The sequence below is a fragment of the Hibiscus syriacus genome, unplaced genomic scaffold (assembly GCF_006381635.1).
Source record: "Hibiscus syriacus cultivar Baekdansim isolate YM2019G1 unplaced genomic scaffold, ASM638163v2 tig00117048_pilon, whole genome shotgun sequence".
NCBI classification, from domain to species: Eukaryota; Viridiplantae; Streptophyta; class Magnoliopsida; order Malvales; family Malvaceae; genus Hibiscus; species Hibiscus syriacus.
Genome location: NW_024063538.1, coordinates 14075751 through 14147839, shown reverse-complemented (window position 1 = coordinate 14147839; position 72089 = coordinate 14075751). Strand labels below are relative to the sequence as shown.

Here is a 72089-nt window from a genome sequence, read left to right as displayed (position 1 = left end):
CTAGTGCCTATACGATCATTCATCAACATGTGATGAATTATATGGATTGCACACATAGTGCCTATATACAATTGCAACATATACCTCTAACCACATACAATTATAACTCTTAATGTATCATAAATTCACTCACCTGGTATGCCTTGTTAGTATTCTTTAAGGATGTCCAGCTATTCAACAACTTTATCTTTGCCCTTTTTCTTGCTTGACTCGGGGGTTTGGTTACAATCTATACAAGCATCCATTAAGTACACATACCATACCAATGTTAATATACTATCTAACATTTATACCTTTAATAATATTGAAAAGTACTATTATATTCAATTTCTATCAAAATTTATCCTACTTTAATTTTCCAGTCTCAATAGTATCGGTACCCCTACCATGGTATCGATACTTTTATACTATGGTACCGATACTCCCTTCAGTATCGATACCATTTCTGCATTCTGGAATCCATGGTATCGATACCTTCATCATAGTATCGACCCACATAAGTATTGATACTAATTCCATAAGTATCGATATTGATCATCTGATTTCCCCAAATTAAAACCTATAGTATCGATAATATTCTTCCAGTACCGATACCCTTACCTAAATTTCCATTTTTCAGCTCAATTTTTACCCAATTTTGGTCAAATTCCCTTACTTTTACCTCCAACAATACTATTAAACTCTTCTTTACTTATTTCAACTAACTTTCCTTTATTTAACTTCTTATAACATCTAAAATCTCCAAAGAACATCTCAAACCAAGAATCACCACTTTTTCTAACATGTTTTTAATCACATTCAAGACTTTTAATCTCTTATTTACTTCTTTGACAAGTCAAATATACTGGTAAACATTAATAAAAACTCATATTCCAATATATCATTCAAAAGCACATTTTCTTCAATCTTCAATATTTCACTAATCAATTAGTTTTAATCATCCTTGAACTTTCTATAAGCCTCTATATCACTTAAGGTTTCAAAGCTTTTCAAAAAACTAAAGAATAAACTAACTCAACGAAAACTTACCTTGGCTATAGGGAGAGCACGTGAACATGGGAATAAGGAGAAGAGAAGAAAGATAGCAAGCTTATTAACTTTCCCCTTTACACTCTTAAATCCCTAATAAAATGAATTTTAAATTTATTTCACTCTAAATGACTGAAATTTTCTTTCAATCTTCCATTCTTACTAATTGGACTTAAACACAATTTCTAAATCATTTCTTATACTTTTCCATTTATTCAATTTATTCCCTCAAATTTAAAATTCTTTTATTATAGTCACTGACCCGATATTTGGGGTATTACAATTCTCCCCTTAAGAAAGTTCGTCCTCAAATTTTAAGAAATATCTGATACAAATAGGTGTGGAATTGTTTTTCTCATGTCTTCCTCTCTTTCCCAAGTAGTTTATTCTATTTTATGATTTTGCCAAAGTACTTTAACTAGATGAATCTTCTTATTACTCAGTTCTTTACTTTCTCGAACCAAGATCTGCACTGGTTCTTCCTCGTAAGTCAGATCTAGTCGGATCTCTATTTCCTCTGGTGTGATAACATGGGATGGATCTGATCGGTACCTTCTGATCATCGATACGTGAAAACATTATGGATCTTGTCCATATCAGGAGGCAAAGCTAATTGATATCCTATTGGTTTGACCCTTTTCAAAATCTCATAAGGTCCAATGAATCTCGAATTCAGCTTTTCTTTGCTCTCAAATCTAAATACTTTCTTCCATGACGATACCTTCAAAAATACCTTGTCTCCCACTTGAAATTCAATCTTTTTTATTTTCAAATCGGCATAAGACTTTTGTCAATTGGAGGCTATCTTTAGATTATCCTAGATAACTATCACTTTCTCTTCCATTTCTTTCATCAAATTCGGGCCAACTAGGTCTCGATATTTAGTTCAAACCAATTTAATGGTGTTAAACACTTCCTCCCATAAAAAACTTCCTACGGGGTCATCTTAATACTCGATTGGTAATTGTTATCATAAGCAATTTTTTCTAAAGTTAAATACCTTTCCCATGATCCTTTAAACTCAATCTCACATTCCCTTAGCATATCCTCTAATACTTGAATACTTCATTCTGACTACCCATTTGTATGCGGAAGAAAGGCTGTAATGAAATTCAATTGAGTACCTAAAACTTTATGCAAGAAATTCCAAAATCTTTGAATTGAATCTTGGATCTCTTAGTTTATGATCGATACTGGTATTCCATGTAGCCGAACTATCTCTTATATACATAAATCATCATATTTATCCATTGAATAATATGTTCGTACTAATATAAAGTGAATTACCTTGGTAAATCTATCAATAATCACTCATAAAAAGTCTTTCTTGCTAGGTGTCAAAGGTAGCCTTGTAACAAAGATCATAGTGACTCGACTCCCATTTTCCTTTCATGAATCAAAATTAATTGAAATAATCCAGAAAATACTTGATGTTTAGTTTTTCCTCTATTGGTACGTCAGACACTTTGCCGTAATTTTCGTGATGGCTTTTTTCAAACCAGGCCACCAATACTGATTCTTTAAATCTTGGTACATTTTGTTTCCATCTGAATGTATACTCAATTGACTTAATGCCCTAAAATGAATATCTTCTTTAAATTCTTCATCGTAAAAAATAAAAAGTTTCCCATGATAATACAAACATCTGTTGGATCTAACCTCAAAAGTCCTTAATCTCTTCATTTTCTACTTATACAATTCTTATCATGAAATTTCATCTTTATTGTCTCAGGTTCAACTCTTTTTAATTCCCCACGTACTTTAGTCTTTTACAATTAGCATAACTATAGGACCGCTTACCATACAAGTAAAGGCGTCAAATCTTTAAAGCAAACTCGAATGTTGCCAACTCTAATTCTTGCGTAGGGTAATTCCTCTTATGAGTCTTTAACTTTATCGAGGCATATTCCACACCTTTATCTTTTTGTATAAATATCCTTCCTAATCCGTTAGAACATGCATCACTAAAAGCCATATAATCTTTACCTAACTCAAATTGTATAAACACTGACGCCACTATTAAAATCCTCTTTTGCATTTCAAAATTCTCTTGGCTTGGAATAAACCAAAATATCATCTATAAATAACACCACAAATTGATCCAAATAAGATTGGAATACTCGATTCATCAAGTCCATAAATGCTGCATGAGCAATCGTTAATCCGAATGGCATCACCAAAAATTCATAATGTCCCTACCGAGTTTGAAAAAGTATCTTTAATATATCCTCCTCTTTAATCTTTAATTGGTGGTATCGTGACCTAAGGTATATCTTAAAGAACACTGCTATGCCTTTCCATTAATCAAATAAATCATCAATCCTCGAAAGAGGATACTTATTTATTGTTACCTTATTTAATTGTCAATAATTTATGCCTAACCACATAGATTCATATTTCTTTTCGCTAATAACACAATTACTCCCTAAAATGAAACACTCAGTCTGATGAAACCTTGAGCAATCAACTCTTTTAATTAAGCCTCTAATTCTCTTAACTGGCTTAAGTCATTTGATACGGAATCATAGAAACATGATCAATGCCTTGATAACCATCAACCTTGACTTCCACCTCTAGCTCTGGAGGTAACCTAGGTAATTCATCTGAAAATACAACTATAAATTCTCTAGTTGTGCAAATATCATACAATTCTACTTTAATTATTTGAATATCTATCATATTATCCAGAAAATATATACATCTTTTTGAACTAATCATTTATGGAGACAAACAACCTATATCCAATATGATCTTAACTCGTCAAATAATGATTCCATCAGATTCACCGGGAACATAGCCCCTGGAATCTTCATCGAATATTTACTACCTGTCTAACTCACACTTGCACCATGACCAATAGGGTTTACCACTATCATCTCACTCGAGATTAAGTTATATAGAATACTTTTATTTTAAAATTTATTTTTTCCTTCTTGAGGTAATCCAGTAACTTTTTCGGATCCATTGAAAATATTCTCAAGCAGTTGAAAGATTTTCTATCTCAGCTATGAAAGTCTAAATATCCACATCATTTAATAAGAAAGCTTGACAACTTTGTAGCAATAACTTAGGGCAGTTAATGCAAAATATTATACCAGTAAACAAATTTATTCTTTTCATATCTTTACGAACTTGACACTTTTCAAGTTCTCGGTAATTAATCTCAATTCTAAATAATAATTCATTATAGCATGGAATGGGTAGAAAACCCATTTTCAAAAATTACCTTCTAAAAGTAACTTTATCAAGTCCATAAAACTTAACATTTATTCTCAAACAAACTCATAATCTCTTGATCCACTAATAACTCAGGTTTCTATAAACTTTTAGTGGTCGATGTATTTGTCGCTTACTCATTTTCCTCTTAGTCAAATTAACAATGCTTTAAATAATTTAATGTTTCACTTAAATATTTCTCAATTATTTAAGCTTACCTGAAGAAACATCAGAATCTTCAGTAGATTCAGAAATATCCTTTGGATCCTCATCCGATTCAACATCTCTTGTAAACCATTCAAAATTTTTAATGGATTCCTTAAATGCGGAAACGTCGTTAAACGCTGGGACATTCCTTCCACATAATGGAGAAAATCCCTAGCAGCTTCTACCCTTCTAAAGCGTGATACTGAATTCATGTCAGATTCTCTTGGGTCAATTTTGATCTCGACATTCTTTTCAATATTGTCAACTTTCTTACCTTTATCTTTAGTTTCCAACATCTAAACACAATCAAAATCATCTTAAAATAATAAAGAGTAACTTTACTTTCGTATAAGCATCTTTACTGCATATATACAACTATCAGTAAGCTTTTGACATCCTAGTGGCCTGTATATATTCTTAACAGAATTAATACTCATTTAATGCCTAGAAACGGCTAAACGTGTAGCTCTGATACCAATAAATATAACACCCATTTCCCGTATATGTTTCCGTACACGAGACACAAATATCACATGACTTTTGAAACATTCTCTATACTTGAAAATCAATAAGATTTTTCATTTTCTTTAAATAAAACCATTTAATAATATATTAAACACGTCTACTCCAATTAGCAATACTAGCTCATGTTTTCCATATTTAAAATCGATATAAAACAATCCAGTTAATCTATTACAAACTAGATCCCAAAATATTTAAATAGAGCTAATGGACATTCATAAGTACATGCCACTAAACTAATTCAAAAATTTCATCCTACTGCAGTATATTCCTTGATGCTTGGAGTTGCTTGGTACTCTTTACTTCTAATCTCGGCTTTTACCTACGCGTGAAACCAACACACGCTAAGTATTTACTTAGTGAGGCATAGTAATACAAAATGAATTATACTTAAATATAAGCATAGCCAAATTATCAAAACACAAATGAAAATCGTATAATTCAAATCAATACATCAAATAGGCTTGGCAAACCAATCTTCAATCAAATAACATGATAACTATCTTTATTATGCCCAACATACCTTTCAATCAACATTTCCTAATTTATCATTTGTTTGCCCAATATATGTTGAATGAAAATACATGGTACATGAGTTACACCTAATTGCAGTAATTAAAACATAAGTATATCATAACTATCAAAATACATTGTTTTCATAACCTTATAAGTTCTCTAGGGGGCACACTTAGTGTCGATACGACTATTCATAATCATATTATGAATTTCATGGTTTGCACACTTAGTGCCTATATGGTCGTTTATTAACATATGATAAATTTCGTGGGTTGTACACCTAGTGCCTATACGGTTGGTCATCAACATATGATGAATTTCATGGGTTGCACATGTAGTTCTTATACGATCGTTCATCAAAATATGACGAATTCCGTGGGTTGCAGACATTGTGCCTATATGGTCATTTATCAACATATGATGGATTTCGTGGGTTGCACATATAGTGCCTATACGACCGTTCATCAACATATGATGAATTCTGTGGGTTGTACACATAGTGCCTCTACGGACATTTATCAACATATGATGAATTACGTGGGTTGTACACCTAGTGCCTATACGGCCGTTCATCAACATATGATGAATTTCGTGGGTTGCACAAATAGTGCCTATATGGTCGTTCATCAACATATGATGAATTTTATGGGTTGCACACGTAGTGCCTATACGGTCATTCATCAACATATGATGAATTATGTCGGCTGCACACATAATACATATACGGTCGTTTATTAACATATGATGAATTCTTTGGATTGCACACCTGGTGCCTATACGATTGTTCATCAACATATGATGAATTTTATGGGTTGCACACCTAGTGCCTTTATGGTTGTTCATCAGCATATGATGAATTTCGTGGGTTGCACAGATAGTACCTATATACAATTGCAACATATACCTTTAACAACATACATTTATAACTCTTAATGTATCATAAATGCATTCACCTGGTATGCCTTGTTAGTATGCTTTAAGGATGTCCAGCTATTTGGCAACTTTATCTTTTCCCTATTACTTGCTTGACTCGGGAGTTATGTTACGATCTACACAAGCATCCATTAAGTACACATACCATACCAATGTTAGTATATATTCTAACATTTATACTTTTAATAATATTTAAAAGTACTATTATATTCAATTTCTATTAAAATTCTTCTTATTTTAATTTTCCATTCTCAATAGTATCGGTACCCCTACCATGGTATCGATACTTCTATATTATTGTACCGATACTCGGTTTAGTATCGATACCATTTATGTATTCTAGAATCCATGGTATCAATCCTTCATCATCGTATCAATACCCACATCAGTATCGATACTAACTTTACTTATTCCAACTAACTTTCCTTCATTTAACTTTTTATAACATCTAAAATCTCCAAAGAACATCTCAAACCAAGAATCATGCCACTTTTTCTAACATGTTTTTAATCACATCCAAGGCTTCGAATCTCTTATTTACTTCTTTAACAAGTCAAATATACTAGTCAACATCAATAAAAACTCATATTTCAATAGATCGTTCAAAAACCCATTTTCTTCAATCACTAATATTTCACTAATCAATTAGTCTTAATCATCCTTGAACTTTCCTTAAGCCTCTATATCACTTAAGGTTTCAAAACTTGTCCATAAACTAAAGAATAAACTAACTCAAAGAAAACTTACGTTGGCTATGGGGAGAGCACGTGAACACGGGAATAAGGAGAAAAGAAGAAAGATAACTAGCTTATTAACTTTCCTCTTTTCTCTCTTAAATCCCTAATAAAATGAATTTTAAATTCATTTCACTCTAAAGGACCAAAATGCCCTTTCAATATTCTATTCTTACTAATTGGCCTTAAACTCAATTTCTAAATCATTTCTTATAAGTTGCCATTTATTCAATTTTTCCTCAAATTTGAAATTATTTTATTATGGCCACTGACCCGATATTTGGGGTATTTTAAATACCCATTGAGATTTTTGGGGAATTTTGGTTAATTGTTTTGGGAGTTTAGGCTGAGGTGTTCTAAGTCCGTATAAGTTACAAGTTTCCAATACAAGTGAAAATAATTAAGATCATTAATTTCTCACCTATAAAAGAAGCAAGTTATGATGTCATAAGATTTACCTTGTATGATACTGATCGCTTGTAAATGTATATGCTAAGGCAAGCAATTATGTGCAAGTATACAAAACCGAACCAAGTAATATAGGGTAAGTGAGTTATAGTCTCCTCAGGGATTGGTCGATTCTTTTTAAGTTTCACCACAACCAAAATTAGATATCACAAGCTAATTCCTCGAATCTTGTCAAACTAGAAAACTATTAGTAATAAAGCAAAACAAGAAAATATTGTAAAGTACGATTGCAGAAAAGTTCAATCGAGACAAAATAAATATGCAAAACTATCGAATTAAAATAAAGAAAAAACAAACATTGATTCAAGTATATTCAAAACAACCTCACATATTCAGACTTTTCACAGAGCACTTATGTTAATCTTTTGTTATGACAAGCAGTTACTCTAGACCCAGAATGATTTGTTATGATATGCTTAAGCTGCCTGACAGGATTACTGAGTATTCTTAGACGGTTGTTATGGCAGTACTACTCAGCGTTAACTACAACCCTTGGTTTGTCAGACTGTTATTGTATCAATACCTCTCAGCGTAAACTATAATCGTTGTTTATGCTACTCTAGTATCTATCCCTTTTAGTCGATTAAAACTATAAGGTAGACAAGTTAGAACATCACCATCCTAGATCCATTCCATTGTTCACGTAGACTTATCTTAATTCTCTCGAATCTAAGAGTCAATATCTTATACAACCGGTAATCTCTCAACGCTCTTACATTGTCAAGACGTGTTTTACCAAGATCCCATGCAATCTCTCGAACTTCTTACAATGTCAAGGTGAAATATTTAAACAATGAACAAAACAGTCATGAGCATAATCATAATTCATCATTCATAAAACATAAAATAATTGTTTAGGCAAAACAAAGATAAACACCAAGTAAGACAGTTCATGGTGTTATCAAAAAGTCAACCGAGGTATCATCGTTTTAATACAATTCCAAACAAGTAAAGAAATTAAGAAAAAATAAAGAACAACTCCCAAAACCGGGGGCTCTGTCGTGACAATTCTGATCAACACTGCCCCTGCCCTGGCGGCCAGCCTCTCTAGAGGCCTGTCTGCCTTTGTGCTAATACCTGGCTATGGAGGACACCAAGGACGGTCGGTCGGGAAACGATGGGGAAGCATTGCATTTGCTTTCTCAAGATTCAGTTAAAGCTCTTCTAACTTCCATGCCTATCTTTTTGGCGGCTCTGGCTGAGTATTTTTAAAGGAAATCTCTTAGGGTTTTGCATAAGTGGAGATTCCATAAATACCCATTATTGTCTTGTCCAGGCTAAAAAAATGAAAGGTTGATAAATCTATTCTTCACTGTCTTTATCTTCTCTATTCCACTAGCCCTTGTGAAATACTTTGTCATGACTGAAATGTTCTTCCTTAGGAAATTTCCTGCACATACACAATCCACACAAACCCTTTCTCCTTGGCAGCATCAGTTAAACCAAATAAATTTTTCCGAAGCAAAACTTATCCACCACAAATAAACATAACCTAAATACAACTAATATGTTGTGAATAATTTGTTTAGACGAGCAATAACTTAAGTAAAAGGACTAGGAATAGAGTACTTTTGTGGAGTTATCAGATACCTGGGAAACATTTTGGATACCCGAGCTACTCTAGTATTATGGCGATCGTCCTTTGTTTGTTAATATCCATATATTTTCTGTTTGGTACACATTTGATGCATGTAAATTCTTGGTCGTATTAGTACGAATCCCTATGAACGTAAATTTTAGAATCGTACCCTATGGTCGACTAGGTATGGGATGTGATATTATGATTCACGTAAATTCTAGACCTCACCCTGACTACTCGATGAATCAAAATAGACTAATGGCTATAAGTTCCAATGCATGTAAATTTTAGTTCTTACCCTAAAGTTATTATGTTTTAGTTAGACTAGTGGGTTGTCTGAGATGCACATATATTCTTCCGATTGCACCACTCGACTTATCTCATGTTTCATATGTACTTTGTATGTTCTTTATTTTGCATTCTGGCATGTTCATGTAATGAACGCATGTAGTACCGCATAGTTATATTCATGGCACTAAGCTTGTGAGCTTAGCGTATGGAATGTGTTTTCGTGCGTAGATTAGTAGAGGGATCGTTGAGGAGCCTATCACATCCGTACATTCTAGAGCAGACATGGCAGAGTATGTATTGAGTCTATTTTAGAGGGCATATTTTTTATATGGACCTTTGTATGATCGAGTCATAATTCTAGTTTTATAAAAATATTTCTGGTTATGTTTGTACGTATTCATGAGACTTCTTTATTTTGTAAACTTGATTTTGATTCCATTTAAATTATGATGAATGGTTTTACTATTATGAAATGTTTTAAAAAAAATTTGAGTTGACCATTTCGATGGTTCTATGTGGTATCGTAATCTGTGGACTTTCGAGTCAGATCAGATTAGGGTGTTAAATTTAGTGGTATTAGAGCGCCCAAGTTTAGTCGTTCATAAGACCCACGGGTCAGTGTCATTAAATGTCTATGTGAATACATGCCCTTAGAGTGTCAAGTATACCAAATATTTTGGAATGGCAATAATGACCTCTCTTTCATTTCTAATTTCATGATTTAATTATGGTCGATAGAGATATTCCTAGCCAAAAGGGATAGGAGGAGAGTAGCGCCTCCATGTCCAGAGACTTTGGCGATGAGTAAGCCCCAAAATTAGATCATGAGGCACCTACAGATGCTAGTGTCGACAATACGACATTCTTTCAGGATTCAACCTCGACCCTTAGGCAGATCTTTAAAGCCATTCTGAATCCATATGTGATGTACCCTCCCCCGCATGCACCCCAACGTAGCCTACTTTGGCACCTCAAGAGTCCCCTATAGAGAGGCTCTACCGTTATAGAACGATTAATTTTTATGGATCTGGGGATGACAACCCCATCTCTACAGGCCATTAGTTTTGAGAGACACTACATACCTTTCTCCAGTTGCACCTCACTCTTGAGGGCAAGTTGGAGTGCTTCACTGCCCTTCTGAAAGGTGATATAATTAATTGGTGGTAGAACTTAGAGTTGGCGATGGAGTCTTAGTTACCCACTTGGGATCATTTTTTGATTGAGTTTCGTGAGAAGTTTATCGGTGAGGCCCACACTGATGATTTGTATGACAATTTTCTGTACCTGAAACTAGTGGACCATATCATATTAAAATACCAGAAGGAGTTTATCCGAATGAGTAAGTATTCCCTGCAACTTATATCGACTGAGGTGCACCATTATAGAAGGTTTACGGAAGGCCTCTACTTGGACATTTAGACTCATCTGGAAGTCGCTCCTCCTTGTATATTTGTGGATCTGACCGCCAGGCTAAGGCGGTCGAGAGAATTTTGAACAAGAAGGCTCAGTCAGCGAGTGACTCAATGGGACAAAGTTGGAGGGCTCCAAAAACATCTAGATAGTCTCAATCCTCTAAAAAGAGGGCTAGGGAACCCAAAGTTCAAGGAGACTGCCATCAGGGAAGTCTAGAGGAGTGGCTCAGAGTTCAGACCGTGGAGGTAGGTATGACTCCTGCAGGAAACCCTTACCATCAGCCTCTGGTTCGAGAGCCAGCAAATTTAACTAGTCACCATCTCATCCAATGTGCTCGACTTGTAGGAGTAGACACCCTGGAGAATACTACTGAGCGACGAGAGGTTGCTTCAGTTGTGGGTCCTTGGACCATTTTGGCAAAGACTACCCAGAGCTCAGAATATAACCCCTGAATCATCATAGAGATCTGACCCATCTGTTTAGTGAGGTCAAGGTTTGTCAAGGGGTGTTAGAGCTAGTTTAAGGTAGTACAACAGGGGATCAATAGATCTGAGAAGTTCAAGAGCCCAGGGTAGCCTCACGTGAGTATGTCGTGTAAGCCGAGGAGAAGTGCGATGATGCCGATATGATTTTATGTATTTTTACAGATTTCTCAATTCTTGTTACTGTATTAGTAGATTAATGTTCCACCCACTCCTATGTATGTTATAACCTTGTCTAAGAGAGGAAAATCCCAGTCGAGGATTTATAAATAAGGATCATAGTGTCTAGTCCCTTAGAGTTAGACATTTTGGTTGACAAGGTTTACCATCGTTGCCTCGTAGAGCTTCAGGGTGGGTATTCCTAACAGATTTGATGGAAATACCATTTTGGGAGTTTGATGTAATCTTACACATGGATTAGCTTATCGAGCATGAAAAAATTTTGATATCAAGTTAGGATGACTTAAACTTCAAAGGACGATGGGACCAAGGTAGTGATGACAAGTAGGAATACGGGTTGAAATACCAAAGTTTTTTTTTGCAATCATGACTTAAAGAATATTGAGTCAGGGTTGTGAAGTCTTCTTGGCTAATGTGGTGGATGCACGAGTTTTTGTTCCAACACTTGAGGATATTCGTAGTATCCAAGAGTTCTCTAATGTATTTTTAGAGGATCTACCAGGGTTACTGCATAACCGTGAGGTTAAGTTCACTATAGAGGTTTTGCCAGGATCAATTCTGGTGTCCATTGCACCCTATCAAATGGCACCGACAGAGTTGAAGAAACTAAATGCCCAAATTTAAGAGTTGTTGGATAAGGGTTTTATTCAACTGAGCATTTCACCTTGGGGAGAACCTATCCTCTTCGTCAAGAAAAATGATGGATCGATAAGGTTGTGCATCGACAATCGACAACTAAAAAAGTTTAGTGGTAAGATTTGACACCCTCTCCCTTAGATAGATGATCTATTCGACCAACTTAATGGTGCATGTGTGTTCTCCAAGATTGATTTGAGGTCAGGGTACTATCAGTTAAAGGTTAAGGATGTCGACATAACTAATACATCCTTCAGGAAAAGTTATGGCCATTACGAGTGCTCGACCGACATTTATGGATTTAATTATTTGGGTTTTCCATCCTTACTTGGATCAATTTCTGGTGGTCTTCATCGATGATATTCTTGTGTACTCTTGGTCCGAGGAAGAGCATGATCAGTACCTTCGTATCATCTTGCAGACACTTAGAGAGAGTTGATTGTATGCCAAGTTTAGGAAGTATGAGTTTTGGCTAACCAAAGTGGTATTTTTTTGGCCACGTAGTAGCATTTGATGGTATCCGATTAGATCCCCAGAAGATCAAGGTAGTTTTAGAGTGGGAACCACCCAAGAATGTCACTAAGGTGTGCAGTTTCTCAAGTCTTGTCAGGTACTACAGTCGTTTCGTCAATGGTTTGTCCATGATCACAACACCACTGACCAAACTACTTTAGAAATGGGTTCTTTTTATATGGAATGAGAAAACCAAGAGTGCTTTGATAAGTTGAAAGAATTCCTCACACAAGCCCCCCGATATAACATAATCAAAATTTGATCATGTTCAGCGATGCGTCATTGAATGGCTTGGGATGTGTTTTGATGCAAGAAGATAAATTAGTGGAATATGCATTCCTCTAGATCAAGCCTCACAAGCAAAACTATCCTACGCAGGATTTAGAACTTGTTGCAATGGTATTTGCTTTGACAGTTTAGAGGCACTATTTATTCGGGGAGAAGTGTCACATTTTCATGAATCATAAGAGCCTTAAGTATCTGCTTACTTAGAAGGAGTTGAACTTGAGGTAACAAATATAGATAGAGCTTTTGAAGGACTAAAATGGTGTGATCGATTACCATCCATGTAAGGTGAACGTTGTTGCAGATACTTTGAGCAGGAAGACCGTAATAGAGTTGAGAGCTTTACTAACACGTCTAAGTTTGACTGATTTGGGTTTCTTGTTAGCCGAGCTGTGGGTCAAACCCGAGTTAGTGGGTGAAGTTAAGAAGTTGTATAGTTCAGATGCTCGTTTTAAAACCCAAACAGTGCAAGTCCTCCGAGGCGAGGCCCACGATTTTAAATTATGCGATGGACGCGTATTGTACATGCGAGGGTATTTATGTGTATTGTCCAATAGACAGTTTCGTGATAAGATTCTACGTTAGACTATTGTAGTCCCCTTTTCATTTATTCGGGTACTAATAAGATGTACCAAGAGCTTTGAACATTGTATTGGTGGTTGGGTATGTAGAGGGAAGTGTCTAAATTTGTTTCTAAGTTCTTAGTGTGCCAAAAAGTCAAGGTGAAACATCAGGTCCCATCAGAATTACTACAGACGATTCAGATTCCACAGTGGAAATGCTAAAGAGTAACAATGAACTTTGTGATCAGTCTGCCAATGACGAGATTTCAGCATGATGCAATATGGGTTATAGTGGACTGCTTTACCAAATCTACTCATTTCCTTCTGGTACGTATGGACTACATATTAGAGTGATTGGCTCAACTATACATCCATGAGATTGTGAGAATGCATGGAGTCCCCATCTCAATCATATTTGATAGAGATCCGTATTTCACCTCTCGATTCTGAAAGGCCTTATATGGAGCTATGGGAACTAAGTTGCATTATAGTACTATATTTCATCCTCAGACAGATGGACAATCTGAATGTGTCATTCATATTTTGGAAGATATGCTTAGATGCATCGTTTTTTACCTTGAATGCAGTTGGGAAGACCATTTTCCTTAGGTAGAGTTCGCATATAACAATAGCTTCCAGGCAAGCATTCATATGGCTCAATACGAAACACTTTAAGGATGCAAGTGCAGAACCCAATTATGTTGGACAAGCTCAGTGAGGGTAAAATCATAGGACCCGACTTGATCCATGAAACTGAAGAGAAAGTTTTATTGATTCAGAGTCGATTGAAAGAGGCATCTGACAAGAAGATGTCATGTGTCAATCTGAAGTGAAAGGATATTGAGTTCGAGGTGGGAGACAAAGTGTTTCTCAAGGTCTCCCCATGAAAAAGGGTATTTTGGTTTGGACACAAGGGTAAGTTGACCCATGATTTATCGGGTAATATGAGGTTTTAGAGAGAGTTGGTCCAGTAGCTTATCGGTTAGCCTTGTCTCCAAAGTTATAGCACATTCACAATGTGTTTCACATCTCCATGCTTTAGAGATATTGATCTGATTCATCCAACGTTATCCCCCTTGAGTGAGTCGAAGTGAGGCAAGACTTGACTTATGAGGAAGAACCAATCAGAATCCTTGTTAGATATGTCAAGGAATTGAGAAAAAGAGGGTATTGTTAGTAAAAGTTTTATGAAGGAACCATGGCATAAAAGAGGTGACATGGGAAACCAGGAATGATATGAAATTGCTTTTAGGAGGTGAAAGTTGTAACACCTCAAAATACGAGTTATAAGTTTCAGGTTTATTGGAATGGGTTTTAAAATAATTTCCCTTAGTATATGGATTTGAAATGGGTCACAGGTGAGCCTAACAAGCTTTAGAAAGGGAGGGTTTTAATTTTAGCATGAAAGAGGAAGGAATTAAAAATAATGACACCATTTTTCAAATATAAGGTTGAATCCCATTAATTTGAAATGATATCACGTCTGTTTTTTACCCCATTTCTTTTTTTTCTTCAGACTTATCTTCTTATTTATTCTCTTCTCTCCCAAGTTAAGCCTAAGGTTGAAACTTTGATAATTCTAATAATCTTTTGAGTCTTCCAAGGTAAGAACTTCAATCTTCATCTTCCAAGCTTTCATTTAAGCCCTCTTTTGTATGATTTAGGTAAGTTAACCAAAAATGGGTTTTAGAGGGGTTTGTGGAACCTTGAAGTTTAATCCGTTTTGGGAGAGTTTTGAGTTCTAGGATTGTTTTAACACATTCCTAATATTTTATATGAATTAATAACTCGTCTTCTTTGTTCTAGTTATCCTAGAGAAGGGTGAGAGCTATAAGGCAAGGGGGAGGAAAAACTCATTCTTGGGTGAAAGTGGGGACGTTTTTTCAGCAAACTAGCACAAGGTAACATGATTCTAACTTGTCCATACCACATGTAGTTCATTAAATGTGCATAAATGGTATGTTTTATTTATGTAAGTATGTTGAAGGATTTCCTGGTAAGATTTGTCTTTGTGCGTTATATGCATGAAATATGACATATTTTGACCTCTAAGACACCAAATAAGACTTCAAAAATATTTACTAGTCTTAGGGGAGTGAATGGGTGTGTTCTAGGTATGATTTTGCACCCAAAAAAGAGAACTTAGGTTTGTCAGTATCAGTACTGGAAGAATATTATTAATACTATTCTTCGTGGAAGGCAAAAATCAAGTAATTTTACAAGGGTAGTATCGATACACAATTAACGAGTATCAATACTAGGGGAATAGTATCGATACCCAACATGTTAGTACTGATACTAAGGTATTTTTGAAAACATCAAAGTTAATTTTGGTATCGATACTCATGTGAGTATCGATACCCAAGGTAGTGTATCGGTACTCCCCATAAGGTTATCAACAACTAAGTATTTTTTAAAACATCGAAGAAAATCTTGGAATCAACTCAGGTTAGTATTGATACCTAAGGGGTGAGTATCGATACTGTTGGCCTAGTATCGATACCCATAGAGATTTTTGGGCAATTTTAGTTAATTTGTTTGGTTGTTTAGGCTAAAGAGTTTTGAGTCCGTATAAACTTCAAGTATCCAATACAAGTGAAAATAATTAAGATTATTAATTTCTCACCTAGAAAACAAGCAAGTTAGGATGTCATAATATTTACCTTGTATAACTATGGGGGAATGTTTCAAACACCCGAGTTACTGTAGTATTATGACGATCGTCCTTTGTTTGTGAATATCTAGATATTATATGTTTGGTACGCATCTGATGTACGAAAATTTAGGTCATACTGGTACAAATTGTTTAGGTCATACTGGTACGAATTGTGATGCACATAAATTCCAAAATCTTACCCTATGCTCGACTAGGTACGGGATTGAGCTTTCGATGCACGTAAATTTTGGACCTCACCCCGACATGCACTATTGAACATTTATTCTTTCCTCTAAAGGCATTTAACCTTTAGTATAACTTGCATTATTAGCACCTTTCTGCCAAAAGCATAGTTAGGCATTTAATCTTTTACTCAAAGGCATTTAACCTTTCATCTAACTAGCATGATTAACACCTTTCTGCCAAATGCATAGTTTGGCATTTAATCTTTTACTCAAATACATTTAACCTTTCATCTAACTAGCATGATTGACACCTTTCTGCCAAATGCATAGTTAGGCTATACACCCCTTTGACATCAATTTCTTTGCAGTTTTGGAATATGATATTGGATGGTGATTTCACTTTCTCGTCGATACTACAATTTCTAAGCCTTCCACATCTTTCAAAAATAATCGCTTCTGGCGATAATCGACTCATCCATGATATAAAGACAACCAATCCATACCCAAAATAATTTCAAACTCATCGAAAGGCAACTCCATTAAGTTTGTCGGAAACAAAATCCGTTGGATTTTTATTGGGCATTTTCTACGTACTCGCTCTACTCTCGCACTATGACCCATAGGATTTACCGCTATCATTTCACTAAAGATTGGTTATAAAGGAAATCCTCTAGCTCTAACCAACTTTGTACTAATGCATGAATGTTTAGAACCAGAGTCAACTAAAATAAATACATGCTCATCAAAAAGATGGAATATACTTGTTATGATCTCCGGGTCATCCTGATCCTTATTAGTCTTTATGTTATAAATTATGGCGACTCCCCGAGTCTCTTATCACTGCATTGATTCAGTTTGTCCTCTAGATCTACCCCTTCCTCTATTTCTATTAGTGGTTGCCATAGATCTTTCAGATTACGCCGAATTATCCCCAGATCTCTTTGGATAGTTTCGGGAAAAGTGACCAGTCTCACCACATTGGAAACAAGCTCCGCTGATAAGTTTGCGTACTCCCTCGTGCACTCTATTGAATATCTAACATACATTTCTTTCTCCAACTGCTCTACTTGAGCTAGCAACAACTGACTGGTACTGTTTAATTTTCTGTGAAATTGGAGCAAAACCATCTCTGTTAGTATATCTAGAACTCGAGCCCTTGCTTCTCTTAACATAATGGGGAGTTGAAGGTGTTCCAACCATTTTCCCATCTGCAAACTTTGTTCCACTGCTAATGTCTCCGTTTGAGCTCTTTTGATAGCTTTGGCCTGGTTTATAACTTCTTGCAAGCTAGGCAAACTTAAAGCCAACATCATTTCTTTCAACTTTAGCCTCAATCCCTCAATAAACCAATTGCGTTGGGCCTTGTCATTGGGAACCACCTCAGTAGAAACACGACTCAACTTATTATACTCAACATCATACTCATATACTCCTCAGTCACCTTGTTTCAAATTAATAAACTTCATCAGCATCGCTCGTCTGAACTGTTCACCAATATACTAATTTTTAAATTCTTCCTAGAGGAACTGGCAGGTCAATTATCCCGGTGGTGCATACATTAGGATATTTGACCACCACAATCGAGATGATCCTCTTATCAACGATACAACTCCATCTAGCTTCTATGAATCTGAGCAGTGAAGACTTTCAAGTATTATCTTTACATCATTCAGCCATAAGTCAGCCTCTATAGGGCCTTTCTCCTCTTCTCCACAAAATTTGGGAGCTCCTAAACTCTTTATCTACCTAAGGATCAACATCCTCTGTACTGGAGGAGTAGAGAAAGGTGGAGGAGGTTGAAAACGGGTTAATATGGCGTTGATAGCTTGTATAAAAGCTCCAAACTTTGGTAACGACTTCCCTTGATGTGTAGGCGGACTATCATTTTCAGATGGAACCCGCTATTCACTATTAGCCTTCTAACTTTCGCTACCAGTCCCTTCTCTAACTTCTTGTTCCTCTGCTCTATGAGAGTTCGAAGATTCTGACATCTATTAGAATATGCATAGTAATAACATTAGGATTAGTAAGGAGTGTCATCAATCACACTCTAATAACACCATATCAGTAAACTTGACAATTTTAGTGGAATGTAATCCCTTTCTCATATTTCAAATGAACTCGGTTTCGGTAAAGAATCAGCTAAACTTGTAGCTCTGATACCAATAAATTTAACACCCATATCCCGTATACTTTTCTATACACGAGATACATATGTCACATCACTTTTAAAACATTTTCTCATTTGAAAACCCATAAAATTTTGTTTTAATTTTTAAAAATCACACAATTTAACACAATAATAAAACATTCATTGGAACATATTACTAAAACTATCACTTTAAATACATTAAAAAATATTTTCTTAAGTTCAATTACATTCCAGCTAAGTTTCAAAATGAGTATGATTGTCTCAATGTGACTGACGAGTCCGCATTTAATTGATGATAGTTGTTGTTGCACTCCTTACTCGGTAAATCTTTGATTTTTACCTACGCGTGAAATCAACACACGTTAAGTATTTACTTAGTGATGCATAATCTTGTAAAAAAACTACAATTTATTCATAAGCATGTCATGACTATCAAAACCATGAAAAATCATCTACTTCGTGAGACTCCTTTACAATCTTTTTAGTCAAATTAGGTCAAAATGCACTATTAAACATTTATTCTTTCCTGTAAAGGCATTTAACATTTCGTCTAACTTGCATTATTGGCATCTTTCTTCCAAATGCCAATTAGGCATTTAATCTTTTAAAAAAAGTCATTTAACCTTTCATCTAACAAGCATGATTGGCATCTTTATGCCAAATGCATAGTTAGGCATTTAATCTTTTACTCAAAGGTATTTAACCTTTCATCTAACTAGTATGATTGGCATATTTCTGCCAAATGTACAGTTAGGCATTTAATCTTTGACCCGAAGGCATTTAACATTTCATATAACTAGCATGATTGGCAGCTCTCTGCCAAATGCACAGTTAGGTATTTAATCTTTTACTTATAGGCATTTAACCTTTCATCTAACTAGCATGATTGGCACATTTCTTCCAAATGCACAGTTAGACATTTAACCTTTTACTCAAATGCATTTAACCTTTCATCTAACTAGCATGATTGGCACCTTTCTACCAAATGCATAGTTAGGCATTTAATCTTTCATTTTAAAATAGTTCCTCCCCTAAAGATTACTCATAATATCAATTCCACACACATTATAAACATATATCATATAAGGTAAAACGTACATTAATTTAAATATTTGAGGTGGACTTATTGTGAGTTTTCCTCAATCCATATAATTACAATATATGCATTCACCTGATATGCTTCCCAAATTTGTTGTAGCGATGTCCAACTACTCGACAACTTTGTCCTAACCCTTTTTCTTGCTTCACTCGGGAGCTTGGTTATAATCTACACAAGCACCCATTTAGTACACAAACCATATAAGTGTAAGTATATTCTTTAACATTTATACTTTAATAATACTCAAAATTTTATTATTTTCAATTTCTATAACAATTTCAGCCTATCTTATAATTCTTGACTCAATAGTATCGGTACCCATACCATAGTATCAATACTTCTATACTATGGTATCGATACTCCCTTTCAGTATCGATACCATTTTGGTATTCTGGAATCTATGGTATTGATACTTTTCTATTAGTATCGATACCCCATCAATATCGATACTAATTGCATCAGTACCAATATCATTCATCACAATTCTACCCATTTAAACCTATAGTATTGGTACTATTATATCAGTACCGACACCCTTACCCAGATTTACCATTTTCAGCTCAATTTTACCCAAATTTGGTCAAATTCCCATACTTTAACCTCCAACAATACTATTACACTCTTCTTTACTTATCTCAACTAACTTTCCTTCATTTAGCTTCTTATAACATCTAAAATATGCCAAGAACATCTCAAACCAAGAATCATACAACTTTTTCTAACATGTTTTTAATCATATCTGTAGCTTCTAATCTCTTATTTACTTCTTTGGCAAGTCAAATATACTAATAAACATCAATAAAAACTCATATTCCAACCTATCATTCAAAAACCCATTTCCTTCAATCTCAAATAAAATATTCATCTCTTAGTTTTAATCTTCTTTAATCCTTCCTTAAGCTTACATATCGCTTAAGGTTGTAATAACAAACCATAATCGAAAGGAAAAACTAGTTATATGAAGTTTACCTTTGGCTATGGAGGAGAGCATAAAGCCACGGGAAGAAGAAGAAAAAAATAAGTAAATAACTTAACCTCTTTCTTTATTTTCCCTTTTCTTAAATCCCTATTTTTTTTAAAAAATGAGTTTTAAATTCATTTCATTCCAAAAAGACCAAAATGTCCTTTTAATCTTCTATTTTTTTACTAATTGATCTTACTCAAATCATTCCTAATACTTTAAAATCTATTAAATTAAATCCTTAAATTTTTAAATTCTTTCAAAATTGTCACCTACCTACTATTTGGGGTATTATAGGATTACACTGACACTGGGAATTATGTCAGTATTCTTTTTAACATCTTAAAATTTTCTTGTCACTTATCATTCTAAATGAATATGCATCATTCCTTAGTAGCTTGATCATAGGGAATATAATCATCTAAAAGTTCTTTATGAACCTTCGATTGTAACCAACAAATCACAATAAACTTTAAAATTCAAAAACATTCTTTGGGATTTATCTTTCGACTATATCTCATACTTTCTTGATATATATTCTTATCCCCTTAACTAAGTCTGCATGGCCAAGGAATACAATCTTAGACAAAGAGAGCTCACACTCTGTCCACTTAGCATACACCTTTTCTCCCGAATAGTTGAAAGTGCTATACAAAAAATAGACATCATGTTCTTCCCTGGTCTTACAACAAATCACAATAACATCAATGAACACTACCACCAATTAATCCAAGTATAACTAAACTAATCAATTTATCTAATCCATAAGTGTCATAGAAATATTCGTTAAACCAAAGAACATTATCGCAAATTCGTAGTGTTCATATCGAATTTTAAAAAACTGTCTTAGGAATATCTGACTTGGAAAACACCAATGCACCTTTTTAACTGATCAAAATATTATCAATCCTCAGAAGAAGATACTTGTTTTTCTTTTTTTACCTTATTTAGTGGATGATAATCCATGCATAATTTCATAAACTCGTATTATTTTTTCATAATAACACTAGTGTGTCCCATATGATATGCTTAGTCTTGTAAATTCTCGTTCTTAACAATTCTACTAACCATGCCTTTAATTCTCTAAGCTCAGTTGCAACCATTTGATACGAGCTGTAGAAATAAACACAATACCGGGAAGCATCTCTGTTTTACTTTCAACATCTCAATCTAGAGGTAATTCAGGTAACTCTTGTAGATACACAATTGGATACTCCCAAACAGTTGGAATATCTTCCAACTTAACTGTGAAAGTTTGAGTATCCACCTCATCCACTAAGAAGGCTTAACAACCTTATAGCAATAACTTCATAATAGTTACTGCCAAAATCCCAGTAGGGAACAAATTTACTCTCTTTCTATGCCACTAATATCTTGAAACTTTTTGAGTTCTATAAAATTCAATCGCTCTAAGCGGTAATTCATTGCAACATGGTAGGGGGTAATCAATCCATTCCAAAAATTACCTTTGAAAGGTAATTCTATCAAGTCTTTTATAAATCAACACATTGAATCATTACCAAGAAATTATTTTCTACAAATACGATTTGCCCTCGCACTCTAGCCAAAAAGGTTAATCGCACGCATATCACTTAGGATCTATTATAGCAGAATGTTTCATTCTTTCATTAATATTATACTTATGCATAAACGAGGGTTGTCCTTAATCCAACATTGGCACTTCCTATTGTGCCAATACATCATCTTATTAGACTAAACAGTAGAATGATTGTTAACAGCATTAATATCACTATTAGCTTATTTTTTTAACCTCCTGCTTGATCACGTTCTTCAAACCCTCGAATACACACATCTTTTTTCATACACTATATTTATTCACCTTTATAAGTAAGGAGTGACATCAATCGAACCTTATAATCAACAAATTAGTAACAATGAAATCCTAGTGGCATGTATACAATTTTTAACTCAAAACAAGCTTGGTTTAGTCTTAGAATTGGCAAAACTTCTAGCCCTGATACCAATAAATATAACCTTCATTTCCCGTCTATGTTCCCATACACGATTCATAGATATCACATCAGATAATAAAAACATTTCTTAACCCAAAATAGGTAAAATCTTGTCTCTTTCACAAATTCCATATTTGTACATTTATTATGCAAAAAAATAGTCAGAGGAATTCAAAATATTATATTTCAACTTCTAATTCAAATTCCAATCTCAGGTAGTAACAAACAGTTCTATTTTTTTCATATAATAAATAAAACTACCTGATTTAAAAATCCAATTTAATTAATAATTAAAATATAATTTAATATAGAAATTTTTTATTTATACTATAAATTTATTTATTGGTTACTATAATAAAAATTTGCAAACATTTCATTCTCTTATACATGCCAACTAGAAACTTTACAACAACAAGGATGTCATTAATGTTACCTGAAAATATTCCTTGATGTTTGATATCAAGCTCAGCTCCTTACACCTTTTTCTTCCTTTTACCTACGCGTGAAAATCATCACACACTAAGTATACACTTATTGAGGCAATTATATAAATATTCAAAGAAATGCAACTCATAATTTAAAGGAATAACAATATTCCATGCAATATGATCAGTTTACATGTATACCATCCATGTTACCATAAATTAACATGATATAACAGGGTATAAAGTTTCTCACCAATATACTTGTCAATTATCCCATAAGCTTGTAATCTTATTTTCCTATTTATCATTTGTTAACCAATAAACCATAGCCCAAACGTAAACCTGTGAAGACCCTGCGTATTCGAGTTGCACCGAAGTGCTTACGCTTAAGGTTGCGTCGACCCTTTTGCACCGAAGTGCTTATGCATAAGGTTGTGTCGATCCTTTGCACCAAAGTTCTTACCCAATATTCAGCTGTTAGACTCTATGACATGCCAATTATACCCTGTCCTTCAATGGCTCACTTTGGCTTACAGTCTATTTTATTTAATTCATCCATAGCAGAGTATATTATCATAATTTAACATTGGGTAATTCATACCCGAAATAACATTCATGGTAAATATTGTATATGTTCATGACAAACATCATTTGTAACGATCAGTGATTAATTCCTTTTATATTCAACCTTTGACATATTCTAGATATGTCAAATATATGATGAATGACATAAATATCATGCCAACATAAATAAGGTAGACTCATTGCAAGTCCTACCCAATGTATAGAACATCAATGTATAATGTTATGCATGCATTTCAATCATTTTAACATTATATACAAGTCAAAATATAAACCTCACTAAGCTTTAACTTAATCATTTGCTTTTAATTCGGTTAAATCTCAAAATTGGTCATAATTTCATAATCTGGCAGTTTGCACTACCATTAAAGAAATAATATTATGTATTAATATACACATTTAAAAATTATTTCATTTATACCATTGGAAAATAGACTTAAATATGAATCTATACATATAAGTATCTCCTTATAGTTCAATTTATACAATTTATGGTGAATTTTCAAAGTTGACCGACATAATCTATTTTGAGCAGAATCTGCTGCCCCGTTTTATGAACTAACCTCGGTTACAAATTCATATATTTTTTATACACCTCGAAATTAGTTTCAGATTATTCTAAACAAAATTAAACTGATATAAAAATCCAACGGCATAAAAATAATCCTCTAATGATTTTTGTAGAATTTATAGTGATTTTCTAAACTTACTATACAAAACACAAATTCTAAGAAGATTTCACCAATTTGCATTTTCAACTTGTTCACTAATTCTATTTGCTCACCAAATGCACATATATGCATGCATCACTAATCACATAACATTTTAGGAGTCACTCCTTACCATAGTAACTCACTAACTGGCTCATCGCAAGCCAATGTTTATTCGAAAACATAAATACAAATTAAATTTGCATCCACCTGGTGTCCTTAGCTTGCAACATTCCTTAGAATTTTCCATTTCATCCTTAACTTCTTCATAGCTTTAATAATATTTGATCTTGATTTCAAGCACTCAATATCTAAATGAACGTCATTAACAAACATATACAAATTCAAACCAAATGTTAGAATCTTATTAACATAGGCATACTTTGGAAAATAAATTTTTAACAAATTTTTCGATGCCTATTCGATACAATTTACATGTCACAACATAAATGTTGACCCTAATACTTTTAATTGACCACTAAAGTTTCATTTTATCCCAACTTCACATAAACTTTTTACTTAATGTAATACCCCAAAATTTGGATTAGTGACCAAAATGTAAATTTTGAATTGAAGGACCTAAGTGATGATTTTCCCAAAAATAACTTTTATTGCAGAAATGGATAGTTTACACTTTAGAGTGGGGTTTTATTGAAATCAGATTCTTGATCTAGAAATTGTATTAAAAACTGGAAAGTTTTAAAGTCGGGTAAAAATTCGATAAATCGGATCGAATAAAAATTTTAGGAAAATCTGAATGACGATAAATTAATTTTTAGAAATATGCTTTACACATTTTAAAATGATGGAAAATAATATGGAGCATTGGATTTGAGGATTTATTTCCATGTTTAATTTGGAACGTTGGATTTAAACGACAAGATTGAAATTTTTGGAAATTTGCTTGGTTAAATTGGAAAATGGTAAAATATTTTGTCCATCGTTGACTTTGGAAAATGATAAGAGTTATGTGGCTTGGTATTATGGTAAATATCAAGTTCCATTGATGGTAAAATGGACATTTCATATTAAATGAATTTTTAATTCATTTAAGTTTAAAGTAAGGCCAAATTAACATGAAATTAAGCTTAGAAATGTCATGAAAGTTGGCCATTTTTCAGCTACATAGTCGTAAGTCTCAACCAAGGTAAGAGGAATCTGTTTTTAATTTTTGAGCAATTTCCGTTGGTTTTTGGATTAAGATGTGATAGAAGATTGTTCTATTTGAAAAACACTATCATTTGGTACCATTATTTTGTTTGCTAATTTGGTGTGTGTTCAAATATCCTAAATTCTAGGGTTTATGTTCATATTAGGGTTTATGGAATTGATGTTGGATTTTGATGTTATAAACGTTATAGAATCATTTCCAAGCATGATTGATGATTAAAATCACTTGTATATGATTATATGAATACATTAAGTTTCGGCCTAACCCTAATATTGGGAGAAAGATGTGTTTTGATAAAAAAAAGTTAGGGGTTTGATTGTCGAGACTTTATAAGGTCGAATCAAAGTTGATTTCATGCTTGAATCGAATCAAAATCTAGTAAATTGATGAAAACCCTAATTTGAACATACAAAGCATTCGGCCTTGACTATAGAGGATAAGAAAAATTATTGAATTATTATGTAAGGGATGGAAATGATGCAGGAAGAATTCTACAAGCCTTAGAAATTTTGGGGACCTAATTGACAATTGTGGAAAAGTTATAGGTTGTTGTTTAATAGTTCAATAGTTGATATACTATGCTGAAAATTAATGTTTGAGTGTTGAAATTGAAGTTAGAATGTGAAATTGGATTATTTTGGGAAGTTGGTAAAAGTTGAGGCTTAAATTACTATGGTAAGGAGTGACACCTAAAATTTTACTATGGTAAGGAGTGACACCTAAAACATTGGCTTGTGATGAGCCAGTGATGGAGTTACTATGGTAAGGAGTGGCACCTAAAATGTTATGTTATTTATGATGCATGCATATAGGTGCTTTTGGTGAGCTAATATAATTAGTGAACAAGTTGAAAATGCAAATAAGTGAAATCTGCTTAGAAATTATGTTATGGATAGTATGTTTAGAAAATCACTATAAATTCTAAAAAAATATTAGAGGATGATTTTTATATCATTGGATTTGTATATCAATATAATTCTATTTAGAATAAACGGAAACTAATTTTGAGTTGTATACAAACATATATGAATTTTTAATCAATGATAGGTCAAAAAACGGGGCAACAAATTCTGCTCAAAACATATTTTGTCGATCAACTTTGAAAATTCACCATAAATTATACAAATTGAACTAGAAGGAGTGCCTTATATAAATAGATTTGTATTTATATCTAGGTTCCATTTGTATAAACAATTTTTAGAGGGTATATTAATACGGAATTATATTTCTTTGAAGGTAGTTCAAACTAACAAGATATAAAATTATGAAAAGTTTTGGGATTTAACCAAGTTAGAAACAAAGGATCAAGTTAAATCTTAGTGAGGCTCATATTTTGACTTGTATATAACGACAAAATGAGTGCAATGCATGCATAACATTATGCATGGATGTTTTGTACATCATCGGGTATGACTTGCGACGAGTCTACCTTATTTATGTTGGCATGATATTTATGTCGTTCATCAAATATTTGATGTAATACCCCAAATGGTAGGTCAATGACTATTTTGAAAGAATTTAAAATTTTGAGGATTTAATTTGATAAAATTTAAAGTATCATGAATGATTGAGTAAGACCAATTAGTAAGAAATTGATTATTGAAAAGGTATTTTGGTCCTTTAGTCATTTCTTTTATTAGCAATGTAAGAAAAGGGGAAAGTTAAAAAAATTAAGTTACTTACTCTTCTTCTTCCTCCCGTGGGTTGTGTTCTCCTCCACAGCAAAAGGTAAACTTCATTTAACTAGTTTTTCCTTCTGATTCTAGTTTGCTCTTGTAACATTAAGTGATGTGTAAGCTTAAGGAAGGGTTTAAGAAGAGTAAAACTAAGAGGTGGATGTTTTATATGAGATTTAAGGAAATGGGTTTTTGAATGAAATGTTGATATATGAGTTTTTATTCAGGTTTATGAGTATATTTGACTTGTCAAATAAGTAAATAAGAGATTAGAAGCTTGAGATATGATTAAAAACATGTTAAGAAAGTGGTATGATTCTTGGGTTGAGATGTTCCTTAGAGATTTTAGAAGTTATAAAAGGCTAAATGAAGGAATATTAGTTGGGTTAAGAAAAGAAGAGTTTAATAGAATTGTTGGAAGCAAAATCAAGAGATTTAAAGGAAAAGTTAGTAAAAATCAGGCTGAAAAAGGGTAAATCTAGGTAGAGGTATTGGTACTGGAGAACAGTATCGATACTATAGGTTTAAATTTGAAGAATTTTGATTAACAATATCGATATTGATGCAATTAGTATCGATACTGATGTGGGTATAGATACCAAGAGAAAGGTATCGATACCAGGGAATTCTAGAATGAAAAAATGGTATCGATACTGAAAGGGATTATCTGTACCATAGTATAGAAGTATCGATACCAAGAGAAATGTATTGATACCATGAATTACAGAATATAGAAATCGTATCGATACTAGAAGGGTGTATCAATACCATAGTATAGAAGTATCGATACCATGGTAGGGGTACTGATACTATTAAGTCTGGAACTATAAGATAGGTTAAAATTGTTATAGAATTTGAAATGATAGTACTTTTGAGTATTATTGAAGTATAAATGTTAGGGAATATACTAACATTTTAGTATAGTATATTTCTTTAATGGATGCTTGTGTAGATCATAACCAAGCTCCTGAATCTAGAAAGAAAAAGGGCAAAGATAAAGTTGTTGAGTAGCTGACATCATTACATCTTATTAGCGAGGATTATCAGGTGAGTACATTTATTGAATTTATTTGAGATTAAAAAGATTCACAATGATTCAAATTATAATGTTTTTAATTTAAGTATGTTTTATAGTCTTCAATATATTTTCATTTCATAAATGAAATGCATAATCATGCATTAAAGGCATGAAAGGATGCCAAAAAAGAAATGCATAACAGTGAATTAAAGGCATGAAAGGATGTCATAAATGAAATGCATAACGGTACATTAAAGGCATGAAAAGATGCCATAAATGAAAATAATGAATAATTATTAAAGAATAATGGGGAAAATCTACAAAAAGAAAGGTATGTTGGACATACTAAGAATATTTATGATGATAGTATGAAAGAAATTTGGTTTAGATAATAGGGACTTATCTCATCCTTGTGGATGATATGAATTAGTTCGAAACCAATAAATCATGATATACTTATGTATACATTAATGTTTCTTTACAATATTATGTCTCACTAAGTAAATATTTAACGTGTGTTGATTTCACGCGTAGGTGAAAGCATAGATTAGTCGAGTAAGGAGTGTAGTAGTAGCAGCAGCTATCATCAGTGAAGGTTAACTCGTCAGTAACAATAGGACAATCCGGGTTATTTTGAAAAACTTAGTTGGTATATATAATTAAAGTACGAAAAATGTTCTGAATTGTATTTAAGTTGAACCTTGTAATAGATTTTAAAATTAATGTTTGTTGTAAATAAAACAAATGTTATGTTTTAAGAAATTTGGAAACAAAATTTTAAGGGTTTTTAAATGAGGAAGTATTTTAAAAGTGATGTGACATCTATATCTCGTGTACAGAAAGGGATACGGGAGATGGGTGTTAGATTTATTGGTATCAGAGCTATAGATTTAGCCGATTCTCGATCGAAACTGATTTTATTTGAAAATAAAAAAGGGATTACATGTCATTAAGATTGTTAATGTTACTGATATGGTGTCATTAGAGTATGATTGATGACACTCCTTACTAATTGTAGTGTTATTATTATGTATGTCTTAATAGATGTTAGAATCTTCGAACTCGCGAAAAGCGGGGGAATAAGATATGAGAGAAGGAACTGGTAGCGAAAGTTATGAAGCTAATAGTGAACAGTCGATCTCATCTGAAAATGCTAGTGCGCATGCACATCAGGGGATTCTAGTGCTTGAGTTTGGAACTTTTATGCAAGCTGTTGACACCATACTGACTCGATTTCAACCTCCTCTGCTCCTCCAGCACCGATCATGTTGATCCCAAAAGAGCTGAAGAGCTTGGGAGCTCTAGAGTTCAGAAGAGAAGAGGGTGAGGTCCTATAGAGGCTGACTTATGGTTAAATGATGTTATAATAATGCTCAAAAGTCTTCACTGCTCGAATCCGTAAAAGTTGGGTGAAGTTGTATCTTTACTTAGAGGATCATCGCTAATATGGTGGTCAAATAGTACGTTGTATGCAACACCGGAGCAAGTGACCTGACAATTCTTCCTGGAATAATTCAAGAATAAGTGTGTGGGTGAGCAGTTCATATGGGCAATGCTGTTAAAGTTCCTTAATTTGAAACAAGGTGATCGAGTCGTACATGAGTTCAAGGCTGAGTATAACAAGTTGAGCCGTTTTGCTACTGAAGTAGTTCCAAATTATAAAGCACGACATGATTGGTTTATAGAGGGTTTGAGGCCAAAGTTAAAACAGATGATGTTGGCTTTGAACTTGCCAAGTTTGCAAGAAGTCATAAACCGAGCCAAGGTTATTGAAAGAGCCCAAGAGAATACTTTAGCTGTGGAGAAGAGTTTACAGATAGGGAAAAAAGGTGGGAATTCCTTCAACTCCCCATCATGTTAAGAGAGGCAAGGGCTCGAGTTCCAGATATACTGATAGAGATAGTTCTGCATCATCTTCACAGAAAAATAGACAATCCCAGTGTTTTGCTGCTAGCTCGGGTTCAACATATGGGGAAAGGACTCCATGTCAAACATGTGGTAAATTGCACTATGGAGTATACAGACTTCTCAGTGGAGCTTATTTCCAAAGTGGCGAGACTGGTCACTTTGCCCAAAAATCTCCTAAGAAATCTGGGGATAATTCGATGCAATATGAAAGATTGGTGTAGCCTCTAATAGAAGTAGAGGAAATGGTAGATCCAGGGGACAAATTGATTCAATGCAGAGAAAAAATACTTGGGGAGTCGCTAGAATTTACAACATCAAGACCAATGAGGATCGGGATGACCCCAAAATCATAACAGGTATTTTCCATCTTTTTGATGAGCCTGTAATCATTTTAGTTGACCCTCTACACACTCCTATATTAGTACAAAGTTGGTTAGAGCTACAAAAATTCGTTTAGAGCCAATTGTTAGTGAGATGATAGCAGTAAACCCTATGGGTCACAATGTGAGAGTAACTCAAGTATGTAGAAAATGCCTTATAAAGATCCAAGGGATTATGTTCCAGTCAAACTTGATGGAATTTCCCTTCGATGAATTTGAAATCATTTTGGGCATGGATTGGTTGTCTCCACATTATGGATGGGTCGATTTTTGCAAGAAACGATTGTTCTAAATGATGCAGAAGGCTTAGAAATCGTAGTGATCGGTGAAAAAGTGAAATCACCATCAAATGTGATATCAGCCAAGACTACAAGAAAAATGATGTCAAATGGATGTATAACGTTTATAGCCAATGTGATAGACACTCGAATATCGAAAGTTAGAGTAAATGATATTTCCACGGTTAGGGAATTTCTGAATGTTTTTTCGGAGGAGTTATCAGGATTATCTCCAGATCGTGAAGTAGAATTCAGGATTGAGGTTTACCCAGATATTGAACCTGTTTCTATGGCTCCGTATCTAATTACTCCAACTGATTTAATAGAATTAAAAGCCCATTTGCAAGAGTTACTTGATAAGGGATTTATCAGACCTAGTGTTTCTCTTTGGGGAGCACCGATTATATTTGTGAAAAAGAATTATGGGATATACGATTATGTATTGACTATCGTCAGTTGAATAAAGTAACAATAAAGAACAAGTATCCTCTTCCAAGGATTGACGATTTGTTTGATCAACTAAAAGGTGCATCAGTGTTTTCTAAGATAGACCTGAGGTCGGGGTACAACCAATTAAAGATAAAAAATGAGGATATTTTCAAGACAACTTTTTGGACTCGGTACGGACACTATGAGTCGTGGTAATTCCATTTGGACTGACTAATGCTCCTGCAATATTTATGGACTTGATGAACCAAGTATTCCAACCTTACTTAGATCAATTTGTGGCGGTATTAATAGATGATATTTTGGTATATTCCAAGTCAAGAGAGGAACATGCTGACCATCTTTGGGTGGTTCTTTAGATACTTTGAGATAAGAAGATGTACACTAAATTGTCTAAGTGCGATTTTGGTTATCTGAGATTTCATTCCTTGGTCAATTAGTCTCCGTAAAAGCCATAAGAGTTGATCCTAAAAAGATCCATTTTATAGTGGATTGGCAAACCCCAAAGAATGTTTCTAAAGTTTAGAGTTTCTTGGGGCTTGCTGGTTATTATAGATGGTTCGTGAAGAACTTTTAAATGTTTGCGTTGCCGCTAACTAAGTTGTTATGAAAGGATGTACCTTTTATTTGGACAGAGAAATACCAAGAAAGTTTTGAAAAGCTTAAGAGAATAGAAACAGAGGCCCCTGTTCTTGTACAACCCGAGTCAGGTAAAGATTATGTAGTTTTCAGTGATGTATCTCATAATGGAATGGGGTGTGTTCTAATGCAAGATGGAAAAGTTGTGGCTTATGCCTCAAGACAACTGAAGAATCACGAGAGAAATTACCCGACACATGACATGGAATTGCCAGTGGTAGTGTTTGTTTTGAAAATTTTGGCGTCATTATCTGTACGGTGAGCATTTCCATGTTTAGACGGATCACAAGAACCTTAAGTACTTGCTAACTCAGAAAGAGTTGAATTTGAGATGAGAAGATGGATTGAAGTTTTAAAAGATTATGCTTTGATCATTGATTATCATCCAAGATGATATGTGCATGACCAGGATCAAACTTCATTCATATAAGAAAGTATACATGAAAACAAAGGGAGTTATCATTACCTTATTCTTTTATTATTCACATATTGTTTGCATTATGTAGGACAAATATATTTATGATATATTTATGAAAACAATGGGAGGTATCGGTACCTGCAGTGTAAAATTCAAATATTTCGACCGTTATTGACTAGGGGTATCGGTACCATCCAGGGAGGTATCGGTACCATCCGAGCATTCTATTTTTCTCGGACCAAATTTGTCATGGGGGTATCGGTACCATCTAAGGGGGTATCGATACCATCCGGGCAATCTGGTTCTTTTTAAGCCCTTCTATTTAAAAATTAATTTTGACTTGATTTAGTCTCGAAATACTTTGTAATATTTATTTTAAAAACATAATTTTACACTTTTTGACATTTGAAAAACTTGGAGTATTATTTTGATATTCGAATGGTTTAATCAAATATATATTTGAAAATGATTATAAAATCTTAAAATCTAATAACATTTAATTTGTTATATCGAAACATCAAAATGTTTTCAACAATCTCCCCCTTTTTGATATAACAAAACATTTAGTAATTTTAAGATTTTCTAATTGAAAATTATTTTTAAAATCAAGTTTTGAAAGATTATTACTCCCCCTTACTCTAACACTTCTCCCCCTTTTTGTTAAATCAAAAAGACTCTATAAATGCTTTAAACAAGGCTTTTAAAAAATTTAGCTAATTAAAATTTAGAAATTTAAAGATTAAGCTGCTAAGAACACAATCAAGAGAAATGTTAGCCATTAGTTTCATAAATCAATATTCATAAATATTGTGTAATGGTAAATTGGTCATATTAATCTAAAATGTAGATGATGCAAAAATTAATAGGCATTAAGCTTAAATTAAAAATTCAAACCAAATATATATAAATATAAGCATGTAAGTTCAAATATTCAAATCATCCCAAACAAATTAAAGCATTCAATCCAAAAACATCAAAAGGTTTTAACAATTCAACATATAAATCCTAAGTTCAATCGAAGCAAAAGAAAAACAAAGAAAGGAAAGGTCTAATCCATAAAAGGATCGGGAGGAGGATGAGGATAACGTGCTCTCATCTCTAGTATGAGCGCGTCTAAACGTTCGTTCATCTCCCGTTGCTGAGCCTCTATTGCAGTGAGATGAGACTCCATGGATGCAAACCTCATATCAAATGACTCCAAGAATGATAAAAAATATGGAGGCGTTTGATCCTCTTGCTGTACCGGCGTGTCCTCCAGTGCTTCATCGTCAATATTTTCGATATCCTACATTAGTTACTGAAGCTCTAGATCATCGTCCGTTGTCGGTGTCGGAGGAGGTAGAGCTCATGAGGAGCTAGCTCCTGGTGTTTTCTTAGGGGATCGAACCCATTGGTCTGTTTTCGTATCCTTTTTCCATCCCGATTTCTTTAAAGATGTCAAGTTTATTTGGTTTTTAAGTGGGATGGCTACATCAAGTTGTACTCTAAGTTCGGCTTTGATAAACAGATTACTCAGAAGATAACCATAAATTAGAGTTTCATAAAGCTTTTTATTAGGGACAAGGTTTATGGTTTCAACGAGTTCGACAAATATAATCTGAGGTAGGTGAATTTTCCTATTATTCTAGATACAATGTATCCACCAAAGGTCTAAGGCTCTAAAAGTATAGTATTTTCCTCTGGATGGTCTAAACCACTAAGAGATCATTAGATGAAGAAAATGATCTTGGTGATCTAACAAACTCGCACTAGACCTAACCTTGTAAGGAGAACCTACTATTTCCTTTTCATTATATAAGCCATCATTATCTAATCTTAATGCATTAGCAATGTATTCGGAATCAATATGGATGAATCGACCGAGAAGATAGGATCGAATTCCTATTGTTTCGGTTCTAGCTCAGTTTTGAATACAAATGGCATTGAAATAGAAAATTCGAACGAGTTGTTAGCAAACTACTAGTTCGAGATTAAAAAGTTTATCAAATTTCCAAGCTTCGAGAGTAGGAAGATATTTAAAGTTTATTTCTTGCATAGCTCGAATAGAAGGAATACGTTCTTCCCGATTTTATATGAGTCAAAATATTGAGAATACCTAAAGAAGAGATTTTGTCTATGACCAAGTTCGTTAAAGAACGAAATTTGAATAGTTATTTCAGGATCATCAGTATTAGGAATTTGTTGAATAGAAGGTGGATTTAGAGGTGGGTTAGGTGGATGGTTTGAATGACTAGAGGATGTCCTAGGGCGTTTTTGAGACATGATTAAGAAATCAGAAGAGGAACCTGCAAATTTAAACATATGTATGCAATATAATCAATTTCAAAAACTCAAATGAGTCCTCAATATTTCAAGGTTCTCTAATAATTCTAATGGGAAAATTTTGAAAACAATGTTTGAAAATCAATTTGTAGTTTTCAAAACAATATAATTAAACCAAAAACAACAAATTTAAAATAAATAAAAAAAGATATTTCGAAATTTTTTAAGAAAAGTTGATCAAATCTGGTGCTTTTGATGAAATTAGTTGTTGATTCTTGTTCTAAACCAAAATCTAAGTAATGCCCGATCACTATTTCAACCTAGAACTAATCAAAATTAGTCCTAAGTTAAAAATCAATAAAATAGAGTTTTTAGAAAAGTTACCTTGAAATTTGAAGATTGAGTGGATTTTGATGTTGTTTGCGTGAAATTAATGATGCTAGCAAGTTTAGGAGTTGAAAACTAAGTGAAATCCACTTGAAACGTTGATTTTGAGGTAATGTAGAGATTAGGGATGAGAGATGGAGGCGCACGATGTGAGAAGAGAGAAGAGAGGGTTTTGAAATAAAATATGGTTTTGGACGTTAATAACCAGAACCCGTGGAGGGTATCGGTACCCTCATAGAGGGTATCGATACCCATTCAAGGATGGTATAGGTACCCATGCAAAGGGGGTAACGATACTTAGCGCGCAGAAAATTCCAAAATATGTATTTAAACACTCAAAATGCTAAATTATTTAGCTCTAGTGGCATTGGCAACTCATAGATAAAAAATTAACAATGTTTAATCAATCAAATTTATCTTTAAACAATATTTGAACATATAATTAATTTTCACTAAGAATCATAAACTCCCCCTAACTAATAGCAAATAATGCAATCAAAAGTTTTATTTTTATAAGCATTTTTCAATTCTAATTAAAAGTGCTAAACACTAAGTCAAGCTAGGTTGGTTAAACCTAATTCTGTCCTAAGTGTCCAAAATCTTTCTTTATCTAAAGGTTTTGCAAAAATAATTGCTAATTGATGCAAAGTATCAACATATTCTAGAACTATATCTTCTTTAGCGACATGATCTCTAATGAAATGATGTCTAATTTCAATGTGCTTAGTTCTAGAGTGTTGGATGGGATTTTTAGTGAGACAAATAAAACTAGTATTGTCACACTTGATTGGTATGGTACCTTTTTCAATTCCATAATAAAAAATATGTTGTTTCATCCATAAAACTTGTGCACAACAACTACCGGCTGAAATGTATTCCGCTTCAGTGGTAGATAATGCAACACAATTTTGTTTCTTTGAAAACTAAGAAATCAGCATATTTCCTAGGAATTGGCAAGTACCGTAGGTGCTTTTCCTATCTATTTTGCATCCTCCATAATCCGCATCAGAGAAGGCATGCAACCTAAAACTAGAGTCTCTAGGATACCAAAGTCCTAAACTATGAGTGTTCTTAAGTATCTAAAGATCCTCTTAACAGCTAGTAAATGTGATTCCTTAGGGCATGATTGAAATCTATCACATAAGCAAACACTAAACATAATGTTCGGTCTACTTGCGGTTAGATAGAGCAAAGAGTCAATCATTGACCTATACAATTTAACATCCACATATTTACCTCCTTCATCTGTGTCAAGCTTTGTTGATGAGCTCATTAGAGTGGCATGAGGTTTCCCATTTTCTAGTCCAAATTTCTTGAGCATATCCTTGACGTATTTTGTTTGATTGATGAAGATGCCATCTTTTCTTTGCTTGATTTGGAGTCCCAAGAAAAATGAGAGCTCCCCCATCATGCTCATATCGAATTCACTCTACATTAGCTTAGAAAATTCTTGGCAAAGAACATCATTAGTAGAACCAAATATTATATCATCAATATAAATTGAACTACCAATAAATTTTTACCTTTATGCTTTAAAAATAATGTAGTGTCAACCTTCCCTTTTGAAAAACCTTTTTCAATTAAAACGTTTGACAATCTTTCATACCAAGCTCTAAGAGCTTGTTTTAAACCATAATTAAAAACATAATCTGGAAATTTTGAATCTTCAAAACTAGGAGGTTGTTCCACATACACTTCTTCTTTTATAAAACTATTTAAAAATACACTTTTAACATCCATTTGATATAATTTAAATTCATGAAAACATGCAAATGCTAATAACATTCTAATTGCTTCCATCCTAGCTACGGGAGCGTATGTTTCATTATAGTTTATGCCTTCATCTTGAGTATAGCCTTGAGTAACAAGTCTAGCTTTGTTTTCTCATTATATTACCACTTTCATCAAGCTTATTCATAAACACCCATATAGTACCTATAGTAAATTTATTACGAGGCCATTCAACTAATGTTCATACTTTACTTCTCTCAAATTGATTTAACTCTTCTTGCATAGCTATAATCCAATGTTCATCATTTAATGCTTCTTTAATATGTTTAGGCTCTATGCATGAGATAAATGCAACATAATTACATATATTCCTAAGAGAAGATCGAGTTGTTACCCCTTTGGATGGATCACCTATAATTTCACCATCCTTGACATAGTTGTACTCTCTTGGGTAAGAGACTTCCCTTTCTTCAATGGTTGGATTCTCGAGAACATCATGAGTTTCCTCATCTTTCATTTCTTCCTTTGATGATGGTTCTCCAATGTTATGTCTAACATCATTTGTGTTTACAATACCTACATCATCATTCACACAAGAATCCTTCCTCGGAAGGGGATTATCATCGAAAACAACATGTATAGACTCTTCTACCACTAAAGTTCTTTTATTAAATACACGATAAGCTTTACAATTTAAGGAATAACCCAGAAAAATTCTTTCATCACTTTTAGCATCAAATTTGCCAAGATTTTCTTTACCGTTGTTTAAAACAAAACATTTACATCCAAAATGATGAAAATAGCTAATGTTAGGCTTTTTATTTTTGAAAAGTTCATATGGTGTTTTCTTTAAAATTGGCCTAATCATTACTCGATTTATAATATAACAAGCGGTATTTGTGGCTTCCGCCCAAAAATATTTTGGCAAATTGTTTTCACAAAGCATGGTTCTAACCATTTCTTCTAAAGTTTGATTTTTTCCTCTCAACAACTCCATTTTGTTGAGGGGTTCTAGGTGCTGAAAAATTATGGTTAATACCATTAGAATTACAAAACTCAGTAAATCCAAGATTTTCAAATTCAGTACCATGATCACTCCTAACACTAGTTATGGAGTATCCTTTTTCATTTTGGATTACTTTTGAAAACGTGATGAATTTTTCTAATGCTTCATCTTTAGTACCTAAGAATATAACCCAAGTATATATCGAATAGTCATCTACCAATACAAAGCAATATTGTTTTCCACCTAAGCTAACAGTCCTAATTGTCCCAAAAAGATCTATATGGATCAATTGTAATACTCTACTAGTTGATACATCATTAATGGACTTAAAGGAAGCTTTTCTATATTTTATTTTAGCACAAGCATCACAGATTTTATCATTATCAAATTTTAGCTTTGGCAACCCTCTAACTAAATCTCCTTGAATTAGTCATTGTAAAACACTCATGCTAGTATGTCATAGTCTCCTATGCCATAACCAACTATCATGCTCATTCTTAGCAACTAGGCATAAATTAGTCATAATTATAGAATCTAAATACACCATGTAAATGTTTCCTATTCTATGACCAATAAGCATAATCTGATTAGATGCAATGTCAATGACTTTACAACCATTAGTTTCAAACATGACATTGTATCCTTTATCACAAAATTGACTAATACTCAATAGATTATGCTTTAACCCATTCACATATAAAACATTTTTAATTTATATGGAAGAGATATTACCTATTGTACCTATACATTCAATGTGACCTTTTGAATTATCACCAAAAGTCACATCTCCTTCATTTTTGTCGTTAAGCTCTATGAACCGACTCTTGTCTCCAGTCATATGTCTTGAGCATCCACTATCAAGGTACCATGAGTTTGAATTTGTTTCCTGTTCCTTGTAGCAATGCTCCTCTTCCTACATACATAGATTGATTTTTGATTTTTGGTACCCAAATTCTTTTGGGTCCATATTCATTAGTTTCCAAAATTCTAGTCCCCCTAGGTATCCATTTGTGTAAGATGTCCTTATCTTTAGTAGTAATGAGTTCTTTAGGAACCCATATACTTCTAATGATTTTTCCATTAGAGGTTCTTTGGGGACCTCTATGATTGTAGTTTTTAAAACATTTTCTAACAAAGTTAGATTTTGAATTCTCTCCTCTTTCAAAATGTTTTGTTCTAACTTTATTAAAAGAAGCTTTAAGATCATCAATTTTCTTTTGATGATCGTAATGAACTTTTGAAAGTAAGTTATGCAAATCAGTATTTTTATTTTCAAAATCTTCAATTTTAATTTGCAATTCTTTAATCTTACTTTCAATATCATTATTGGTTTTGGACATAAGACTATTTTCATTTTTCAAATTTGAAATATCATTTTTGTATTTTGAAAATAAAGCCTTGTAATCCGAAGCCAACCCATTATAATCCTCTAATAACTCATCATAAGATAAATCATCTAAATCAAATGAGTTAGAGGTTACCTGAGAATTTTCCCCGATGGCCATCAAGCACAAGTTTGCTACTTCTTGTTCCTCTTCATCGGAACCTTCCTCATCGCTCCATGTAGCCTCATGAGCCTTGTTCTTTTTCTTCGATTGACCCTTCTGCTTCAATTACGGGTAATCATATTTGACATTACCCGACTTTTTGCACTCATAGCAAATAATAGGGTCTTTCTCATTCGGTTCGTTTTTGAAGCCTTCATTTCATTTGAATTTTCTTCCTCGGTTGGGCCTCATTAATTTTATGAACCGTTTGGCAAATAATGTTATTTCCTCATCATCGTCATCTTCATCTGAATCACTCTCATCTCTTGTAGATTTGAGAGCAACTCCAACGTTCTTCTTCTTCTCCGTCTCCTTCTTTAGTTCGTCAATCTTCTCAAGGTCTTCCTCATCTTGAAGCATCATTTCATGAGTAAGGAGTGAACCAATTAACTCCTCGAGAGTTAAAGACTTTAAGTTCTTAGCCTCGATGATTGTCGTTTTCTTTGATTGTCAAGCTTTTGGAAGAGAGTAAACTAACTTCCTTACAAGTTTTTTGTTTGGAATGATCTCTCCATATGATTTGAGACCATTAACAATCATTGAAAATCTATCCGTCATAGCTTTGATGTCTTCATCCAGTTTCATCATGAAATTTTCATAGCTATGAGTTAAGAGACTAATTTTAGATTCTTTTACCACGTTTGTGTCTTCATAAGCGAATTACAATTTATCCCATATCTCATTGGTGGTTGTACAAGATGAAACTCTTGGGTATTCATCTGGTCCAAGAGCACAAAAAATAATATGGATAGCCAAGAGCACAAAAATAATATGGATAGCCTTTGAGTTGAGTTGGAACATTCTTGTCTCTCCTTCACTCCACAATCTTGGATGAGTGGAAGGTTTGATGTATCCATATTCTATGATATTTCATGCTCCCATGTCACTTTCTTGAATGAAGTACATCATTATATTCTTCCAATAAGTATAATTAGCTCCATTGAAGAAAGGAGACTTGTTGACGGGTAATGAATCAACACCGAATTCGAAGTATAAAGTAGAGGCCATTGATGACTTAATTATCAATGTAACTCTTCCCGAATCGACTCAAGAGGTGATTAAACCTTCAATGTGTGATTCTCTGATACCAATTGTTGAGTTAATCGATCGATGAATCAGCCAAGATTGGGTGAATTGGCAATAAAAATTTTGGTGGAAGCTTTTGCAGAAAATAGAAAATAATTGCACAGCGATTTAGAGTGGTTCGACTTTCTCAACCAAAGTCTACGTCCACTACCTTAGCTATCCACAGTAAGGATTTTCTACAAATTCACTAATTTGTCTTTCTTTTGAGCACAAAGAGTAACCTTACAAATCCCTCAAGAATTATACCCCAAATTCTTAATAACACTCTCTCCCAAAGAGAACGATACAAATTTCACAAACTTACAGAAAAACCTCACAAGGTAAATTGTTTGCACAATTCTAGAACAAAGAAAGAACACTCAAGAATGAATAAAATTGAGTACAAATTGTGTTCTTGAAAGCAAAATGAATATTGAATGAAAAATAGGCTTGAATAGCTTAAACTTGATGTTTAAAGCTTTCTCTTTGATTCTCTCTCAATTGTTGTTTCTTTTTATTGATCAATGGCTCTTAAGCTTGTTTAAATACACCTTGAATCTCTTCTGAACGTTGGGGATCATTGGTGAAGTCAATAGAGCCGTTATTGTGTGAAATCAATTAATAAAATAGATGAAAAGCGTGGGGGTATCAATACCTATCCATAGAGTATCGGTACCAGCAGTGTAAAATTCAAATATTTCGACTGTTATAGACTAGGGGTATCAGTAACATCCAGGGAGGTATCGGTACCATCCGAGCATTCTATTTTTCTCGGAAACAAAATTTTCATGGGGGTATCGGTATCATCTAAGGGGGGTATCGATACCATCCGGGCAATATGCTTCTTCTTAAGCCCTTGTATTTAAAAATTATTTTTGACTTGATTTAGTCTCAAATACTTTGTAATGTTTATTTTAAAAATATTTTGAGATTAAAAACATAATTTTACACTTTTAAACATTTGAAAAACTTGGAGTATTATTTTGATATTCGAATGGTTTAATCGAATATATATTTGAAAATGATTAAAAATCTTAAAATCTAATAACATTTAATTTGTTATATCTAAACATCAAAATGTTTTCAACACCTCCAAAAATGGACAAGATTCGTAATGTTTTTCATGTGTCGATGCTCAGGAAATACTAATCAAATCTTTCGTATATTATCACCCCGGAGGAAATATAGATTGAGATAGATTTGACTTATTAGAAATTAGTATCCTCGTCTATTTACGTCATATACATATTGAAACTTTGAAGACAAATTTTCTCAAAGGGAAAGAATCGTAATACCCCAAAATTTTTACTAGTGACCAAAATGTAAATTTTGAAGCTTGATAGCCAAAGTATAAAATTTACAAAAATTTTATGACCTAAGTGGTAATTTTCCCAAAATTACTTTTTATTCCATAAATGTATAGTTTACTCTTGAGTGTGGGTTTTATTGAAATATGATTCTTGATCGGGAAATTGTGTTAAAAAATTAGAAAGTGTTAAAGTCTGGTAAAAAATCAGTAAATCAGATCGAATAGAAATTTCAGGAAAATTTGAAGGATGATAAATTAAGTTTAGAAATATGTTTTCCATATTTTAAAATGATGGAAAAATATGGAGCATTTGATTTAAGGATTTATTTTCATGTTTAATTTGTATCGTTGGATTTAAATGGCAATATTGAAATTTTTGGAAAGTTGTTTGGTTAAATTGGAAAAGGGTAAAATATTTTGTCCATCTTTAACTTTGGAAAATAATAAAGGTTATGTGGCTTCGTATTATCGTAAATATCAAGTTTCATTAATGGTAAAATGGACATTTCACGTTAAATGAATTTTTAATTCATTTAAGCTTAAATTAAGGCCAAATTAACATGAAATAAGCTTAGGAATTTCATAAAAGTTGGTCATTTTTCAGCTACATAGCCGTGAGTCTCAACCAAGGTAGGAGTAATTTTTCTTTTTAATTTTTGATCAATTTTTTTTGGTTTTTGGATTAAGACATGAAATAGAAAATTGTTCTACTTTAAAAACGCTATCAATTGGTACCATTATTATTTGCTAATTTGGTTTGTGTTCAAAGATCCCAAATTTTAGGGTTTATCTTCATATTAGGGCTTATCGAATTGATTTTTTATTTTGATGTTATTGACGTTGTAGAATCATTTCCAAGCATGATTGATGGTTAAAATCACTTGTACATGATTATATGAACACATGAAGTTTTGGCCTAACCCAAATCATGGGAGAAAGATGTGTTTTGATTAAATAAATTTAGGGGTTTTATTATACAGATTTTATAAGGTTGAATCAAAGTTGATTTCATGCTTGAATCGAATCAAAATCGAGTAAAATCATGAAAACTCTAATCTTAAGCATACAAAGCATTCAGCCTTGACTATAAAGGATGATAAGAATTATGGAAAAATTATGTAGGGGCTGGAAATGATGTAGGAAGAATTCTACAAGCCTTAGAAAATTTTGGTGATCATTTTATAATTTTATGAAAGTTGGGGGACCTTATCGATAATTATGGAAAAGTTGTGGGTTATTCTGTAATGGTTAGATAGTTGATGTACTATGATGTAAATTAATATTTGAGTTTTAAAATTGAAGTTAGAATATGAAATTGGATTATTTTTGGAAGTTGGAAAAAGTTAAGGATTAAATTACAAATATGAAAAGTTGGAAGCATAAGTGAAAGTATTATGTGAAATTTGGATTAAATGGAATTTGAATGGTCAATTGGAAGTGTTAAGGTCAACAATTATGTTGTGACATGGAATTAGTATCGAATGAGCATCGGAAGATTTTTAGGAAATTATTTTCTAACGTGTGCCTATGTTAGTAAGATTCTAACATGTGGTTATATTGTATATGTTTTTGTAATGATGCTCATTTAGATTGTGTTCTTGAAATCAAGATCAAACAATACTAAAGCTAAGGAAAATCTTAAGGATGGAATGTGAAATCCTAAGGGAAATTTGCAAGCTGAGGACAACAGGTGAGTGCAAATTTAATTTGTACTTATGTTATCGTACAAACATTGGCTTGCGATAGCCAATGATGGAGTTACTATGGTAAGGAGTGACTCCTAAAATATTATGTGATTTGTGATGCATGCATATAGGTGCATTTTGTGAGCTAATAGAATTAGTGAACAAGTTGAAAATGCAAATTGGTGAAATTTGCTTAGAAATTATGTTCTAGACAGTAAGTTTACAAAATGACTATAAATTATAAAAAAAAATGATTAGAGGATATTTTTATACCGTTGGATTTTTATATCAGTTCAGTTTTTTTTGGAACAAACAGGAACTAATTTTGAGATGTATACAAAAAGATATGAATTTTTAACCGAGGATAGGTTAGAAAATGGGGCAGCAGATTCTGCTCAAAACTGATTTCATCGGTCAACTTTGAAAATTCACCATAAATTGAACTAGAATGAGTTCCTTATATGGATCGATTCTTATTTAAGTGTAGTTTCCATCAGTATAAACGAAATAATTGTTGAGTTGGTAGATTAATACAGAATAATGTTTCTTTGAAGGTAGTGCAAACTGCCAGGATATGAAATTATGATAAATTTTGGGATTTAACCAAGTTAGAAACAAAGGATCAAGTTAAAGCTTAGTGAGGCTCATATTTTGACTTGTATCTAACGTCAAATTGAGTGCAATGCATGCATAACATTATACATGGATGCTTTATACATCATCGGGTAGGACTTGCAATGAGTCTACCATATTTATGTTGGCATGATATTTATGTCATTCATCATTTATAAAATGCATTGATCACTAATCATTACATGTGATGTTTATCATGAACATAAATGTTATTTACCATTAATACTATTTTGGGTATGAACTGTCCAATGTTAAATTATGATAATATAATTTTCCATGGATGGATCAAATAAAATAGACTATATGCCCAAGTGAGTCATTGAAGGACATGTTATAATTGGCATGCCATATTTCTATAATAATAAAACTAAAATTTATGATTGCACTATAGTATTCGAAATAACTCAAAATTAGGTTACATAAACAGTGCTTTCAAAAATCGGAAACTCAAGTCTTTGATTGTTTCTAAAGAATTCTTTCAACATGCATTTAATTCATAAAGTTTATAATTACTAAACACAAACCAAATTCAAAATAATCAATATTGAACCAAAAGTCAAGGTCAAAGTACATACTAGATAATTAAATTTTTTCTAAAGACTAAAAAAATATTTTTTTAATCAAACTAAATTGAATATATCAATATCAAATATATATTCCATAATACATTACAGTAAAAAAACAAAAACTGCATTTTCTATTCACGTTATGATCTCCGAAGTAACCTAGAATAAGGTTATCTAAAAGACTTTATTAGAAACTAAAAACCTAAGTCTTTAACCATTTCTCAAGAATTCCTTAATCATGCAACAAATAACCTATATATAATTTATACTATAACTAAAACTAAACAAAGAAATAAAAAGATTTTTGCCAGATCAAAAGTGGGTAAATGTAATATACAAACTGAAATTTCGTTATGGTACGATTGCCCATAGTAGCTGGGCCAGTTTCAAACCCGACAATTCCCAAAGCTAACATCTTCTCCGAAAACAGATGCGTAATGACCAGTTTCAAGCGCAACGTGAAGGGATTGATTAATTGCGGAGTAAAGGTTGATGGATTTGGTTTTGTATCTCAACATCACATGTGGCAGTTGAAAGTGGTCTCTTCCCACAAGCCTAATACAGACCCTTTTGCTCATAATATTCTTGTAATACCAAAAATTTTGGTAGTGACCGAAATGTAAATTTTAAAAGTTTAGTATTCAAGTATAAACTTGGAAAAGCTCAAGGACTAAAATTGTAATTTTAAAAGTTATTTATTTTGGTATGTAAATGAATAGTTTACTCTGGAATTAACATTTTTGTGGTAATCAGATTTTTTATTTGAAGTTTGTACAAAAAAGCTATGAAGCAGTAAAGTCTGGTAAAAATTCGAATAATCGGATAAAATAGGAATTTTGAGAAATTCTGAAGGAAGATGGAGTAGGGTTAGAAATATTATTTTTATATTTTATAAAGGTGAAATTTATCATGGATCATTGGAATTAGGATTAATTTTCCATGTTAAATCAAGATTTTGTGTAATTTTGGTGACTAAATTGTAATTTTTTAAAATTACAAGGATAAAGTAAAATTTTGGAGATATTTGGTTCATCTTTGATGTGGAAGATGAAGTCAAAGCAATGATATATTATAAATTTTCAAGATTCATTAATTGTAAATTGGTAAATTGGATTTTAATGAATTTTAAATTCATTGTATTAGTATAAAGACATGTGTAATTAGATATTTTTGTGGAAAAAATTGGTTTATCTTCTCCACGAGGTGTCGTGAACTCCATTAGTAAAGGTCAGAATTTTCAATTTCATTTTAAGCAAATTATTTGAGTTTTTAGACTAAGTGTGAAATAGAGTATTAATCTATATTAAATTCTCTATCATTTAGTATAATTATTTCATAGTTTTCTTGAGTTGATCTTTGAGTTGGTTGTTATGGTGGCTGAAGAACAAGTTGGAGTTTGGTGATTTAAGGATTTATTTTTATGTTAATGGTGTTGTACAGTTCTTTTTAATTGTGCATGATGATTGAAATCAACTGGAAATACATAAATAAGTATTTGGTTATGACTTAGAGTTTATGGAGATATTGATTTTTGAATTGAATTGATATGGAATTGATTGGAATTTCATGGAATTGAAGTTGAGATCTTGAAATCAAGCTTGAAACAAGTTGGAAATTATTGATTTTTCTTCCTAGGATATTCAACCTCATTGAATTAAATTAGGAAAAAATATACAAAATTTTCCTATAGATTAGAATTGATATTAGAATGATTCTACATGATTTGAAAGGTTGTTTGGACCAATTTGGAACTTTGTGGATTTGTAAGGATCATTTTACATACTTTAGGAATTATGAGGGAACAAGTGTAATTGGTTAATTGATGAAGGACTATGATGAAATTTAGCAATTAAGTGTTGATATTAATGTTGGAATATTGTTTTGGATCAATTTATAAGTTTGGTAACTTTGCGGACCCAAATCTAAAGTTATGGAAAGTTGGAAGTGGTTTGGAAATTGTGTAAAATTGATGGTATAAGTTGACATATAATGCTGAAAATTTATATTAGAATGCTAATATTAAGTTTAAATGATGATTTGGATCGAGTTTCAAGTTTAATAAATTATTGGGGTTTAATTATGAATAAAGAAAAGTATGAGAATTAACCAACAATTATGTAACATCCCGAAATTCGGGTAAGTGACTAAAATGTGAATTTTTGAAATTTAGAGATTAATTTAAGAAAATTTGAAAAGTTCAAGGATTTAAATAGAAATATTTCAGTATTGGATTAAAGGGTAAAAATGAAAGGATTATAAGGGTAGTAGGGTAATTGAGCTTGGAGGATATTTTTATCTCCCTATTTAGGGAGATAACACGTGGGATAGAGGAAAAGCTCCATAAGCATATTTTCTTTCTTTCTTCTTCTTCCTCTCGTGGCTCCAGCTCCCAAAGGTAAATTGATTTTAATTGGTTAATTTCTTGAATTTATAGGTTGGGTTGGAGTAATTGGGTGTTATATAAGCTTAAGGAAAGCTTATATAAGTTTAAAACATTAAGAAAAGAGAAGCAGAAAGGAAATTTGATTAAGGGTTTAGAAATGAATTCCTAATATAATGAGGTTTTTGAAGTTTTATTGATGAATTTGACTTGTCAAGGGTATAATTAAGAAGTTAGAGGTGATAGAAATGAATTTAGAACACATGGAAAATTTGATGAAATTCTTTGATTCAAGAATTATGGTTAGTTATGAGAAATGGTGAAGTGTTATAGGGTTATAAGAAGGTTTAAATATGTATGGATAAGTTTTAAGGCATAAGAAGGGCTTAACAAGTAAAATTTAGGGGCAAAGTGTTAAATATTTGGGTTGAAAATGGCAATTTTGGGCCTAGTGTATCGGTACCCTTAAGAGATATACCGATACCTCATGAGTTGAACATGTGTATTAGTATGAGTGTGTGTCAGTACACTAAGGAGTATATCGATACCCTCAAAACATTGAATGTTATTAGTGTACTGATACATAGGTAGTGTATCGATACACCAGTGAAGGGATGTATCGATACCCTATAGTGTATATCGATACACTTCTAAGGGGAAAATAGAAATGGATTTTTCTTTTAGTCTAAGAAATGATAGATTAATGTATATTAATTGGATACTGATAAGTATCAATACATGATTGTGCAGACATTAATCGAAAGCAAAGTCCGGATAGGTCGGTAGAGTAAGACACGCAATAAAAGATTAAGAGCTTGGTAGTGTTCATTGTGACCAGGTGAGTACATGATATTAAGTGTACGTGATGGTTAGGAAATTAAGACTTGTGATGAGTCTAATTTTGATAATAGATGTTTTTGAGTACCTGAGTATGATAATGTAAAAATATGGTGCTAGATGTATATGAGTAAATGCAGAGTTTTAATTGTTAAGTGCATCTTATTATATGAATCATGTAAATGCATGTATGTGTGATAATCGGTTATGTGATCATAAGAGATAAGATATATATATATATAAGTAATATGACTCATATGGGTAATATTAGAATGTTACATGATATGTTATGTATGTTAAATGAGTGATGTGAATACATGTTAGTCTAATAAGCTAGGTTAAATGTTATAACTGAATGAAGGGATTGTATGAGAACTTGTATATGTGTGAATATATGTTATGAGATAAGAATCATAACTATGAGATATGTGAAAAAGAATACAAGATAAAGTGAAAGGTTATGTGATACGTGAATATGAATTACATGGAAATATGCTACGTGAAAGTAAACTATGTGCCTATGTGAAGATGTGAAATGATATAATAGATAATGCCCATGTCATGTGTTATGAGAGCTATAGGTATAGTTGGCATGCCAAGAGTCGAGGGTTCTACGTGGTCCTTCGGGACATATGTGTTCTATGTGGTCCTTCGGGATATAGTGGTCCTTCGGGACTTAGTGGTCCTACAGGAAAATTTTCTACCGCCCCTAGTGGGATTTATACGAGCTGTGGTAACAACATTATGCACAACCTCTATGTACTCACATGCCTTCAATTCTCAAAAGTATACATGGGCTCTAAAAATAAATAATTTACTATGATAATATGTGTGCTCTTTCGTGAAATGATATATGTGTTATGGGATGTATACAAATGATAAGTTGGATATCATATGATAATAGGAATGAGGATAATAATAATGAGTGCATATGTGTAGTTGCAATATGAAGTAATATGTGTGATATATGATAGTAAGAAGGTTAAGTGTAAGAATAGATAACTAAGAGGTAGTAATAAAGATAATATGGATAATGATATGAGGTTATTATTGATAATAATAACTGGATTTGTATAGGTGTACTTTAGATTATATTTAATGTTATACTATTTGTGTGATGGTATGGTATGATGTTGTGTTACATGAGATATATACACATATATATATATACATGTATTTGTTTGTTTACTTTATGTATTTACATGTCTCACTAAGTCTATGAATTAGCGTGTAAGTGTCTTACACATAGTTGTGGATAAGTCAGAAGATTAAGATTTGAATCAGCAGAGCAGCATATCTCTGCTCAAAGTTCAGATCATAAATATTTGTAAAGTATGTTCTGTTATGTAAATTAGTATGTTGGCATGTAAATCAAGTTATTTTGAATGTACGCTTTGATGGAGTTTGATAATGTTTTAAACTTGTTTATGTAAAATATTAATTTTATAGAAAGAAAGTTTTAAATTTTCTATGGTTTTTATAAAAGTACATGTTTTGACTAATCAATGTGACACATCAGATTCATATCCGGGTCAGATACAGGTTGAAGGTGTTACATTTAATGGTATCAGAGCTAAGGTTTAGCCGATTCTAGGCTTAAACCAAAGTCAAAAGTATTTTGAAAAGGTATACCTACCAACATAAAGTGAATGTTTATGATCTGATAGAGTCATGAGTATATTGTCTTCTAATAAAGTTATATGGTTATGTAATAGATGTCTGGTCGTGAGAGTCCTCGCAGTGAATGAAGAAGTAATAGACCTGAGGGTAGTAGCAATTCACCTGCCCTAGCCAGACATAGTGAAGAGCAAACACCTCCAGTAGTACCCGTGAAAGATCAAGGGTTATTTTTTGAGACGTTAAACGTTATTTTGTCTCATTTTCAACCCTTTGTTCCCTCAGCTCCTCGAATGAATATAGCTGAGGAATTGAAAGGTTTAGGAGCACCTGAGTTTAAAGGTGAAGCTGAGGAAGATCCGGTTGCTAAGGATATTTGGTTGAACGATGTCAATATTAAGTTGGAAGGGCTCCACTTTTATGATGTGGAGAAATTAGATGGGATAGTTTTTCTATTAAGGGGTCAAGCTAGAATATGGTGGACAAATGTCACCATGAGATTAAGAAGTGATCAAGTGACCTGGTTATTTTTCTTGGAAGAATTCAAGTGTAAGTACATTGGTGATCAATATATTAGACAGATGAAACAAGAATTTTTGAATTTGAAGTAAGGGAATTATACAGTATATGAATATGAATGTGAGTTTAATAAGTTAAGTCATTTTGCTGCTGAACTTATTCTGACTGAGAAGGATGTGTGTGACTAGTTTGTGGAGGGTTTGCACCCTAGGCTAAGAGAGTTGTTGATAACATTCGATTTTTCATCGTTTCAAGAAGTGGTTAATCGAGCTAAAGCTCTAGATAGAGCTCAGAATGAAATATTTAAAGAATAGAAAGTTCAGAAGTCTAAGAGAATGGGTGCTTCGTCGAGTTCCTCACCATATAAGAAAAATAGAGAATAGTATTCTCCAACTCAGGATATGTTGGAATCAGATGCTTTTACTGATAGAAGATCAAATCTTAGTCAAGTCAGGCAATTTTCATATTGTGGAAAGAATCATACAAGAGTTTGTAGAGTAATCTTAGGAGCCTGTTTTAGATGTGGAAATGTTGGACATTTTATTCGAGATTGTCCACTTATGACTGAGGAAACGGTACAAAGAGAAAGATCTATTATGGTATCTCAAAGAAATAGAGGTAGAGGTCGTAGAAGAAATCGATCAGAGTCATTCACTCAACATGAAATTCAATCAACTCCACAAGTTTATAATTTAAGGATTGATGAAGATGTTGAGGATCCAGAGATTTTTGCAGGAAAATCTCAATATTATAATAAAGTAGTTGGTTTTAATAGATTTGGGAATCAACATAGTATTTGGTAAGTGGCAATTAGAAAGATAATTGAAATATTTGATTTGAAGCAATAAGTAATGAATTGTTAAGAATTAATAAAATAAGGTTTCCAAGTGAATAGGTTGTGTTAAGTTTATATATAGTATGAGTAAAAGCAATACATATGGAGTAAGGTATATGAGTATAAGGTTAATAGTAAGGGTAAGCTAAGAACTGTTGAGTATTATAAAGGATTGCTTCATCTCGTGGTGAAGTGAAATTCGAGGATGAATTTTCTTTAAAGGATGGGAGATTTGTAACATCCCGAAATCCGGGCCAGTGACTAAAATGAGAATTTTTGAAATTTAAGGATCAATTTAGGAAAAATTAAAAAGTTTAAGGATTTAAATAGGAATATTTCAGTACTGGATTAAAGGGTAAATATGAAAAGATTATAAGGGTAGTGCAGTAATTTAGCTTGGAGGATATTTTTATCTCCCTATTTAGGGAGATAACACGTGGGATAGAGGAAAACCTCCAGAAACTTATTGTCTTTCTTTCTTTTTATTTCTCTCGTGGCTTAAGCTCCCAAAGGTAAGTTGATTTTAATTGGTTAATTTCTTGAATTTATAGGTTGGGTTGGAGTAATTGGGTGTTATATAAGCTTAAGGAAAGCTTATATAAGTTTAAAACATTAAGAAAAGAGAATTAGAAAGAAAATTTGATTAAGGGTTTAGAAATGAATTCCTGATATAATGAGGTTTTTGAAGTTTTATTGATGAATTTGACTTATCAATGGTATAATTAAGAAGTTAGAGGTGATAGAAATGAATTTAGAACACATGGAAAATTTGATGAAATTCTTTGATTCAAGAATTATGGTTAGTTATGAGAAATTATGAAGTGTTATAGGGTTATAAGAAGGTTTAAATATGTATGGATAAGTTTTAAGGCATAATAAGGGCTTAACAAGTAAAATTTAAGGGCAAAGTTTTAAATTTTTGGGTTGGAAATGGCCACTGTGGGCCTAGTGTATCGGTACCCTTAGGAGATGTATCGATACCTCATGAGTTGAACATGTGTATTAGTATGAGTGTGTATCTTTACACTGAGGAGTGTATCGATACCCTCAAAATATCGAATGTAATTAGTGTACCGATACATAGGTAGTGTACTGATACATAGGTTGTGTACCGATACACCAGTGAAGGGATGTATCGATACCCTATAGTGTGTATCGATACACTTCTAAGGGGAAAATAGAAATGGATCTTTCTTTTAGTCTAGGAAATGATAGATTAAAGTATATAAATTGGATATTGATAAGTATCAATACATGATTGTATAGACATTGATCGAAAGCAAAGTTCGGATAGGTCGGCAGAGTAAGATACACAAGAAAGAATAAGAGCTTGGTAGTGTTCATTGTGACAAGGTGAGTACGTGTTATTAAGTGTATGAGATGTTTAGGAAATTAAGACTTGCGATGAATCTAAATCTGATAATATATGTTTATGAGTACCTGAGTATGATCATGTAGAAATATCGTGCTAGATGTATATGAGTAAATGCAGAGGTTTAATTTTTAAGTGCATCTTATTATATGAATCATGTAAATGCATGTATGTGTGATAATCAATTATGTGATCATAAGAGATAAGATATATATATGAAAGTAATATGACTCATATGTGTTCTATTAGAATGTTACATGATATGTTATGTATGTTAAATGAGTGATGTGAATACATGTTAGTGTAATAAGCTAGGTTAAATGTTATAATTGAATGAAGGGATTGTATGAGAACATGCATATGTGTGAATATATTTTATGAGATAAGAATCATAACTATGAGATATGTGAAATAGAATACAAGATAAAGTGAAAGGTTATATGATACGTGAATGTGAATTATATGGAAATATGCTACGTGAAAGTAAATTATGTGCCTATGTGAAGATGTGAAATGATATAACAAATAATTCCCATGTCATGTGTTATGAGAGCCATAGGTATAGTTGGCATGCCAAGAGTCGAGGGTTCTACGTGGTCCTTCGGGACATATGTGTTCTATGTGGTCCTTCGGGACATAGTGGTCCTACGGAACAATTTTTTACACTCCCCTAGTGGGATTTATACGAGCTATGATGACAGTATTGTGCGCAACCTCTATGTACTCACATACCTTCAGTTCTCAAAAGTATACATGGGTTCTAAAGAAATAAATAACTTGCTATGATAATATGTGTACTCTTTTTTGAAATGATATATGTGTTATGGGATGTATACAAATGATAAGTTGGATATCATATGATAATAGGAATGAGGATAATAATAATGAGTGCATATGTGTAGTTGCAATATGAAGTAATATGTGTGATATATGATAGTAAGAATGTTAAGTGTAAGAATAGATAACTAAGAGGTAGTAATAAAGATAATATGGATAATGATATGAGGTTATTATTGATAGGAATAACAAGATCTGTATAGGTTAGTGAGTATGGTATGATGTTGTGTTACATGAGATATATACACACATATATACATGCATTTGTTAGTTTACTTTATGTATTTGCATGTCTCACTAAGTCTATGACTTAGCGTGTAAGTGTCTTCACGTAGGTGTGGATAAGTCAGAAGATTAAGATTCGGATCAGCAGAGCAGTATATATCTGCTCAAAGTTCAGATCAAAAATATTTGTAAAGTATGTTCTGTTATGTAAATTAGTATGTTGGCATGTAAACCAAGTTATTATGAATGTACGCTCTGATGGAGTTTGATAATGTTTTAAACTTGTTTATGTAAAATATTAACTTTATAGAAAGGAAGTTTTAAATTTTCTATGGTTTTTATAAAAGTACATGCTTGGACTAATCAATGTGACACCTCGGATTCGTATCCGGCTCGGATACGGGTTTGGGGTGTTACAAATTATGCAAGTTTGGAAGTGATTGGAGAATTTGAATAATGAAGAACTTGAAGTGTGGTTTTTAGAATATTAAAGTTAGTAGCTATGTTTAGTATCGAATAAGTATAGAATGAAATTTTACGATTTAAGTTACTACATTTTTTGCTTATGTTAGTATATTACTAACATATGCTTTGAAATGTATGTGTGCTGTAAATGTTATTCTGTTTAGTTACTCAACACAAGTGTGATCAAAGTGAACCAAAGGTTAAGGAAAAAGTAATCGAGTAAGGACATCGAAGTAAGAGTCGGTTAGTGCGACATGTAAGGTGAGTGCATGCTTACTTATTCTATTGTTTTCAAATAAATTGAATATGTATTTTATTATTCTTTATTAACATTTTTTAAATAGTTTAAGAATGATTTCGGGAATGAATTGTTCAATCACTTTTTATTTATGTTATGGTTATCTTTGAATTGCAATTGAAATTTGGTTATGATTATAAAGCTCATTATCTGTGCATTAAGAGTTAATGGTACGATTGGAAGCCATGAGGTTGAGTGATTCTATATTTTTGCACTATAAGTGCATTCTGGTACCATCATGTACATATATTTTGCACTATTTGTGTGTTCTAGCACCAACGGTACGTTTTGTTCTGGCAGTTACAACTGCATATTGTGCACACACTCATTTTGACTCGTGTACCTAGTATTCTCATTTGTGTACGTTAGGTTATTTGCTAAATGTTCTGAAATATGCAGGAATGACTTATTCAATGAAAGTAAATCTTTCTTTAAATGATTTTTTCTGTGAAAATGAATATGGGTATTCTGAAATGATATTTTCAGGTTTCTGATTAAAGAAAGAGATTATTCAGTCTATTATTATGTTCTTATATTTTATATAAGATATTTTCTATAAGAAATATTTATTTATTTATTCTTACGTCGATATAATTTATTTTAAATAATGTCTCACTAAGTTGTTACTTAGCATATGAATATTTCATGCGTAGGTAAAGCAAAATATCAGTCACTAGAGTAGGGAGCATAACAGACATCACTTTTTGAGGATCGCATCTATTCCAGTATCAGTACGATATTTATTGCTTTTGACTTAATTAGTTGGCATGTATATTAAATATATGTATTTGGTTGCTCAGGTAAATTAGTTTATAATTCGGGTTGTATTATATAAATTAGTATGAGTGGTATGTATGTTAATAGATATAATTAATATTTTGCATGAAATGTAATTATTTAAATTATGATTATAATCATATTGAAATGGATTTTTACCTACGTAGTTTTTGGTAGTATTATTTTTAATACGATAAAGCATCAAACTACCAAATTGTTACCTAAAATTGGATCTGATTTTAAGATCAAAATATTAAATTTTAAGTTAAACGAATTATAAATCTTATGAAAAAGGGAATTAATGAGCAAGTATCAAAAAGTTTTAATGTGAACCAATTTTATTTTAGCAAGTGATTAATAAGTTGATGTGATATTTTTAATTCGTAATTGAGTATGCTCACGGGGTTAAGAGTATTACAATTCCTCAAGCCATTCACATACAAACAAGATATGAGAAAGCAATTTTTCATAAGAATCAATAAAATAATAATAACATTGATAAACTGTCACAATTTGAAACTGATTGTAACTATATGAATATCTTAACTGTACGGCACAAACATGGGTAATAATATCCAAATTCCAATAGTAAAATCATCAAGAGTTTTGCATACGGCAACAACGAACTATAAAGTAAAATACACACTCATTGAATATATTTCATAAATCTTCAATAAAAATAATAATTACCCTAATTCAAACATCCACACACACAGATATATATATATATATATATACACACACACACACGTATTGAATATATTCACGAAATCATATGTGATTTTCGTAAACAAATAATGCAGAATTGCAACATACCAATGAATTACCCTAATTTGAAAATCAATTATTCGCAAAATCTAATGAAATCAGTTTCACATAAACTCAAAGATTATGGATTATGAATTGAAAAATTTAGCGATCAAAGATTAATAACCTAATAAATCAATATCAATACAAAAATTTTATACGAAAGTTTTAATCTCATAAATCATAAATCTTAAAATCAGTTGATTCTTAATGATTCAACATGTGTCACTTGTTAGAACCAAACCATAATAATTATGAAAATAAATCAAGATTTAGCCTTTACCGAGGACATGACGTCTGATAGAAAAGTATGGAGACTTAGGACCAGGGTAGTCGAGTGGTGTGGGGTCACAGACATAGGGTGTATCATCTCTGCCTTCTTTTTAATTGCCTTTGTAGTAATTTCCATTGACCTCTACTTTTTATACGTTTCTGTCATTAGATTTCATGAAGGTTTAAAACTAGGGTAGTGGAGTAGTGTTGTCTTAGTTTAGGTTTTAACCCATTTGACTTTATTCCTTCTCGTAGTTTGATATCGATGACTTCTGTGTATCATTCTCTGCATATGAAGACTGTTCAACTATGTATTTATTCATTTATACATGCATTGTATTTTACCTTTATTTTTAATTTTCTGACTGCCGGAGGTCTTACACGTAAGCTTCTCTCAACCTGACGTTGGGGGCAGCCTACTACCCTACCTCCTCCTTACCCCATTACATATGGGAATAGAGTTTTGTTGTTGTTGTATAACTCCTTTATATAGCTGATTTAAGAATTAATTTTTATATATAATTATAATTCTACCCCTCATTATATTATAAATACTTCAATAATATCTACACTTGTATTTTTATAATACTTTTAATATATTATAACTTTATAACATAATTGATCACTTAATTTATGTTATATTTTATGACAACGATATACATTAATATGAATATAATTATGAATTTTAATTAAACAAAATCAAGACCAAATCTAACCTCAAGATATTATATTTATTATTATTCAAGAGAAAAGAGCCGAGTGCCAGCCCACATCATTCCCTCCGATTCACATGCTTTACATTAGAGGTATTCAAATTCGGGTATCTGAGTTTTTAGGCACCAAAATTTCGGATACCCTAATCTTCGGATAGTAGATTGGTCGGACCGTGTCCCGATCTGATTATTACGGATACCCGATAATCGGGTACTCAAATTTTGCAAGTGCTGTAATTCGGGTCGGGTAATCGTTACCCGGTTTTTTATCATTTGTTTTCCTCTGCAGCTTCTCCATCACTTGTTTTCCTCTGTGGTCCATAAAAAGATTGTGCCTAACAACATAGTTTTCGCCATCGGCTGAAACGACGATACCGGTAAACCGAGAGCCACACGGATCATCATCATCTTCTCTTCTTAAAACCTCCACTGAATTCCCTCTTCTGAAATTCATGATTTTTAAACTCTAAAAAAATGCTTCAACCCTGGGTAACAAGAGTAAACAAAAGGAAAAACAAAATCAATTCTGCTTGATTCTCCCATAACATTTGAAGGTGTTAAACACAAGGATCAATGGATGCTAGCTGGCAGATCTATAAACTGGATAACAGATACATGAACAAACCCATAAAAACCAGTGTTTGTTTACGTAATTTGGTCAATCAGCAAATAAGAAAGAGAATAAACAAAATGCTTGAAAACCAAATACCTAGAATTTGATTTCATGTAATTATGAACATCACTAAAACAATTAAACAAGATTAGTGAGAATCCATACAGAGCTTACAATCAACACAGACCTCTTGTTCAATTCAAAAACTTTTGATCAAATTATATGATTCTGACCTGGGATTAAAAGAGAAAATAACAGGGCGCAGTTCAGTGCGGATGATCATGACCGCATATTCAAGCAAAGATAAAACCGGGTACTCTGTAACCGGGTAACTGAACAAATTAAATTTTTGTGATCCGGGTCCAACCCGGGAAATGTGGCTGGGTACCCGACCCGGTCAGATTTTTTTAAAAGAAAATTATCCGATTTTTTTAATTCGGATTGATGGATCAACTAATCAAGTCAACCGGGTATTTTTGAACATCGCTACTTTACATTGCTCTCTTTTCTTGTGCTTCAATTTCAATTCTCCAAATCCCAATTTTATTTATTTATTTATTTTTGGGTGGGAGAATCTGCCACTGCATAATCAGTTGATAAATTCAATCTTAAATAATGCATGGCTCCACCACCAGTGAAATCTTTGGTTCAGACTGAAAAGTTGTCCTGCTAAAGAAGATGAACATCAGCGAGCTGGATCGCATCCAAATACGGACATATGGTCAAATGGTGTTTTGCCAGTGTCGGTCTGGAATACGGGATAGGACTAGTCCGCTGGGATCAAATGGAAAGATTGTTGTTTCGGTTGGAGAGGAAGACAGTATCATTAAATCGGGGATTTGTCTCCATGTGACCATCAGAGACCAGTGCAGCATCTTCTAGCAGTTGCGGAGCTGCGTGAAACTGAGAGATGGTTTGGCATAAAGATGGTTTAGAAAGATTGTTGTTTGCATTCCTTTGAAGAAGGAATTCCCCGCCAAAACTTGTTTATAATGATCGGTTCAATGTTGATCACTTAAGCTCCCAGTTCCCGATTACTGATATGTACCAGATGGCCGAGTTGGATAAAGCTCTGCCCTTCGCAAGATGAAATTATGGGTTTGAGTGTGAGCAGCCTCTAACCCTGCTGCAGAGCCGGGACTGATAAATTATTATTGAGCAATTGAACAAAGGTGCTGGAAAAGAAAATGCTTACAACTGGTTGCTCTGTTTTACGATTAGCAATTGCTTTTGCTGTTTACAGCCATTTCAACAGATCTCAAGCTTTTCTTGTAATTTACAGCCAAAGTGAAAAGCAAAAAGTTTTGCAGTGATACTGTGCTGTAGATTGGTGAAAGGTAAAATTTCACATTTAAGAGCAGCAGCATTCCTGTGTATGTACTTTTAAATTCTGAGAATTTATTGAGTTCCAATATTAATACAAAATCGATATCTATTCAATTGTCCATTGTCCATATTTAGATATTTCCGCCGTATGACCCCTGAAGACTCGTTAAGCTCATGTTGTGAAGTTTATAACTTGCTGTTTGTAATTAATTATAATTCAAACGATTGGTTGGTATTTTCGTAGTAGTAACATGGCAAGTCTGCTGCATCAGTTAAGACTTACGAGTTGCATAAGAATGTCAAGCAGTTACTAATTGATGTTGAGGTCTAACTGGGAGTGTTTTGGACGCTGTAGAACCATGTTGCTATGATCTGTATGCAGAATGCTTGCAAATTTCAGCAAATATTCCGTAGATCCAATCTTCATTCCCATGTCTGACTATCTGGATTCTGGAAACCTTAAAATGAAGTTGTAGATGAGCAGGATTGCTTGTTTACTGAAACAGATGAAAGTTTCTCAATATTTGATGAGAAAAATTCTGTATTAACAAACCTTATCTGTTCTTGTCGTTCCACTCCATGCTGCTCTAGATATTAGAATATTAGTTTTCAGACACAAGATTGATAAGAAAAAGTAATGAAACTTATTCCACGAACACATTAGATTGTTCATCCCTAAATATAACAAGCAATGTAATGTGTATTTTGATACACGTTTCTTCTATTACCACTGAATTGGGTGTTCCAATGCAGCACTTAAGAGCACCTGCTTATTTGTTTGGGTTTGATATTTACATGTGATCATAAATATAAAAATAGCTGAAGAAGAGAATAGCCATCGATTTGTATCGTAAACCATGTTTCCTTTTGCTTTCTTCTATTCAAATTCCAACTCAGCTATGAGGCGAACAAGGAGACTGCATGGCTTCTACCGATGCTTTGCAAATGGGGCACCAATTCTTCAACCCCAACCACTGCTGTATGCACTCTACGTGATAGCTATGCTCACACTGCAACCTCCCTACTTCATCTCCAACAAAATACTCTTCCTGCACAATCAAATCCATTGCACTCACATCCAGAGATGACCTAAGGAAACTAAATACCATAAACCAATGTACCTGACATATACTGCATTTCGCATCAGCCTTTTCAACCTCACAGCTAACTTTTGCATTCTCCAAAGGCATTTCCCCATAGACGCTTTTTTTAAGGCATTTTGACATTGCTTCTTCAGATAATGCAGTGCTCACGTTACCCATCCTCTCTTCTAATGCTAGTAATTCCTATATTTATACCAACACAAACCACTACTTTAACAAGAAGCATATAGTGGGGAAGATAAGAAGCAAACTTCATACCACTATAGTGAAACAAAAACAAACCTCATATGACATGTTATCTATATCCAATCTCATGTCTCTATGTTGGTCGTAAAAGTTCAGTCCATTGAGGAACAAGCTGGTCTCTAGAACAAGTAATTGCTGCACAACAGAAACAGAATCAACAAAAAAGAACAATCAGGCCAAGTGAAACACTTCAAAATTTAGTTACCTCATATGTCAACTCTTCATCTTGTTCAATCCTCTCAAGTGTTAATAAAACCTGTGTAAACATAAAACCACTGTTTCATACAAAGCTTTAGTAACACGGGAATACTATAAAAAAAGCTACTAATGATTCTATATTGCCTCTCCCTGGATAGAACTTCTAACACCAGATAATTTAAGCTATTAATGGGCAAAAGATATTTGCAACCACACTATATTCCTTCTCTGAGTTATATAGGATGATAAATGAATAACAGTAAAGTTATACATCCATGTATAGAAAAAAGCAGGTTGAACCATACTGTTAATATACCTCTGCAATGCCGTCCATATTGTATCGCCAGAAGCTATCCCGGTTCACCGAACGGCGGTTAATGCCATTGTCAGAAGGAATAGACGGCATGATACTGTGTAAACTCTCACTTATTCTCCCTGGTCGACAGTAAGAAATAGCAGAAGTTGAGCTAGTTTCTGAGGATACGGGAGCACTCAAATCGACAGTAACATCACATTGAGGCACTTGCTGCATGACTACAGGGGACTCATTCAAAGTTAAATTACTCCCATTTTCTTGGTTAGGGAGTCTCCCTCTGACATAACTACTGCTTGGTCTCCGAGTCCTAACTGAAGAAGCAACACTACCACCACTATTAGGGGGCCAATTTATGGCTCGCCTTGAATCAGAAATAGGAACTCCATGACTATACCTGTTGTTCAGTCCCTCCAAAGCTGATCCCCCCAACATCTTTCCCCCGGTTGAAGAACTACCTTCTCCACCAGCAGTTCTCTTTTTTACTGTATCTTTCCTTCTGCTGAAGCTTGAAGCAGGAGATGAACAACCCGAAGGAAGAACATCAGAAATAGAGTTGCATCTTATGTTTCTGAAGCCGTTGCTTGTGTTGGCATGAGTAGCCTGGGAAGCACTTCGAGAGACCAAAGTAACCGATGGACCAGCAAGAGTATCCTGGTTTCCCAACCCAGAACACTGAATAAGGTTTCTCCTTGGTCTTGTGTTTGATGCCGCACTAGAGCTACCAACTTCCATCACGCTAACTTCCCTAGAATCAGCATCTTCAGATTTGGGATGCAACCCTCTTTGAATCTTTCCAGGTGGGGATATGAGCTCTGATACTTCTGGTTCATCCTGAACACTATTAGTTTCAGACGAATCTGTTTCTAGTTGAGATGATAGCTTTTTCTGAGGATTTGTAGAGGATTTTCTAGAGTTGATAACTGCAGAGTATACCCTAGAGGAACTTCCAACTATTTCCTTGCCGTTTGATGAAGAGAGGTAAGAAGGCCTCAAAGATTTCGCTTTTTCTGAGCAGCCGCTGGAAGTACCTTTCCAGGAATTCAGCCTGCCACTGGATCCAATTCGGTTGCAAAATTGACCACTTCCTTCTGTGTTATTAACATGACCCTTCAAGATGATACCGGATCCCTTTCCAGGTACAACAAGCCCATCAGCAGCTCTTTTACTGGAATATCCATCCATGACAAGTATCCTTTATATCTGGAAAAACATCAAAAATAAATGTAACATATGGCAAAGACAGAATCCTCCACCATTACAGCAACGTCAGCGCAGGAGAGCTAAAAAACCTAAAATCCAAACCAGCATGCATACAACAGGAACCTGCCATAATTGATTTGACATAATAATTAAAAACATTGCCTCTCAAGATTTTCTTGTACAAAAGCATTAAAAAAGGCAAATATTTTTTTGATCTTCCAAGACATGGTAACTTTCAAACTCAACACTAAGTCACTAACACAGATAAAACCCTGAAACTAATAGAAGAAGCACAAGTGGTCATATATAAACCAACCCCAAAATACCACTTGCCACTTGGCCTTATCATAATCAATCAATCAACAAGGCAGTTGCCCATTAGGTTCAAGAAATCCCCGAAAGACAGTGACAGGCAGCAATAGTTGAAGGCTATTCAGATTTGGAACCATAAAGGTTAAGTTTTGAAATCTATTTTGAACCTAGTATAATCTGTACTGCAGTATAACCTATGCACACACCTCCAACTAACAAGGAAAAGTTGCAGAACCTAGTCCTAAACCCCAATTAGAAACTCATTTCTATATCACTATCTACTTATTTATTCACCAAGAAAGGAAATTTTAATTTTCCTTGACACAGAAACAAATTATGCTAGTATTGCATAACGGATGACAAAAGAGCACCTGAAAACGGAACTGAGCCAATAAGAAAAGGATAGGTGGACAGATACTTGAGAACAAACAGAAAAAAGGAAGGCAACTTTGTTATACAATGATCAAACACGTTGAAAGAGAGGATTTGGGAGTTTTCTTAATTTCCTTTTTTAAAAAGTAAATAAATCAGAAAATGTGAAAGGAGATGAAAAGAGCAAAAGAAAAGGAGAGACAGTCACATGCTCCAGAACTGTAATTGATCCCCAACAAAAGTGGGTTTCTCTGTTTGGTTGATGTTTTGCTTGAATTATTCTCCACACAATCATTTGATTATTTTTTTTTCTAAAAAATAAAAGAGACTTGGTCCGTGATCTATTGGTTGAAAAAAGCTGATCACCCTTCATATCCAAATTGAACATTTCTTCAAATATTTGTCCATCCCCTTTACCTTCCAAACTACAGATACCATGTTCTTCTCCCCAAAGAAGAATGAATCAAGTCATCCACAGAACTAATCAATCTTTCATATATAGCATATATAATACGTCTGATTATGAACAAAAACAAAATCCGATTAAAAGAAAGATCTTTTTCTAATTATTTGAAAAAAAAACAGAAAGAAAAGATCCTTACTTGCTAAAGATTTTTGTGTGTGGATGAAACTGTACCTATTCGCTTGCTTCACCGTTTTCTGGTATTTGATTCTCTGATACACGAATAAAGAGTTTTGAAGTGTTAGATGAAGATGAAGGTTGTGTTTCAAATTTCAACTTTATACAAGAAGCAAAGACGTGTATGAAAGAAGGAAGAAGGAAGAAGTAAGAAGAAAGAGGCAAAGGCATAGCCAGAGCTTGTGAGCCAAACCACTTAATCCTTTGTACGTCTATATATAATCGAATTAGATAGGCTTTGAAAGGAAAACAGGCAATACATAAAGAAACAGATGCCTACCAACACCAGAAGAAGGAAGAGTGCGTGTTGTGCGGCCGATTACCGTCCCCTCTTAACAGCAAATTGGGACCCCTTGTTTTTCTCGATAAATTATTAACACAAAATGTGTTCAAAGTTAAATTATCCTTCTTCTTTTTTTCTTTTTTTTTTTTACACAACCCAACATTAACAGCCTTGCCTCTTATTTTCTTTTATGCATAATGTCGAATTTACTCCTTTATATTTGTTTAAATTATCACTTTAAAACTATTTTTTTAACATTTTAACCATCACACATTTTAGTTTAGGCCAAAAATATCTAGACTTGGTTTAATGTGAAATACTTGCTTTATGTGAAAGAATCTTATTTTTATTTTCCTTTTTTGACACGAAATTGATTTAAAATTCTAATTAATTAACTAAAGTGTAACATTTATGTATGAATAATTCTTCTTTAACTTGAAACAAAATCTGATATAACAAGCAAAGTATTATACATTTATTAAGGTGCATTTAAAACGTAGATGAAAGGTTATCTGAATGGACGGACGCTTAATGGCCGTGGCTCCTACGTCCTTTTCCTTACTTACTTGCCACCCCTGCTTTGTTACTTTCTATTGGATCTCCCCCTCCGATCATTTTGGGATCCCAACCATTTCGGTTTTAAGATTTTTAAGTCATTATAAATTTTAATTGTTCGATTTTTTTAAATTAAAATCATTATAGATTTATTGTAAAAATAATAAATATATGGCAAAAAATTCATTTTATCTCCGTCATTTTATGATTTTAGAAATAATGTGATATTTTTTCTCTTTTTTCTCTCCATAAAAATATTCATCTTTGCGCTCTAAAAGCTCATTATGCCCAAATTTTATGTTTTAAATTGTGATTCTCTTAAAATTAAAAGTATAAATCACAATCGACCATTATCTTTCCTGTTGAATATCAATAGAATTCATATTATTTTACATGTGAATATTGCTTATTTATATTATTTTGCATTCTTATAAACTTAGGTCACTTTAAATTTAAATGAACATGAATTTTGAATTGCATAAATTTAAATTATTAATATTTATAGTTAAATTGAATTAAAATTTAGGTTCATCAAATTAATTTTTTAAATTCGAAACATAATTATAAGATATACTTGAACCCATCTACCCTCTACCATTTCTTATAGTAATTTTATTTTTTTCAATTGAAAAATAATAATTTTTAAAATATGACGCGGGCCCACTAAACCAACTTCACCCCACAATTGCAATTAGGAAAGACAATTTGATTGGTTAGACTTTAAACGACTAGATACTTGACCTCATTTGCAATAATCAATTAAATCAAAATAAAAAGTAAAAAAAATACTAAAAAGTTAAATTATTTTTTCTTACGTCTATAATATGATTAAATTAAATATTTTATATGATATACTTTTATAAATATTTTTTTAATAAATATTATATTTAATTCATTCAGAACCATCCCGGTAAATAATTTTAGTAATAAAAATTATTTATATAATAAGAATATTTCTATATTCCAAAACTTTAAAACTTATTTGGGTAAACTACGCATTTAGTACTTGAACTATTAGTTTTGGTTTGTCTTAATATCTAAAGTTTTATTTTTTTCAAAATCACGCCTAACATTTGGTGTTTGTTTCATTTTAGTACCCATTATTAAAAACACTAACGATATAGCTAATGTAGCCTTCCACTGGTAAGTACTGCAGCAACAATGGGTGTACTTCACCAATCGATCATCTATGACCACCGCGCCGACTGCCATCATTGATATCCGGCCAACACCAAACTTCGCCAGCTGGCTCGAATCGACCTCCTGATCATGAATCAGAAGTCCATTTTCCCAGAATCGTTGTCGTTTGTCGTAGATATTGTAAAAAAAAAAAAATTGGCTCCTTCAAAGTAAAACAGTTCCATTTGCTGCCGTTGATCGTCTAATGGGGTCAGATTTGAGATATATTGTCCTCACCATCAATGGGAACATCTTCACCATGGGAATTTTCCAATTGATGCCTCCATCACCGGAAACATAAAACCCCGCCTTCATGTATCGTTTCTTTTTATTTCCCTTGCCCTTGCTTCGACTAATATTGATTTTTGGGGAGCTCTCACCTTCAACCGTCTGACTTGGAACACAACCACCACGGTTAGATAAGAGACCAACAAGACGACTGCTCCCTTGTTAGTTAACCGTCGCTTGGAGAGGAGGCCATCGAGAGTGGTGGTTATGGGCCGGTTCCCTAAGGGTCAAAGATAAGGCTGGACTAGGCTTGAAACGGGGCTAGGTGTTGGCCGATTCAACTATTTTGGTAGATCAACCTCTCTTTTAGGTTTTTAACAGCGATGTACTAAAATAAAACAACAATTGTAAGATTTTGAAAAAAAAATGAAAGGCTAGGTACTAAAATAAAACAAAATTGATAGTTTAAGTACTAAACAAGTAGTTTATCCTATTATTTTCTATGTTTTAAAAATAACTAAACTCGTGTTATACATATTTTAGGCGTTAATTAATTTTGGTTACAATAATTAATATCCTAATAATACATTTTAGAGATCGAATTGAGTTGATTGGTAAGCTAATGGGACTAGTCAACCAACAAGTGATGGAATGAATATCCTAATTAAATCCGGTGAGAAAATATTTGACTTTAATGAAGAAATGCTAAATTCAATCTGCACTAACAAATGAAATTCTCGTGCAACTTTATTGTAGAGGATAAATTACCAAGTTGCTACCCAATTAATGCAATATTCAATGTCATGGAATTTTATGCCAAAGATAATTTTTGGGATGGTTTACGATTTTTTTAAATAATTTTTTATTTTATTTTTTATAAAACAGTGAACATACAACTAATTAGTGTCTTGGATATCCTTAAGCATTGTAGAAAACAATTTCAATAGCGACTCCATTAAGACAGTAGCACCAATTGAGGCGCCTCGACTCAACGCAACCACCCTATTCGCACCAACGTTTTACTCTCAACAGATATGTCTATCTATATAACCCAATTAAGATCATGTAGTTCATGAACTTTGGAAATCAAGGCGTTTCAACTAACACATCAGACGAATTATTACAAATCTTAGAAACCTCAAAATTATTATTTTCAAGCTTGATATATTGGTAGCCTAAACTCCAAGCATGCATCAGAAGGTCATGCATAGTGTCACAAATCGCCAGCCCATGACCGAACTCAATGCAATCAAGGCTGCCAAGGACTATCTTTACCACATTTTGGGCCTTCTAGAAGACCCAAGTGAGCTGACCCAGTCCACCTTGGAGACATGATAATTGTTTAGCATTATCTTAGAAGATAATGATGCCAACTCATTGCCCACTTGTTGTAAATAGTGTAGAGCTCTCATCTTAGCCATTGATGTATTTTAATCCCAACCGTTCATTGTAGGGGACTCCAACTATAAAAGGAGGCTCACCCCCCTTAATTTACACACCTCAAGTTGGGAAATACAAACTAGTATTCACTCTCAAATCTCTTCTTCCTTTGTGCGCCCATCTCTTTGTTTCCCCATTTCCTTTGGGTTTTCCAACGTTCTAAGCATTCTATCTTAGTGAAGGTTCGGGTCACTTAGCCGATTTTCGACCTTGAAAACGTCTAAGGCCGCACGAGCTTGCTAGCAGCAGTATAGCCCCGTGAAAAGTGGTATCAGAGCATGTCGTTGTGGGCAAACAACGATCTTTTCGACCAAGTTTGGTGGAAGGTACGAAACCGGGTAAGTTCTGTTTACTCACAACTCGTTCAATTTATTTTGCTAACTGAGGTGGCACCATAACATGGTGATGTGGGAGGTTCCGATGGAAATGAATCCCGGAATGCTGGAAAGAAGAGAGCACCATCGAGAGATGTTCTCGCATCCCTCCAAGAGAAGGTTACCAGGCTCGAAGGATCCATGGCGGATGCCCAAAGAGTGCTGGACACACTAGAGTCCGTAGACCTTGAAAGGCTGAGATCATTGGATCTCGACAAGCTAGAATCATTGGATTCTATTAAGGATGATGTTCAGGATTCACTCAATGGGTTGGATGTGAAGACAACAGATCGAGGTAATTCCTTGGAAGCCATGGTAGTAGCTTTAAGGAAGGAAGTTGAGGAACTCAAGAGCGAGGGTTCCTATTCTGAGGTGGCAACATTAAAGAGGGAGGTCGAGCTGCTCAAGACCCAGCTATTGGTGTGCAAAGCTGCGTTCGGAAGTGGCGTTGCCACGGTTGCACCCAAAGCCTTGGGCGACATCTCTAAGCCGGAAAAGTTCAAAGGGTCCAGGTCAGCCCAGGATGTCGAGAATTTCCTTTGGAGGCTGGACCAGTACTTTGCAGCCATAGGCATCACGGAGAATGCCAAGAAAGTAAGCATCGCTAGTGTTTACTTATCCGAGGTTGCCCTCATGTGGTGGCGACGTAGATGCAACGATGTGAAGCGTGGTACCGCTCCCATCGCAACATGGGAAGAGTTCCAAGCGGAGTTCAAGGAACAATTCTACCCAGAGTATGCCGAAGATGAGGCGCGGTCAAAGTTGAGGCGTCTCAAGCAAGAAGGGTCATTGAGGGAGCATGTTCGAAAGTTTGTCGAAGTAAGTCTCCAAGTCCCGAGTTTAAGTGAAGATGACGGGTTCTTCACCTTCTTGGATGGGCTAAAACCATGGGCGAAGAACGAGCTAAGGCATCGAGGGGTCAAGGATCTCTCGACTGCCTTGACAACAACCGAGTCAGTCATTGAGCTTGGCGTCAAGAGTGTGGACTCCAAACCAAAACCAAAGTTCCGAGGCAGCAGTGGCGATAGGGATAGGGCGTCTAGATCTGACAGGGATTCTAGTGGCAGAGGAAGGCCATCGAATAGCAAGCACTTGGATAAGAAAGACAAGCCGATTATCCAATGTTACAACTGCAAGGGCCAAGGACACTTGGCAAGGGACTGTCCGAAGAAGAACAAACTCTCAGCCATCAAGGAGAAAGATGGGGAAGAGAGTGAGACTCTTAAGATTGGCTCCATCCTTAGCACCATGGAGGTCAAGAAGGGTCGAAAGAAGAAGGGGTTGATTTTCGTGGACGTCAACGTTGCTGGCCAAAAATTGAGTGCACTAGTGGACACCGGTGCCTCAGAATTGTTCATGTCCGAACCAATTACCAAGAAACTTGGACTTCATGTGGAGAAGGCGAATGGTTCCATCAAGACCGTGAATGCCGAGGAAGTTTCGATTGCGGGGGTCGTAAAAGGAATCGAGCTAACCGTTGGGGGATGGTCCTGAAGAGAAACCATTAAGGTAATTCCTCTTGATGATTTCGATTTTGTTCTTGGCTTAAGTTTCTTGGACAGGATCAATGCTTTCCTGGTACCCTTTGCCGATTGCTTGTGAATCCTAGATCAAAAGCAATAATGCATAGTTCCAGTAAGCCGAGGGTTAGGAGTCGGGGCCAAAGTTTTATCCGTGATTCAATTCTCGAAGGCGGTACGCAAGGAGGAACCAACCTTCCTAGCTGTCTTGGTGTGTGACGAGCCAGCCACAACCAAGGATGTTCCCGACGTGGTAAGCCACGTTTTGACATAATTCAAAGACATGATGCCTGCCGAATTGCCTCCAAAGAGGGAGGTTGATCACAAGATTGAACTTGTGCCGAATGTGGAGCCACCTGCTCGAGCCCCTTACCGAATGGCTCCGCCCGAGCTAGAGGAGATGCGCAGACAGTTGAAGGATCTCCTCGATGCTGGTTACATCCGACCATCAAAGTCCCCAAATGGAGCTCCGGTGTTATTTCAAAAGAAGCACGATGGATTCTTGCGGATATGCATCGATTACCGGGCTTTGAATAAGCTCACGTGAAGAACAAGTATCCGATTTCTCTCATTGTGGACTTGTTCGATCAACTTGGTTGTGCAAGGTGGTTCACCAAGTTGGACTTGCGATCTGGCTATTACCAAGTGAGGATAGCCGAGGGAGATGAACCGAAGACAGCCTGCGTGACCAGGTACGGTTCTTATGAATACCTTGTGATGCCCTTTGGCCTCACGAATGCTTCACCCACTTTCTGTACCTTGATAAACAAGGTGTTACAACCCTTTTTGGATCGATTCGTTATAGTCTACCTCGACGACATCGTCATCTATAGCAAGACTTTGGAGGAGCATGTCGAACACTTGAGGCAAGTGTTCTTGGTATTGCGAGACAATGAGCTCTATGTTAAAGAGGAGAAGTGCTCATTTGCCCAGAAGGAGGTCCCTTTCCTTGGCCACATTGTTGGAGGTGGCAAGATCTGGATGGATCGGGACAAGATTCGAGCCATTGAAGAATGGAAGGTGCCAACCAAGGTGACGGAGCTGAGGTCATTCTTGGGGTTGGCCAACTATTATCGGCGTTTTGTCAAAGGATACTCTAAAATCGCCGCCCCCTTGACCGAGTTATTAAAGAAAGACAAGAGGTGGGATTGGAGCCCGAAGTGTCAAAGTGCCTTTGACGAACTCAAGCTTGCTATGATAAGCGAGCCAGTCTTGGTGCTGCCTGATCACACCAAGTCCTTTGAAGTGTTCACCGATGCATCCGACGTTGCTATTGGTGGGGTCTTGATACAAGAAGGACAGCCGGTTGCTTATGAAAGCCGGATGCTAAATGAGCCCGAAAGGCGATACACGGTCCATGAGAAAGAGATGACAGCGGTTGTGCACTGCTTGCGCACATGGCGACATAATTTACTTGGATCCAAGTTCATAGTGTTTACCGACAATGTTGCCAACAGTTACTTCCTAACCAGAAGAAGTTATCGCCGAAGCAGGCTCGATGGCAAGAGTTTCTTGCCGAGTTTGATTTATCCTTTGAGCACAAATCTGGGAAAGTAAATTTCGTAGCCGATGCCTTAAGCCGAAGGTACGACATGGAGTTTGTCAGTATGCCGACGGGACAGATGCGAGAACGCATCAAGGAGGGGTTGTCACATGATCCAATAGCCGCTTCGTTGATTGAGCTTTCCACTGAGGGTAAGACTCGAAAGTTTTGGCTCGAGTGAGGCTTATTGTATGCTCGAGGACACCGCCTCTATGTGTCACAATTTGAAGGATTGCGAAAGGAGCTTATAAAGGAATGTCATGATTCTAAGTGGGCAGGACATCTGGGGATCCACCGGACTTTGGCCTTAAGAGCCGAACACTATTACTGGCTGCACATGGGCAATGATGTTGAGGCCTATGTGAAGACATGTCTTGTGTGCCAACAAGACAAGATTGAGCAGAAGGAAACCAACTGGATTGTTGCAGACTTTGCCAATCCCTGAGAGACCATGGGAAAGCCTTTCCATGGATTTTATTGTCGGTCTGCCAGTTACCGATGGATTTTCTAGCATCATGGTAGTGATCGATAGATTTTCCAAGTATGGAACTTTTATCCCAGCATCCAAAGTATGCCCAGCCGAGGAGACCGCTCGACTTTTTCTAAAGCACGTGGTAAAGTACTGGGGCATACCGAAAACGATTATCAGTGATCGGGACACAAGGTTCACTGGGAGGTTCTGGAAGGAGTTGTTCAAGTTGATGGGATCAAGCTTGAACTTCTCACGATTGTTCATCCATAGACAGATGGGCAGACCAAGAGAGTGAATGCGCTCGTGGAGACTTACTTAAGGCACTATGTGAGTGCCACGCAATGTGACTGGCCAAAATTGTTGGATATAGCCCAATTTTCCTACAATTTACAGAGGAGTGAAGCGACCAATCAAAGTCCATTTGAGATAGTTACCGGGCAACAACCGCTCACCCCAAATATAATCATGACCGGATACAAGGGGCCGAATCCAACAACATACCAATTTGCCAAGGAGTGGCAAGAACAACAAAAAGTAGCCCGAGCTTGTTTGCACAAGGCCGGGAAGCGAACCAAGAAGTGGGCGGATCGAAAGCGTCGGGATGTCAATTTTGAGGTTGGTGACCTAGTCCTTGCCAAATTAAGTGGCATCTTACGCAACCCATATCACAAAGGGCTTGTGCGAAGATACGAGGGGCCGTTCAAGGTTCTAAAGCGAGTAGGCACCATGGCCTACAGATTGGAGTTGCCTCCAACCATCAAAGCTCATCCTGTGTTCCATGTGAGTTTGTTGAAGCCATACCATCAGGACAAAGAGGAGCTAGATCGAGGCAAGTCACACCGAGCGCCAGTCGGGGTAAAAGTCTCTTATGAGAAGGAAGTAGAAGCCATCCATGCGGAGAGAGCCGTTCATCGAGTGGGACATCGACCAAGGCATGAATACCTTGTTCAGTGGAAGGGGGACTTCCCGAGAGTGAAGGAAGTTGGGAGCCTTCCGAAGACTTATGGCAATTCCGAGATTAGATTGATCAGTTTCACTCTAGCCGCGCGACGAGGGCGTCGCTAGAACTAGTGGGGGAGAATGTCACAGACCGCCAGCCCATGACTGAACTCAATGCAATCAAGGCTGCCAAGGACTATCTTTACCACGTTTTGGGCCTTCTAGAAGACCTAAGTGAGCTGACCCAATCCACCTTGGAGACATGATAATTGTTTAGCATTATCTTAGAAGATAATGATGCCAACTCATTGCCCACTTGTTGTAAATAGTGTAGAGCTCTCATCTTAGCCATTGATGTATTTTAATCCCAACCGTTCATTGTAGGGGACTCCAACTATAAAAGGAGGCTCACCCCCCTTCATTTACACACCTCAAGTTGAGAAATACAAACTAGTATTCACTCTCAAATCTCTTCTTCCTTTGTGCGCCCATCTCTTTGTTTCCCCATTTCCTTTGGGTTTTCCAACGTTCTAAGCATTCTAGCTTAGTGAAGGTTCGGGTCACTTAGCCGATTTTCGACCTTGAAAACGTCTAAGGCCGTACGAGCTTGCTAGCAGCAGTCTAGCCCCGTGACAATAGCCTAAAGTTCAGCAAAAACGGCTGGGCAACGACCTAGGCTACGCATGAATCCGAATAACAATTCTTCCTCAGAGTTGTGTAAGATACCTCCTATAGTCGTAATGTTATTTGAATAATATTTGAATTTTAATATTTTAAATAGAAAAGGTATGTTTCACATAATATTTTTACATTAAATCTTTATAATATTAAATTTAAAT

General features: G+C 34.2%; 1 protein-coding gene across 3 annotated transcripts; it reads right to left on the bottom strand.

Moving 5' to 3' along the window:
• Window positions 1-33714: 33714 nt before the first annotated feature.
• Window positions 33715-62900, bottom strand: LOC120197731 (E3 ubiquitin-protein ligase MBR2-like). Of its 3 annotated transcripts, XM_039199148.1 has the most exons (8): window positions 62680-62900; window positions 60194-61393; window positions 59885-59935; window positions 59716-59814; window positions 59452-59616; window positions 59187-59379; window positions 43548-43556; window positions 33715-33727 (listed from the first exon to the last, which is right to left on the bottom strand). In XM_039199148.1, exons 2-6 carry the CDS (start codon window positions 61373-61375, stop codon window positions 59224-59226), a joined length of 1653 nt encoding a protein of 550 aa, XP_039055079.1. In that variant the 5' UTR covers window positions 61376-61393; window positions 62680-62900; the 3' UTR covers window positions 33715-33727; window positions 43548-43556; window positions 59187-59223. The 3 variants fall into 3 exon arrangements, with proteins under 3 accessions (XP_039055079.1, XP_039055077.1, XP_039055078.1); XM_039199146.1 differs by lacking the exons at window positions 33715-33727; window positions 43548-43556 and having other exon boundaries at window positions 58985-59379; XM_039199147.1 differs by lacking the exons at window positions 33715-33727; window positions 43548-43556 and having other exon boundaries at window positions 58985-59379; window positions 62715-62900.
• Window positions 62901-72089: the final 9189 nt, after the last annotated feature.

Bases quoted from the DNA above. Each gene is read 5' to 3' on its own strand.
- LOC120197731 (XM_039199148.1), bottom strand. From the start codon at position 61,375: ATGGATGGATATTCCAGTAAAAGAGCTGCTGATGGGCTTGTTGTACCT. The intron at 59,936-60,193 runs GTATATTAACAG...ATGTTTACACAG, and splicing joins ATATGGACGGCATTGCAGAG to GTTTTATTAACACTTGAGAG. The intron at 59,380-59,451 runs GTACATTGGTTT...TTGATTGTGCAG, and splicing joins CGAAATGCAGTATATGTCAG to GAAGAGTATTTTGTTGGAGA.